Source organism: Pinus tabuliformis, chromosome 4_2 (genome assembly GCF_031772625.1).
Source record: "Pinus tabuliformis cultivar Carrire ecotype Pingquan chromosome 4_2, CPIR1, whole genome shotgun sequence".
Lineage (NCBI taxonomy): Eukaryota > Viridiplantae > Streptophyta > Pinopsida > Pinales > Pinaceae > Pinus > Pinus tabuliformis.
In genome coordinates this window covers 773,058,115-773,130,203 of record NC_142304.1, presented here as the reverse complement: position 1 = coordinate 773,130,203, position 72,089 = coordinate 773,058,115, and the positions used below count along the sequence as shown (strand labels likewise).

At 37.7% G+C, this 72,089-nt stretch overlaps 1 protein-coding gene across 1 annotated transcript; it reads right to left on the bottom strand.

Annotated features, from left to right (window-relative positions):
• Positions 1–34,958: 34,958 nt before the first annotated feature.
• Positions 34,959–40,250, bottom strand: LOC149171918 (cysteine-rich receptor-like protein kinase 15). Its single transcript, XM_089426136.1, has 8 exons — positions 40,003–40,250; positions 39,273–39,447; positions 38,202–39,060; positions 37,256–37,380; positions 36,937–37,147; positions 36,611–36,851; positions 36,308–36,458; positions 34,959–35,590 (listed from the first exon to the last, which is right to left on the bottom strand). The coding sequence occupies exons 1-8, from the start codon at positions 40,248–40,250 to the stop codon at positions 35,294–35,296; spliced, it is 2,307 nt and encodes a 768-aa protein (XP_089282262.1). The 3' UTR covers positions 34,959–35,293.
• Between the last annotated feature and the right edge of the window lie 31,839 nt (positions 40,251–72,089).

Genomic DNA, 72,089 nt, shown 5'->3' with positions numbered 1-72,089 from the left:
TTCCTTGTTCTGTGGATAGCTTTCCCCATGCTTGCCATCTCTTTTTTTTCTAAGAAGTGACTATGAAAGTCCTTAATTTCCCTCATAGAATTTGTTTGGGTTCTTCTTGTGCATTGAGGTGTTTGAATGAGTAGAGGATGCTTGCTAGTAGTTTGTGGTGCCTTTAGCAAGCCCTCATTTATTACATTAAGGTGTTGAAACATTTCCTCTATGTTTCATGGTTTTAGGTTTACACCAAAATGATAAATTGGGGGTCATTTGAAGTAGGAGGGGCTTTCAAATTGGGGTTAGGGTTTCCCAAATATCATTATATTTATTAAATTCTATCATCAAAGAGGTAAGAACAAATTCAATTTTAAACATTTAAAAAAAAAAGGTTTGTTGGCCAAAGGGAGTAAGACACTCTTGTGATTGACTATTTTGACCCACAAACGTGGGAAAGGGTTGGAATGCACTACCTAACATCTAAGGGAGGTCCACACATGTGAGGAAGTTAGTTGGGAGTCAGTTATCTACTGCTTGTATTGAGCACATCATTTCATGATGGCACATGGTTTTGTAATGATGGCTTAGGAGGACTTTCTTCCTATAATAGGATGGCACTCCTCTCATTTGTACATGGTTGGAAATGGAATAAAACTCTCATTTTCTCACTATTGGTATGAAATTTTTCTTGTATCTTAAACATTTAGTCCCAAGTTAGAAATAGAAAGGATTTTGGGCATGCACATTACATTGAAGGAAGGAGCTAGTGCAACATCAACAAATGCAAGTAAGATATGGAGTGTTCCTATGTTGTTTCATTGTGAAAATATTTAAGCTAATTTTTTATTATTGGGGTTGACTATTTTCAAAATTTAATTCTTTACTTCACATTTGAGCTTAGAAATTTTAATTTTTTTTAGTTGCATTACTTATGCTAGATCTAATACTAGTATAGCCTCTCTTTGATTTCTATACAATCCAGCTTCCTAGAGTGATGTTTTCCAAGCATTCACCAGGGAATGTGTAGAAACTTCATAAATACAAGGCAAAAGGGCTTTTGCTTGAGGGTCAAGATAAGACTCCATGCCTAGTGGAGGCATTTAGGGCCTTTTCTTTTCTTTTCCAATCGTTTCTTTGAGATTTTCCTCCAACTTTTGTTTACTTGCAGCCTAGGACTTGTGTATCTTTACCTTTAGAACTAAGTTTCCTTTTCCCTATTTCAATGAGCTAATTTCTTCATCTTTTGTTACAAACATATTTTGTTCTCCAGGTCAACCATAAGAGATGGCATAATCTCTAGATTGATTTGTTGTTTGTATGATATTATCTACAAGTCGTCCATTTAAAAGGGATCGATTCCAAATTGGCTTACCTTCTTCTTTTTTGATATAAGGATTTATTGTGTTTTCTAAATTTGTTGAACTTAGATCTTGTCATGCTAATAGTTTTTCTCAAGGTTTATCATTTGAATTTAGCATAAATGAAGTTTTTACTTGGTTTCCTTGCACATAGCTTTTCATCTAACTCTAAGCATAAATAAACTCAAGAACTTCAATTTTCAAACATCTAGTGAGTTTTCATGCTTGGAAATGAATAGCCAACATTGCCACTTTCTCTCTAATCTGAGGTTTTATGCTAACATTGCACCATTGAAAAGTGGAAAATCAATTTATAAGGGGAAAACAATCTAACCTTTCAAATGTATCCACACACCTCGGATTTCTTGAAGGTTGTAATTTTATCGTCATAAGGAGACGACATGTTTTCTGCTTTGAATTGCAGCGAAAGCCTCCAAATCCAAATCAGGAGGAGAATATCTCAATTAAAGCTCTAAAAAGAGAGAACCCAGATCGGATATAATAAATACATGTGAAAAATCTAGTCGAATCAATAAGGCAACGATGAATTGAATATCATAGAAGGGCATGAAATCAGCTACGAACTCTTATGAGCAGGGAAAGAGCAAAGAGAGTCCCAAAGCTGGCAAGGGAGAATAGCAGCGGGAAAATAAAGTCTAATAGGTCCATTTATATTTTAGAGTAGCCGCCAAATTAGATTTTAATAGGTAGTAAAATCTTATAAATCAATTTCTATGGTCGCTTAGGTTTTCATTAAGTTTATTTTTATTTGAGCAAAAGGAGGTCATCTCACATAGAAGTTATATATAATGATGTTGAAGATAAGTAATAATGTTAGTCTAATTAGGGCATCAATAAAAACTATATGACGTCTCTCTAATATATGTAAGTATGTTCATATAAGGAGGGAAAATGGATATGAGTTTTACACATAAGGGAAATATCTATCAATCTTTAAGGAGGTGAAAAATATGCTTAAATATGTAAATAATGTTATCAATAAACTTAAATATTTATAGGTAGCCCATTATTTTTTAGGAATTTCACTTAGAGCTTAAAAATATCCTATTAGAAGCTAGCCATATCTTAGAAGGCCTTCACATGTGTTGTTAAGAGAGACATGGGATAAATTTTGACTAAAGGAAATAAGAGGTACAATAAGATCAATATATAGCACCTACTCAAATCACAAAGAATATACCCAAATCATCAAGATGACACACTTCTATGAGAAACATTATGCAACACCATAGAACAACTTAGATTAAAATTTATAGCCAAAGAATTAAGAGTTAGAACATAGTGTTTAAGTGAACATAATAAAAATAGTACACATTGGACATAATAGGTGTGCTAACTGTGAGGGAGTGCTAGGATGTGCTAGGGAGTGCCAAAGCATGCCAAGAAATGTAGGGGATGCTAACACATGCTACATAGTGCCAATGGATTGTTAAGCATGCCAGATGTTATGGCATGTGAAGATGTAAACTTTGTTGCTTAGTTATTTTACGACCAGAGTTGGATGTGAGCCTTGTATTCGTAACTTGTTAAGTTGTATGAGTTGATATTCAACATGAGTAGCCTAAGATGAGTTATAGGAAGTTATTAGGTGAACAAGACATAGTCTAATTGTAGCAATTGTAACTCGGTCAAGATGTTGCTATAGTTTGCAAGTTGGTGTTATAGTTGAGGCCGGATTTGGTTGGGTTCCCAGGTTGCAAACAATTTAAGGGTATTTGTGAGGCATGATAGCTAAGGAGTGCCAGGCATGCTAAGGAATGAAAAGGTGTGCTAACACATGATAGACAATGTGAATGCATGCCAAGGAGTGTTGGGGAATGTTAGGGCTAGGCACAACATTATTTTTTTGATGACTTGGATGGTTTCCCAAGTCGCCAAAAAGGTAAAAAAATCTATAAGGGCATGAAAACTAGGGAGTGCTAACATGTGCCAGGAAATGACAAGAAGTGCTAACACATGCTAGACAGTTCCAACGCATGTTAGGTATGTTGTTGGGGCCTTCGTTTTGAGTTTTTACGGGAAGAAAAGATAATAACAGGTGGTGGGGACAACCGGTTGAGTTGTGGAGCTAACAGCCGAGGCAGGGGGGGAAGAACCAGGAGTGGTCCAACAGTTACGAAAAGGTGGCAGGGGAGAACAAGAGCAGCTAAGCAAGTAGAGAGCAAGTCGAAATTGCAAGCTAGTCTCCAGCATGAGGACAAGTTGGAGGGGTTGTCCAACTATATTCCATGGAAGGAAAGGATTAAGTTGGTCTTGTAGGTCAACAAGATCTAGGAGTTCATGGAGAAAGCCATCAAGAAGCCAACTGATCTAAAGGAGTTGGAAGTGTCGAGGAAGAACACTGCACATGAGATGTGGATGGCTCTTTAGAATGTTCCAGATTAAGAATGAGAAATGGGTACTGGTATTGGTGGATAAGTTAAAGTACACCAAGACGATACAGGGTGAAGGAGTGACTTCATATCTGACGAGATTGTCTAAGGTCAAAGATGAGTTTGTTGTCATCGATATTAAGAAGAGGAAGGTCATTATGATTAGTTTCAACTCGATGCGAATGCAAACCCACTTTGAACACACCATGGGGGATCTGAAGGGCAGCGTTTGGTGCTCTTATGTGTATGGGGTTAAACAAAAAGAACCCATTTCATTTGCATGAAGTGTTCCTGGTACAAATCCATGTTAGAGTCAAGGCCCTAAAAAGATGAAGTCTAAGTACATAAAATGCATTGTCTATAAATAACCTCTCTAACAACCTAACACAAACATATAATGATGTCATTTACATTGGAGGTGTAAATTACTTGAATTGTGTTACAACTTTAATCGCTCCCCACAATACAGAGTCCAAAGAAACATGCCAAGATCTGTCAGGTGCTATGGTGTGCCAATGTGTATCAAAGAGTATTATGAAGTGTTAGGGAAACACAAGGGAGTGTTAGTTTCAAATGCATGGAAATGAATGAATAAGAGTGTGTGATAGGGAGTGCCAGTGAGTTATAGGTGTGCTAAGGAGGGAGTGAAAAGGTATGTTAAGTAATGCTAAGGAATGCTAGAGTGCTAGGGCGACATGGCAAGATTGTGCCAAATGCCAGAGTGTGGGAATGTGTGCCAGGGAGTGTTAGGGAGTGAGCCGAAGCTTTTTCATATGGTTGTTTGGATAGACAAATTTTTTTCCCCATGAAGTTAGTGAGGTTCAAAAAAACAACTAGGAGGGGCTTTTAGTAACTGCATAGTTGATGAGGTGGTTAAACTGAACTATCCACCATGAAAGGGCATCACCATGAGAGCAATTATGGTTGAGAGCTATGCAAACACCAATTCCTTCCTACCTACTATTATGGTTCGTTATGTGAACCCCTCCTTCCTTGTAAATAGTTAGCATGATAGTTACTCCAACAGATCCCTCCCATTTCACATTTTTCCATAGTGTCAAAATCTAATTTTTAGTGGTTCAATGAGGAAATCCCACATTGACGACATCAAATAGGAAAACTGGCATTTCCGGGGGTTTCTGTAATAGTGGCAGGATTCCTTCGATTGAGAGGCTCGCCAAAACTTGCATCGAGAGGTTGAACCTTCCCCATCCAACTATGATGGTCCGCAACCAAAATGCAAACCCATCCTTCCTTACTTCCAGATGTAGGGTTTCAACCCGTCATGTGTTATATGGAGGGAGGTTGGAGGCTCGTCAGAGCCATTAAGTGTGTCTTATTGATTTATGAGGGTTTCACCCTACGTTAAGGTGTGTATCTATGTAAGAGGAGGGTTTCAAACTCGTTCAATGTGTCTAATGTGCCATATGATATTATTCTTTTTCATAGTATCCACATCAAAGCCAATTTACATCACTAATAAGTATCTCCTTGGCCTATGCATAAGGAACCCATACCATATATGTTAGGGATGAGTATAGTCCTCCTATGTGTGTGTGGATGTTGGTCTAACCTTTTGCAATGGGTAGAGATAGAGTTTGCCTGATATCTACGTTTTACTTATCTTCCATTAAGGGACAACAAATAGCTACTATGGCATAAAAAAAGGCATAAAAGAAGATAAACACCAACAAGGGGTGCAAACAAGTTCATCCAACATATAGCATTAGCCAATTGGGATGATCTTACCACTACTAGTTGATTAGATTCAACCAAGAATTCCTTCCTACTAGCTAAGGTTCGTAGTGCAAACCTCTTCTCATCCTTACAACTATGATGAAAAGAATTCATCAGTGGGACTAGATAATCTTATCTTAAATCAAAACCATTATCATTTGGCATTTTTCAATAGCCAAAATCTATTTTCGATGCATCCAATGACCATTATTTTTCTTCATCAAGGATAAAAAAAGAAGATTTTTTTTATTTAGTTAGAATGGAATTTCCTAAAATTGATCTCTGGGGATATCCCATAATAAAAAAGAGAAATTCAAAATATATGTCATATAGATGACCTATTTGAGGTGTCCTTGATGATATTAGTAAGCGTCATCCCATAGTAGAGCTGCAAGTAGTGTCCCAAGATGAGCCCTACTATATTATAGCAACTTTTCTCCTCATGAGATAAAAATATGTTCTTGTTGGGGGTTACACATCCAACATGCATAAGTCCTGTGCAATCAAGAGGTAGGTGATCTCCTTAGCACACCCATAGCATTCCCAAGACCTAACTTTGTTTTTTTTAATGTGTGGAACCAACGTTCACAGAAGAAGTCTAAACAAATGGCATGTGCTCAATAAATGTGTATTTTCTGGGTTCTTTTAAATGAGTAAATTTTAGGGCTTTGGTCCAATAATAATATAGAAAATTCTCATTTCTAGAACATTTTGAAATTCGACTTGGTGGACCTCCAACTTGGCATTGTTGACCTTAAGTTGGAGAAATGGAGACTTTGGGTTGGGCACAATATTGTTTTGCTAATGAATTGGTTGGGTTCCCAAGTCGCAAGAAAGGTAAGATTATATGTGAGGGTGTTAGTGTCAATCAATTCAGCTTATCACCAGTGATAAAATATGCTCTTACAAGGTGTTGTTAGGGTGTCAAGTCAAATTTTTGTCACTTCAGTGAGTCTTCAAAAACAAAATTGGTCATTGGCTAGTGTGTCTAGGGTTATTTCCACTCTCTCAAGAATTTCATATGCCGGTCACTTTCATCACTCAGTTGAGTCTACCATCATGAAAACATCATTAATATCACTTCAGTCACATCATCATGGTCTCCATTCATCTTAGTGTCACTATTAGGTCATTAGGGTTAAGGTCACAAAATCAGTGATTTCATGTATAAATTCGGCAAATGAGGAGTAGCAATAGGTAAATTTGTTCAATAACACTTGATTTCAAATGTAACTTATGTTTTTATATGTAATAATGTTCCTAAGGTTCTAAAGTTACAAGAATAGGTCCTAAGGCTACAAAACTCAAAAATAAAGTGAATTGGTGAGGTGGGCCATCATACCTCATTAATCACTTAGACACCAAAAGAAAAATATAAAAGCACATGTAGGACATCATTCACACTCATTTGCATTTGTCTACCATCCTAGCATTGAGCTCCCCCCTCTCCTTTGCAAAAAATCGTGATTGCATAGCCCTCACTGGCAAAAATTGACTCTCGTTGTGCACAGAGAGCCTTCGATGTGCACCTACACAGCATGTTGCACACAGGAAGCTTTCGTTGAGCACAGGGTAGAATTGTCCAAAATTGTTGTTTGACCACCAAAACTCATTTTTCAAAGCTCCTCTTCAGTCATTTCATCCTCCAAGATCTATAGAAAGTAAGTTTAATCATTTTCATTCCCTCCTTTGCCTCATATGTCAAGAAAATGATCAAATACTTCTTCTTCTAGATTCGTTGTCCCTACACCTCTATTTGCAGCTGATACACCATTTTCATCCATCACAAAGCCTTATCCCCTCATTTTCCATCATTTTCCTCTAAACCCTAATCTACCCTATCTCTTTCTAGGATAGGTCTGTGATTTTGCTTTTTCCACCCCCTCCCCTCACTCATTTCCCAAAATTCCTTTTTCCCCTACTCATTGATATCATCCCCTACCCTCCAAAATTTGCTCACAAATATAGGAAACTCCTAATTCCATCATACCACCTCATTCCCTCACAACGACAAATTTCATTGTTTTTGCTTGCTTTTCACCTAGGGTTTGAAGTATGGATCCTGACTCATCACCATCAGAGAAGAGGAAGTACAACAAGGGGGGAAAGATACTGAGGTTTGAGCCCTCTAATTGTAATGAAATCACCTCCTCCCCATTCGTCATGAAATGCTTTGAATATGGCAATTATTTAGGGTTTTGTCAAAGAGTGCAGGAAGTAGGTTACCATGAGCATCTCACAGGTATATTTTCCCTCACCTTGAAGGAAGAAAAGATCACCATTGTAGGGACCGATTTCATGTTTTTAGTGGATGCCATCTCTCAAGCTACATGCATACCAAACCATGGTGAAAACTGGTTCAAATACATGAACTTAGACCTAGAAGAGTAAAAACCCTACTTGAAATCACAATACAAAAGAGCTCACTCACATGTTTTCTCGTTCAAATACTTCTTGGAGAGATATGCACCATTGATGAAGGCTGTCATGAATTTCTTCACATGTGAGGGAATATTTTCCAAGCTATATCAATACCACATAGGACTGCTCATGCACTTCATAGCTGCCAAGTCTCTAAATTTGTCCAGCTACTTGTATAGGAGCCTAACCAAAATGTCTAAAAGGGTGAAATTGAAAGGAAAAGTGCATTAAACCAGCTTCTTTCACCATATCCTAATAAAGGTTATAGTACTCCATTAGTTGACAGAGAAGAACATGACATGGGACACCTTCATTGAGGCCGCTTTGAAAACACATATAACCACTTCACCAAGCCAGCACCAAACCATGTTAGTACATCCCGTGGAGGTGGGGTCATCAAGAAAACATGATGAGGTTTCCAAGGCACCTAGACCTGAGGTGACCAAGACATATCATAGAGGCAAAAGGCTTGTGTTTTCTCCTAAAATTGAGGAAGGGGCCAAGCCTGCTACATCAACAGAACAAGGATCACCATCACATCATGAGCCTTCTTTGCATGATGAGGAGCCCATTGAGCATGACTTTGACCTAGTTGATTTGGAGGCACATGATGAGAATAAAACCCTGCAACAAGTCATCAAAGAGAAGGATTCTTAGATCATGGAGCTCAAGGACAATTTGGAAAGGGCCAAATTCATCATTTCATTCCTTGAGCAAGCAAACAGTCAACTTAAGGCAAAACAACTACTTATGAGGAAAGAGAAATTCAAAGCCAAGAAACAAGAGATGAAAGGAAAGGAAGTGGTGGACCATGAGGACACTGAGAATCATTAAGGACATGTGGCAAGGAAGAGACCAAGGACAATGGGTCTTAGGAAGGCACTTCAGAGAGAAAGAGAATAAAAGCCACCAATGGAAGAATTGACCTTTGAAGATAAGATTGCCATGGAAATAAATGAGGACAAGGATTTTGTTGGCATTATGATTCAAGTGTTGTCCTTGATGGAAACTCACTCAGAGGTTGGTACAGGTGCTCAGAGGTTGGTACAGGTGATGGCAACTTAATCAGAAGACAGATCTTAGTACAACATGCCAAGGAAGTTCATATACGCAGGTTCGTTAAGCCCAAGTCGCGTGTACACGCTCGTTGGATTCAGAAAAAGCGCGTGTATGTGGAAGAGTACCTTTGGTCCATGGTGGTTAGTCCTTGGAAGTTGTGCCTATGGTTTCAGACCATTGTGTCTCGACGGGCGTGTCGATCCCTAGTTTTGAAGTTGATGGTATTGAGTTACTATGGTTTTGGCTCTTGGTATTGAGCAAGGCCTAAGGCTATATAAGGAGAAGAAGATCATTAGGCAATATCATCTTTGGACAAGGCTTGAATATCTAAGAGAGAAAGAGATCTGATATGCAGGGTCTGGGTTGCTTGATATGAGCTAAGGAGAAATCACATCGGTGGATGGAAGACTAGATCTAAGGATAAATCGGGATCTAATGGTTTGAAATGCTCTATTATGATTGATTATGCGTATTTCTAGATCTGCATACTGTCGTAATATTATGTTCTGGATCTAACTGATGTCTGGTACAGCTGCAAGTTGAGAGAATCTATTTTTAGATCTGTACGTAGGTTGGGTTACGTAAAAGCGCGTGTATACGCGGGTTTCGCTCATTGAAGTAGCGTATATCTCTTAAAGCTTGATTTTGGGTTTGCAGTTGGATCTGACTGTTATTGCAGATTGCTCTGTGTTCTGGTATCTGGTGATTGACAGGGTTCAGTGGTTCAGTGATTCAAAGTTTGATAATACTAGTATTGGTTGTTTTATGCTTCATGGATCTGTTGTGAAAGTTGAATGAATTGGGGTCTACAGATTGTAATGTTGTGCTTCAGGAATATCCAGTCTGAAAATGTATGAAAGGAGGTACCTGAAGGAAAGAAGATTGTAGGTCAGCACCTACGTACTAGTATCTTGGCTAGTACAAGAGCAAAGGGGGTTGGAGCTCCCTTCCAAGGAAGTTTGGAGAACGAGAGAAGGTTGTAGCCTTCTGCAGGTTGTAGCCTGCGTACTGGTATAAGGCTGCACCAGTACAAAAGATTGTAAACTGAAGTTTCTTATTAAAGAAAGATAGAGACAACTTGCAGCAGGTGGTTTTCACCCACATTGGGTTTCCACCTTATATCTTGGTGTTCATGTGTGTGGCTTTTGATCTGTTCTGTTATACTGCACCTGTTTACTGTTAATGTGGTGAATAATGTCCTGATGAACTTAACTGAAGAATAAGCTAACTAAATTATGAGTTTTCTTCTTATACGCTGTTTTATTTAATCACAGTAGCGTGTACACGCCGGTTCACCTAACTGAAGTAGCGTATATGTTTCTGAGCATTGAAAAAGTTTGATTGATCTGATAATACTGATTCACCCCCCCTCTCAGTATTATTTCCAACAATTGGTATCGGAGCAGGTCCTTCAGAGAAGCTTGATCGCTTGAAGGTAGATCATTCATCATGAGCAACTACGAGAAAGAAGCATCAATCAGGCCACCGATTTTTGATGGGACAAATTTCAATTATTGGAAGGTAAGAGTTACTGCATATCTTCAATCTCTTGGTACAGAAGTTTGGAACATTGTAGAAACAGGCTATGCTTTTCCTTCAGCTACTCCTACAGATCCAGCTGAGAAAAAGCAGTATGAAACAAATGCAAAAGCAGTCAGTACTCTATTAGGAAGTATATCTCAAACAGAATTCATGAAGGTCATGCACTTCAAATCAGCAAAAGAGATATGGGACAAAATGATCACTAGCTATGAAGGAGATGAACAGGTAAAGCAAGCTAAACTTCAAACTCTCAGGATTCAATATGAGACTCTCAAGATGTATAATGATGAAAGTGTGGCTAATTATTTTCTTCGGGTAGATGAGATTGTTAATTGTATGAAAAATTTGGGTGAAGAAATAAAAGAAACTATAGTAGTTCAAAAGATTCTAAGATCATTATCCCCCAAGTTTGAATCTAAAGTATCTGCAATAGAAGAAAAAGAAAATCTCCGTGTTCTCACTATGTCTCAGCTACATGGAATTCTAACCGCTTATGAAATGAGAAAGGGAGGTCCATCTGACAGAAGGGAAGCTGCTTTTAAGGCATCAGGAAAAGAAGATTACTATGAAGCAAGCCATGTTCCAGAAGAAGAGGAAGAAGAATCAAATTTTGTCAGAAATCTTCAAAGGGGTTCTGGAAGGTTCAGAGGTAAGCTACCTTTCAAATGCTTTGCTTGTGGAAGAGTAGGTCATTATGCTGCAAAATGTCCTTATAAGGATAAAGGAAAAGAACCTGCTAGATGGAACAAGAAACAAAGTGCAAATAAGAAAAGCTACTACACCCATGAAGATAGTGATGGCTTATCAAACAGTGATGAAGATGAACAAGGTAATAAATATAAGCTGTTAATGGCATTTGAAGATGATGATTATGAGGATGCTGTAGATGTGGATAATCTCTATAATGAAATTACTAGACTCAAGAGATGCATAGAAGAAAAGAATGTGATCATTGATACTTTGCAATTTCAAATTGATGAAAAGGAAAAACATCTTGAAAAACTAGAAGGTGAAATTGTTGGTCTCAGAAAAGAAATTGAGAAAACAAAAGCTATTAATCTTAAGTTTGTCAAAGGATCTGAAACTTTGGATGAGATTATCAATGTGCAGCGGTCTCCTCTAAACAAGACAGGTTTGGGCTATAATGGAGAAACCTCTCAAGCATCCACCTCAAAAAGTTATCTTGATGCAGCAAGAAGAAATGAGAAGAAGAACAATGAAGATAATCAGGTAAAGCAGGGACGAATTACAAACAGAAACTATCAGGGACAATCCTTCTTAAGGGTGAACAAAAGCTACAACCAACCACAGGTAAAATCTTCTCAGTTTGGCTCAAGAATAGATGAAAATAGAAATTACAATCAGTTGGCTGGTAGATTCAATAACCGCAGAAGCTTCTTCAATGGACAATGCTTTTCTTGCCATAACTTTGGTCACAAAGCAGCTCAATGTGTTGCATATAAAACAATCATGACTAGGGAAGCTCAAAAACAAAGAAGTATGACAGGGATTACAAAAAGGACCTATAACAACTTTTCGGTTCTTGAAAATGAAGTTGAATGTTCTATTTGCAATAATTTTGGTCATAAAGACTCTGAATGCAGGAGCAGGTTTCAGGAGAAAAAGGAACAAGCCACGAGCACAAAAACATGGAGAATAAAGGAACCTCAAACAGAAAGATGTGGGATAGCATTTTATGCAGAAGGACAGGAAAATCTATGGTACATTGACAGTGGATGTTCGAAACATATGACAGGTGATAAAGAAAAACTTGAATCTTATTCTACTTTAGAAAAGGGAAAGAAAGTTTCTTTTGGAAATGATACTCCTGCAACTATAAAAGGAAAAGGTATTGCTCCTTTGAAAGAAAAGGTCAAGGCTGGAAATGTTTTGTATGTTGATGGATTGAAGCATAATCTACTAAGTGTCAGCCAGATGTGTGATCAAAAAACCGAGGTTATTTTCAGATCGAATGGATGTCTTGTTCGTGATCTTGATACAGGTAAAACAGTTCTCAAAGGCAAAAGAACTCCAAATAATCTGTACATATTTGAAGAAGGACAACAACAATGCTATCTTAGCAAGGATGAAGAGCACTGGTTATGGCATCGAAGGTTGGGACATCTAAGCTTCTCACAAATAAGGAAAGCATGCAAATATCAGGCAGTTCGCGATCTTCCAGATATCAAAATTCCAGACAACACCATATGCAAATCTTGTCAGTTTGGAAAGCAAACCAGAACTAACTTTCCAGAGAAGGAAGGATCAGCTAGCTTGCCTCTTGAGCTAGTCCATACAGATGTATGTGGTCCATTTAGGAAAAGGACACCTCGAGGAGAAGAATATCTGATATTATTCATTGATGATTTCTCAAGGTTTGTTTGGTTAGGGCTTATGAAGCACAAAGATGAAGCATTCGAAAAATTCAAATCCTTCAAAGCATTGGCTGAAAATGAATCAGGACACAAAATTAAGTGCCTCAGATCTGACAGAGGTGGGGAGTTCACATCAAATGAATTTTTTGATTTCTGCGATGAACATGGGATAAGAAGAGAATTCTCTACAGCTAGAACTCCTCAGCAAAATGGGGTTGTGGAAAGAATGAACAGAACTATCCAACAAATGGCTCGTGCTATGCTCGATGAATCAGGTACTCCTGCAACCTTCTGGGGTGAAGCTGCACATGCTGCTGTTATTATTCTTAACAAAACAAATGTCCGAGTAAACAGCACTCAAACACCTCATGAGCTTTGGAGTGGTAAAACTCCTTCCGTGAAGCACTTCAAAATCTTTGGGAGCAAATGTTATATTAAGAATACTGATGAGCAACTTGGCAAACTTGAACCAAGAGCAGATGAGGGCATTCTTCTTGGTTATTCTCCACATAGCAAAGCATACAAGTGCTACAATAAAAGACTTGGCAGAATTGTTGACAGTATTGATATAGTGGTTGATGAGAAGGGATATATTCCTAGGCAAGTTCATCATGAAGACATTGAAGAAGATGAAGGTTACTCTCAAAGGCGAAATGATGAAGAAGAAGAACCTCAAGAAGAAGAAGAATCTCAAGAAGAACCAGAGGAGCAGACAAGAATAGAAGAGAAGACTCCATCCAGATATGTTCAAAAGAATCATCCAGAAACTCAGATTGTGGGGCAGAAAGAAGCAGGAGTACAAACAAGAAGGACACTTGCAGAAGCTTCAAGCTACTTGGCATTACTCTCCTCCACTGAACCACAAAATGTGAAAGAAGCATGCAAAGATGAATGTTGGGTCAAAGCAATGGATGAAGAACTTGAGCAAATCGAAAAGAACAACACTTGGGAATTAGTTCCTAGACCAAAAGATAAGAATGTAATAGGAACAAAATGGGTCTTCAAGAATAAATTAAATGAAAATGGAGAAGTAATTAGAAACAAGGCCAGACTTGTTTGTAAAGGGTATGCACAGCAAGAAGGAATAGATTTTGAAGAGACCTTTGCTCCTGTGGCAAGACTTGAGGCCATCCGAATGTTTCTTGCTCTCTCAAGCTTTCAAAAATTCAAGGTATTTCAAATGGACGTGAAATCAGCCTTCCTGAATGGAGACTTAGAAGAAGAAGTATATATTGAGCAGCCAGATGGTTTCATTCTTGGGAATGATCCAAACCTTGTATGCAGATTGAAAAAGGCACTCTATGGACTCAAACAAGCTCCAAGGGCTTGGTACTATCGGTTGGACAAATATCTTCACCAACAAGGCTTTTCAAAAGGATCAGCAGATAGCAATCTCTATATAAAAGTTGAAAATAACAAATTGCTAATTCTTGTTGTTTATGTAGATGATATTATTTTTGGCAGCAATGAAGAGACTATGAGTCAAAACTTTGCCTTGGTTATGCAGAAAGAATTCGAAATGTCACTTCTTGGAGAATTGACATATTTTCTTGGATTGCAAATCCAACAAAATGAAGGAGGTATCTTCTTGTCTCAAACCAAATACCTCAAGCAGATCTTGAAGAAGTATGGCATGGAAGAGTCAAAACCAGTATGTACACCCATGGTTACAGGATGCAGCCTCAGTGCAAATGATGAATCAGCAGCAGTTCACCAACCCACTTATAGATCCATGATTGGGAGTTTGCTTTATTTGACAGGTACTCGACCAGATATTACACATGCAGTAGGAATGGTTGGAAGATTTCAAGCCAACCCAAAGGAAACTCATCTTCAGGCAGTCAAAAGAATCTTCAAATATCTTCAAGGAACCCAAAACTATGGCTTATGGTATCCTAGAAATACAGATCTCACTCTTCATGCTTACACAGATGCAGATTGGGCTGGAAGTGTGGATGATAGGAAAAGCACAAGTGGTGGTGCTTTCTTCATGGGTTCCAGATTAGTATCTTGGTTCAGCAAGAAACAGAGTTCGATTGCCTTATCTACAGCTGAAGCAGAATATGTAGCTGCAGCATCTTGTTGCACACAACTTCTTTGGATGATGCAGACCTTGCAGGACTTTCAAATCACTTGCACTCCACCCGTCTCTATCTTATGTGATAATACAAGTGCAATCAGCATTTCAAAGAATCCAGTCATGCACTCAAAGACCAAGCACATACCAATCAAGTACCATTTTCTTCGGGAACAAGTGCTTGAGCAGAAGGTCAAGTTGGAGTATGTTCCTTCTAAGGAACAAGTTGCTGATATTCTCACAAAACCACTGCCCAGGGAAACTTTTGAATATCTCAGACAAAAGCTGGGAGTAGTTGATGCTTCATCCTGCTGTTGAAGCTTGTCTGTTCTACAGAAAAGTTGGTATACGCAAGTTACGAAAGGTACATACGCGTATACACGCGGATTTGTGCTGGGAAAGTCGCGTGTATGGTGTACGCTTGTTGCAGGATTATATCCGCGTCCATACGCTGTTTTATGCAGGAGAAATCGCGTATATGAAAGGGCAAACTCTGGAGTTCTGAACAGCAATGGGTATGTCAGAATTCTTCAGGCACAGGTTCAGGGGGAGCAGCTTAAAAGTCTCATAAAGTATTGTTGGCATTCAGATGTTTTGGTTATTGATTTCAGGAAAAGGAGCTCAGAAAGAAATCCTGGTTGCTGATCTAAAAAGATGTTTATCATATGCTGCTGGTGACTTTCATAAGTCTTGGTCTAGATCTGTTGTCTCTATGTCATGTATCTCTCTTGTGATATCTTTTTTATGGTGTCAAGGTCATGTAACGGCCTATGTTGGTTTCCCCACTATGCCTGGGATGAATGCTGTAATATAATTGGTTGTTTCTGATATGTCCCCTCTTGGTAGGGAGTATGGATGTATGTATTGAGTCTTTTGGTGATAGGAAGGTCCCTTATGGTGTATAAGTCTTGGTTCTTGTTGAAGAACATCTTTTGCAGATCTGGCCTACTATCAGGGGGAGCATGAGTCAGCACAGCCAAGCAGAGGTATCAGCATGTTCTCAGGGGGAGCACAGCCCTTTGCCCTTGATGTCAAAGGGGGAGAATGACTTGGTGTGGTGGTTGCCATCAAGTCCAAAGGGGGAGATTGTTGGCATTATGATTCAAGTGTTGTCCTTGATGGCAACTCACTCAGAGGTTGGTACAGGTGCTCAGAGGTTGGTACAGGTGGTGGCAACTTAATCAGAAGACAGATCTTAGTACAGCATGCCAAGGAAGTTCATATACGCAGGTTCGTTAAGCCCAAGTCGCGTGTACACGCTCGTTGGATTCAGAAAAAGCGCGTGTATGTGGAAGAGTACCTTTGGTCCATGGTGGTTAGTCCTTGGAAGTTGTGCCTATGGTTTCAGACCATTGTGTCTCGACGGGCGTGTCGATCCCTAGTTTTGAAGTTGATGGTATTGAGTTACTATGGTTTTGGCTCTTGGTATTGAGCAAGGACTAAGGCTATATAAGGAGAAGAAGATCATTAGGCAATATCATCTTTGGACAAGGCTTGAATATCTAAGAGAGAAAGAGATCTGATATGCAGGGTCTGGGTTGCTTGATATGAGCTAAGGAGAAATCACATCGGTGGATGGAAGACTAGATCTAAGGATAAATCGGGATCTAATGGTTTGAAATGCTCTATTATGATTGATTATGGGTATTTCTAGATCTCCATACTGTCGTAATATTATGTTCTGGATCTAACTGATGTCTGGTACAGCTGCAAGTTGAGAGAATCTATTTTTAGATCTGTACGCAGGTTGGGTTACGTAAAAGCGCGTGTATACGCGGGTTTCGCTCATTGAAGTAGCGTATATCTCTTAAAGCTTGATTTTGGGTTTGCAGTTGGATCTGACTGTTATTGCAGACTACTCTGTGTTCTGGTATCTGGTGATTGACATGGTTCAGTGGTTCAGTGATTCAAAGTTTGATAATACTAGTATTGGTTGTTTTATGCTTCATGGATCTGTTGTGAAAGTTGAATGAATTGGGGTCTACAGATTGTAATGTTGTGCTTTAGGAATATCCAGTCTGAAAATGTATGAAAGGAGGTACCTGAAGGAAAGAAGATTGTAGGTCAGCACCTACGTACTAGTATCTTGGCTAGTACAAGAGCAAAGGGGGTTGGAGCTCCCTTCCAAGGAAGTTTGGAGAACGAGAGAAGGTTGTAGCCTTCTGCAGGTTGTAGCCTGCGTACTGGTATAAGGCTGCACCAGTACAAAAGATTGTAAACTGAAGTTTCTTATTAAAGAAAGATAGAGACAACTTGCAGCAGGTGGTTTTCACCCACATTGGGTTTCCACCTTATATCTTGGTGTTCATGTGTGTGGCTTTTGATCTGTTCTGTTATACTGCACCTGTTTACTGTTAATGTGGTGAATAATGTCCTGATGAACTTAACTGAAGAATAAGCTAACTAAATTATGAGTTTTCTTCTTATACGCTGTTTTATTTAATCACAGTAGCGTGTACACGCCGGTTCACCTAACTGAAGTAGCGTATATGTTTCTGAGCATTGAAAAAGTTTGATTGATCTGATAATACTGATTCACCCCCCCTCTCAGTATTATTTCCAACATATTTTTGGCTTGACAAAGTCAATTGCCACCTTGAGAATAAACTTGAAAAGTCCAATGGGGATAACAATTTGCAAAATAAAATGTCCATCCATTACTACACAAGGAATCAGGTTGCCAAGGTCAAAATCAAGCAGTTGAAGGAAAAACTCAAGGAAACCCTAATCAGCCAAGAGGAGAAGGGTAAGTTAGATTTTTTTTCTAATACATCCATGATTGCATAACATACCTCATTATGCATCTTTGGAAAAATTTTGGGAGGATTTGGAGAAAAAATTGTGTTTTGGTGCACACTTGAAATTTTTTGGCAATTTTCTGTCTAGGAGCGCAGCGAGCTCACGCTGCGCTTCTTCCTCAGGGATCCAAATGATGGAAAATCAGAATTTTTTGAAATATTATTACCCCCTCTCAAAACCCATTTTCCCACTTTCCTAGTCTAGGGCTCAGTTTTTGAAAAATTTGCAAAAATGAGGCCAAAAGTCACCTTTTTGCCCCTCTTTTTCCATTTCGCTGCGCACCTGGAGACACCTTGGGAGAATGGCCATATATCAGCCAAAAAATGGGTCCTTTTGAGTGAAAAAATACTCTAAAGACATCTAAACTCTCCCATATTTCCAGAAAAGGCTTCAGATCTAGATTTGGACTTCAGAAAGGCACTCAAAAATGGCCTCCAACAGCTCGCTATGCACCTGGAAATTTCTGAGATTTTTGTAAAATTTTCACTGTGTAATTTTTTGTAATTCCTAGTTTGACTTTGGTAAAAGTAAAAAGGGTGAAGTAGATGAATGTGAGGGGTAAAATTAAATGTAAATAATGGGTGGTTAGTATTTGTAAGCTATTTTGATGTAAATTTGACCTCATTTATGAGAGAGGTTGGAGTCAAAGTTAATTGTAGAAGTTGTTTTTAACTTCCCTAGACATTAGGGTTTGGTTAGAACACCTCATGGAATAGTTCCTAGAGTCATGGATTCAACCCCTGAGAGTGGGGAGATGTTTTTTTTGTCTTTATGTATCAGTTTCTCAGTGATATAATGGGTTGGATTTTAGAGGAGAGAACTATTGTAGCTTGTACTTGGACATTTTCTGGAAATCAAAGGACATAGTTTGCAGCTATTATCTAGGAATTCATGTGCAGTAAGTTTGTGATGTTGTTTTTTCTCTATTATAGCTTTATATGAAATATATTCATCTTCTCTTTTCATTCATCAATTCTTCAATGGGTTTCCTTACAAATTATAAACATAATTCTTTTCATAAATCTCCGTTTTGATGGAAAAATCATTATATGTTACTTTCTTTCTTAATGAATTCGCGTTTCATGCTCATTAAGACCTTTTTCTTGTTCTAAACACTACACTACACCGAAAAAACCTAAGGTCCATCACAAAAGTAATGCTACCTTGCTCCTTTAGATCTTTTCTGATGTAACCCTTTGATCCTCTAACCTAGCTCCCTGGTTTTTCTCCCTTATCTAGTAACAAAACCCTAAATTTTCCAAAACCCACGTGAGCCTAGCTATCTAACCTAAAATGATTTACATTCCAATCATCTCTTGCCTATGATTTCATAGAGAGAGCCCTATATGGTTTGGTAGGACTAGCTACCAAACTAAAAGCTTTGTCTGTGGTTACCTCCATCGATCTCCTCATCAGCCTGGGAATTTATGGAGGATAACATAAGGTATGACAACTAGGGAGTGCCAAGGTGTTCTAGTGAATGTAAGGTTCCCAAGTCATGGAAAAATGTAATGCTAGTTGTGAGGTCATGACTGCCAAGGTGTGTTAGGGAATACTGGGGCATGCTAACATGTGCCTGATAGTATGAAGACATGTTAAACAAGCTAAGATGTTCCAAGTGATAAGGCATGCCAAGATAGACAAGGGCGTCACATGCATGCCAGGGGCTATCAAGGAAACAAAAGGGAGGAACAAGTTAAACTACAAGGAAATGAGCACATAGTAGGATTAATAAGTCATTAATTTACCTTTTCCATGAGGGGCATGCTAGGCACACCAACACTAGGTGCCAATAGTTTCCATGTACAAAGTGTCAATGCATTCTAAGTGCCAAATATTCCTCCATTTCTTCTCATCTTGTTTCCAATAATTGATCTCAAATAACTTTAATATTAAACCACGCCAAAGCATAACAAGTCATCTCAATGCATACCAAACATGCTAAGACTTGCCAAGTGCCAATGTGCGTCATGGAGTGTGATGCATGCTATAGGGTGGTAGAGCATATCGAAGAGTGCTAAGGTGTGCTAGAATGCATGCAGAGGAGTGTTAGGGAGTACTAGGAAAACACAAGGGAGCAATAGGTCAAAATGCATGGAAGTGAATGAATATTAGGGTGTGTCAGAGAGTGTCAATGAGTGCTATTTGTCATGCCAAGGAGGGAGTGACAAGGTATGCTAAGCACGAATAAGGCATGCCAGGGAAAATCACGACATGTTAAGAAGTGCTAGAGTGTGCTAGGTAGTTCCGGGGTGTGCTAACATGTGCCATATAGTGCCAAGGCATGCCAGGTGCTAACACATGCTAGGATGTGTAGGGTGCCAAAGTATGCCAATATGCGTCAAGGAGTTTCAAGGGAAAAAAAGGAATAACCAAGCTAAAATGTAGGGAGATGAACACATAAGAGGGTTAATAAGTCGGGACTTTATATTTTTCAAAATGGGCATGCTAGGCACACTAATAATATGTTCCAATACATGCCAAGTGCCAATGTGTGCCAAGTGCTAATGTTTGTCAATGCAATATTATGCTAAGGTGTTCCAGGGCATGCTAGGGACTACAGGGCATGCCAAGACATGATAGGGGAGTGCTATGGTATGCTAGGGCATGCCAACATGTGCTTGGGCATCCTACTCATGGCAAGATGTTCTAGGTACAAAGATGTTACAAGACATGTGAGGTTTTGCAAGGAATGCTAGTGTCTTATTCCAAAGCATGTTAAGGTGTGACATGAGTGTTGAGGAGTGCTAGGTCTCTCTCATTAATAGAATTGACAGAGTTTGATTATGTATTAAATAATATAGTTCCTATACACACTAATGGAACTTTATTTAAAGGAAATTTGCTAGACAATAAACCTAATAGAGATGAATCATGTGTTGACTCATAGGAAAACTATATTGTTATGACTTGAGGGAACTGATACACATTAATTACTTCTTAACAAATTGGCTAAATATAACCACTATGAACTTGGACACATAATGAAAAAGACTCCACAACAATGGTCTTAAATCATTATCTTTTGAAAAAAAATATAGTAACAAGTACATAGCATCATCAAAAACTCATTGGAATGATCAACGATGACAAAATTTTTTTGACCGTCACCAAAAGTAACCAAAAAGAGCATTGGTGAGGGTCAATAAAAGATCGTCACTAGAAGTGTCACCAAAGAGAGAATTAGTGATGGGCCTTTAACAACCCTCACCAAAAGTGTCACCAAAGAGAGAATTAGTGATGGGCCTTTAACGACCCTCACCAAAAGTGTCATTGAAAATGGCTTTGGTGACAAACTTTAAAGGACCATCACTATATACACTTACAATAATGTTTTTTTGAAGACCGTCACCATATGTGACATTGGTGACAAACCTTAAAGGTCTGTCACATGCATGAAGCATCATAAAAAAATCATTGGAATGATCAATGATGACAAACATTTTTTGACCGTCACCAAAAGTAACCAAAAAGAGCATTGGTGAGGGTTAATAAAAGATCGTCACTAGAAGTGTCACCAAAGAGAGAATTAGTGATGGGCCTTTAATAATCCTCACCAAAAGTGTCACCAAAGAGAGAATTAGTGACGGGCCTTTAACGACCCTCACCAAAAGTGTCATTGAAAATGGCTTTGGTGATAAACCTTAAAGGACCATCACTATATACACTTACAACAACGTTTTTTTAAAGACCGTCACCATATGTGACATTGGTGACAAACCTTAAAGGTCTGTCACATGCATGAAGCATCATAAAAAAATCATTGGAATGATCAATGATGACAAACATTTTTTTACCGTCACCAAAAGTAACCAAAAAGAGCATTGGTGAGGGTTAATAAAAGATCGTCACTAGAAGTGTCACCAAAGAGAGAATTAGTGATGGGCCTTTAACGACCATCACCAAAAGTGTCACCAAAGAGAGAACTAGTGACGAGCCTTTAACGACCCTCACCAAAAGTGTCATTGAAAATGGCTTTGGTAACAAACCTTAAAGGACGATCACTATATGCACTTACAAAAACACTTTTTTAAAGACCATCACCATATGTGACATTGGTGACGGACCTTAAAGGTCCATCATAGGCATGGCCCTCACCAATGACCTTTTTTCTTGTAGTGTGACCCCACGTGGGTCATAGAAACAAAAATTTTATGGGTGTTGATGGAAGCGAGATTCCGCATGGCCATAAACCAGCACCCAAGGTTGTCCCCAACCTTGTATCAGTAGTTTTCCACGTATGCTGTGTTTAAGGCATATTTACATTGCGTCTACATTCAGGCGCAGAAGGACCCACAACAAAAGTAGCTCAACTTACAGTATATGGTCACTGATGATTGCATCCAGGAGGTCATCAAGCGCTGGCCGATAGAGTGGCGTGCCTTGTTAGATCTGGATGCAGGAACCAGCAAGGGTGTGGAGAACTTAGCTGAGAAGAAAAGGAAGGATGCGGCAAAACAGGTGGTGCAAAAGTTGGTCATGAAATGGAAGAAGGAAGCCGAAGAGAAGGATCACATGGAAAAGGAGCGCATTGCAAAGGAGCAGGTCGAGGAAGAACAACGTGACTCTGAGCGAAGTGACAAATCACCTTCACCCGAAACTGAGGACGAAGAGCAATCTGCATAGGGTGGAGGAGGTGATGAGGGGAAGCAGTAGAGGGAAGCAGTAGGAGGGTTCCCAAAAGAAGCAGAAATCGGACAAAATGCAGATGGATCCCATAACCTTGACAGACGACGATCTCGATGAGATTGGTGACAAAATGCAGGATGCTACAACCAAACTGTTGCAATATTTCGAGCAATAGTACATGAAGATGCTAGGGGGCATCCAGAAGGATTTTTGCGAGTTACAGATCCAAACTAGCAGGATACAGGTGGGCACAGGTCAAGCGAGCGCCGCACAAATGAGCCTGGCACCAGGGACAAGTCAGACTGTATAATTGGTAAGGACAGTGGACCTTAGAATAGTTGCTCTACCAGAGGGGTCCTTGAGCATAGAATCAGCTGATGACAAGATCATCATAAGTACCCTTAAGAACATCGACCTAAATATTGCAGTGCTCCCCAACGAATTTCTTCATGCGCTACAGATAGGAGTGACAACGGAATTGAGAGCTCGGGAGTAGAGCGCTCTCAGTTTAATCAGCGAGTATTGGGTGAAAAATGAAAAAATGTTTTTTGAAAAGACACAAGCCCTCAAAGAAAGGGATACTATCCATGCACAAAGCTCCAAGTTGGAGGCCATGGTTGTAGAGATGTGTAGGACAGTGCCAAAGTTGCACACAACTGAGGACGCTGAACCAAAGGGCAAGATCCAAAAATTAGCTGCAGGCGTCTACAAGGCAAAGGCCAAATTTGTGAGAGTTCAATTTGAACTCAACATGAAGATCATGGAGCTGCAACTCAAATCACAACCTTAGACTCCACCCGAGGTCAAGGAATAGCGCAGAGTCACTATAACTGAAGGAATGACCATGTTGGATGTCGCAGTCATTGATTGCTCGGCCTTTTTCGAGCAGGGGATGGAATGGTCATGACTTCGCAGGGGGACCCAAACCTGCAGATGCTCAATACATAGGTTTGTGAGCTCCAACGATAGTATGATGAGGTCAGGGAAACAATGCGCTCAATTACTCTAGCTCAATGCCTTACCAAGTTGCAGGAGGGAAACAGTTCTGCGTGTAGGTTGAAGCAGCTTAGAGGAAGGAGGTTGTGCTGAAGGCAAGGTTGGGAACTTCGTTAGAAGAGGCTTACCAAGTTAACACCAACATTCAGGAGAAGCTGACGGGCTTGCAGACGACTCAACAAACGATGAAGCTGGTCGCGGAAGGACCAACTCGTCGAGAAAGTCAAGCAAGAAGCTACGCATAGTGCTATTCGAGGTCTCAGTTTTGAAGGTAGAGCTAGGGATCTTCACAGCAAGATCATTGTGCTAGCCGAGTGACTCAAGGGTGAGTCATGACCTTCATGTTGTGGGCCTGTTGAGATGGGGTCCCTTGGGTCAGTTTTGGTGTCAAAACCAATTTTTTTTTTAATTTTTGATGAAAATATGTAAAGTCTTTGTAAATTGTGGATGTGGAGCATGTAGGTAGTTATGAGTCAAAAAGTCTTTTTACCCTCGTTTATGTAATGTTGAGTTAGTTTTTAGATCCACCAATGGTCCGCAGACCATGGGATTGTATGTAAAATCCTATAAGTAAGTGTGTCTTAGAGAGTCTAAGATACAAATGTCCATTGGTATGAAAGGATGGAGTCTTATAGAGATAGCGTGGAGAAGTAAGTCTTAGAGGGGGAAAAGGCTCTGTAGCTGAGTGTGCAGAGGCCTAGAGTGGTGTCTGCAGCAAAGTGCACGTACCCCTACAGCTAAGTGCGCAAGGAAGTTTTGAGTCTGTAACCTTATATTGAAGATCAATAAAGAAGACTATTGGAGAAATTCATGTGTTTTATCTGTTTACTTATGTTGTTTGTGTTTGCGATATATGTTGTGATGAAATAATGTATTTATGAAATAATGGTGTATTAATGCATGAATCTACTGGATAAATATTATTAACTGAACGCAATCCACATTAAGTATTTACGGTGAAGATCCTAATACATTTTGTTACATTTATTAAGAACTTAAGTAGATCTAAGTAGACTCCGATATGAGGATAATTTATGGGGTGCATAAGTAGAGAATTCATCTATTTAGGGTCTACAAAAGCCGATCCTAGACCTTTGCGGAGGTCTAAGGGCCATTCGAAGGAAGTTGCAATACCAAGCCCTAAGGGCTTATAGATATGCGTGGAGGTAGATCTAGGGCACAAAAGGACATCACACTGATCTCTGGATGAGGAAACGTGGTTCCAACATCCCCCCATACTGCTTCAGGTGAGACTTCAATCCTCACTACATGGGTTGATGCCGAAAGCGCCAGTAGTGTAGGGTTTTCTTCTGTGCAATTAACTCTGAACCCAAGTCAGGACCCACTTAGCCAACAATAGTCTATCCTTATGCTTCTCGTCATTATCCTGGCTTATGAGATACTCCACTATCGGCCCTTTCTTCAATAGAATTTGGAGGATGGCTGTGAATTATTATAGACTTTCTGAAGTGGGAACATTAGTGAATGTTAGTGCCATTGTTGTTGGCATTTCAATTTTCTACAATTCCTTGTTCATTTTGATCTTGTCTGCAGTATCCTTCTTATGGATCTATGTGACTGTCATTGATTCATTATCAACCAATTCAACATACATTTTAATGATGTGAATTCAAAATTTGACCAATCCACCATACAATCAGGTTCTGTGAATGCAGAAAGTACAAATTATTTACCAGTCACGATACTAGTTTGAAAAAGTCCACATCTAAAAAAGGTGAGGACTTCATTGCTTCAAGATGTGGCCCTTAATGTCCCACAAATTGAATTATATTCTTCCAATCTGAAAGATAAATAACTACTCTGAGTAAACCACAAATATATTATTGAAAGTATAGGTAAAAATCCAATTAACAATATCAAAAGAAATTCTCATGCAGTAGTCCAACTATTTGAGCACGAGAATTTGTTGAAATAATAAGTTTATTTGTGAGTTCTACACAATCCCAATGCCTTGAATGCTATTCTATTTTTATATTAAAAACACATTTTAAATAATAAAAGATACAAACTAACCAAAATTTATTTAACCCAATTCCAATCAAAAACTCTAAAAGGTAGAATAATTAAACATTGTCAATAATCCAAAATTGTTGTCGAAGATTCTAAATAACCAAAAAATGATTATAATCTATAGAATGTTCCTATGTAGACCCGTTATACTATTCAACAATGGTAGGTAATATATGTATTTCCATGACCAACTTGATGGAACAAATTTTTATTGTACTATATTCATTATATGTATCATTCATCCATAACATGCAACTGATTGGATGGTGATTTTCCACATTTAGTATGAGATAAAGTAGGGTTGAAGGTAGTCCACATTGAACAGTGGGTATCAGCCAAGGAATGGTGGAATGTTGAGCTCAAAAGAATTCCCCCTACAACTGTAGTGATGATGTAAGGCCCATATCAGAGTAGATGAAGCTTGCGGCGGGGCCTAGCGTGGCACTCCTTCTGCAAATGTAACCAAACTTTGTCGCCCACCTGGAACTTGTCTGGTACCTGATGTTGATCATGACGTTGCTTGTACTTAGCATTGGCTCTATCCAATATGTCATGGACCTATTGGCGAATGTGATGAATGCACTCAATGAAATTGTTAAGACTGTCAACTTCGGACTAGACATGAGCTGAATATGTATGAGTAGTTGCAATTGGTATGGCCACATCAATGGGACATAGTGGTTGGAATCCCAACCCCACCTGAAAGGGGTTGTGGCGATTTGAGCTATGGAGAGTTCTGTTGTAGTTGTGCTTGACATAGGGGAGGTTATCATCCCATGTGCGTAGATGCTTCAAGCTATACATACACAAAATGTGTACGATCTTCATGTTGACAACCTTTGTTTGGCTATCAATTTAGGGGTGGAAAGTCATGGACTTAGTGAGCTTGGTATCTAGCATCGACCAAAAACTTGACCAAAATGTACTTAGCAAACGGTTGTCTCGATCTCAGATAATGGACTGTGGGATCCCAAAGTGTACCCACACTCATTCAAATAAGAGCTTAACAGTGGCTTCTACTATGATACTCTTCTTGCATGCCACCGTAATGGTCATCTTAGAGAATCTACCGATGACCATGAAAACCCAGTCGTTGCCATGCATAGTAGAAGGAAGTCTTGACATGTAATCCGTGGGAATGGATTCCCAAGGTTGACTAAGACTAGGCAGAGGAGTGTATAGGCCTTGCTTCTTGATGGTTGGTTTGGGAATGGCACACGCAATGTGGGATCTGATTTACTTCACAACATCATATTCATAGGTTCAGCCATTAAAAATAGTTTTGCAATAATGCCACTGTTTTCTCTACCCTGAAATGTCCAGTGACCTCATTGTAGTGTGCCTCCCAAATCGTCTTGGCGCGCTCTCTTGAAGGAACAAAAAAGTGTCCCAGGTGGCATAGAAGTGCATATTGGAGGTGAAAATTTGGAACGTGCTTTCCTTCCAGGAGAATCTAGTATGTGTTGTTGAATTCTCGATCACTCTTGTAAAGATGTATCCACCCCACAATCTCGTTCCCACAAGAGTCAAGCATAGTGCTCAATGCCATGACCGACAGTTGGCTGAGGTAGTCTGCAACATTGTTGGTGCTTCCCTTCTTTAGCTTAATGTTCAAATGGAACTGTTGCAGGTATGTGTACCATTTCTAATGGCAAATGTTTCATAACCTCCCTTGTGTCTGTATGAACTGCAGGGGTCGGTGGTCTGTGTGGATGATTGTTTCCTTTCCGAGAGTGTAATGCTTCCATTTTCGGAATGCCTACATAATGAATACATCTCTTTATCATAGGTGGGATACTGTCAGACTGTGTTTGAAAGTGTCTCAATATGATATGCCATGGGATGCCCATGCTAAGTAAGAACTACACCAAGAGCATAGTCAAAGGCATCTGTCTCAATCTGAAATGGTTACTCAAGGTCTGGTAGTGTGAGCAATGGTGCAGAGTAGAGGAAATGATTCAAAAGGACAAACACCTTATGTTTGGATTCAGACCAAAAGAACTTTTATTTCGCTCCTCCCTTGGTGAATTGACTCAAAGGCCATGTGATGCAAGAGAAACCTAGCACAAACCTCTGGCAGAAGTTAGCAAGACCCAGAAAGTTGTGGAGCTCTCTTAGAGTGGTTGGGTCTAGCCAATCCCGAATGAATTGAATCTTGGCTAGGTCCAAATGCACACCTCGGTCATCAATGATGTACCCCAGATACTGAACCTGGGTCATACCAAAATTGCATTTCTCCAAATTGGCACATAACTTGTGTTGTCTGAGTGTTTGGAGGACCTAGTGAATATGGTGAGGTGCTCTTCCAAAATTTGGGTGAAGATCAGAATGTTATCGAGATACACCACAATGAATGAATTAGTGAATGGTCGCAAGACGTCATCCATCAACCTCATGAAGGTTGTGGGGGAATTCATCAACCTGAAAGGCATGACCAACCATTCGAAAAGGCCCTCCTTAGATTTGCAGGAAGTCTTCCAAACATTGGGGGGTTCGATTGATACTTGGTGATAACCGAACTTCAATTCAATCTTACTGAAATATTTGGTCCCCTTGAGCTGGTCCAATAGGTCATCAATCCATCGAACTAGATACCTATTCTGGACAGTAATCTTATTCAATGCTCAATAGTTAACACATAGTCCCTAGATCCTATCGTTTTTCTATACCAACATGATCGAGCTCCCCTAGGGTGATTAACTTGGCTTGATGTTCCTTTTCTTCAACAACTCCTAAATCTGCCTCTTGATTTCATCATTCTCTAGAACAGAGCATCGATAGATCGGTTCATTAGGTAGTGGCACGCCTGGGGTGAGATTGATGGAGTGCTTGACTTGACAGTGTAGAGGTACCCCTGTGGGTGAGGTGAATATGTCGATGTACTCCTCCACATACTTTTCCATCCTCTGTTGTCAAGCAGAGGAGCCCTGTCTATAGGTCGTGGTCATAATCTTCTTCTTGCCCTTAGGGTGAATCATAAGGAAAAAAATTTCCCAGTCTGGGAAATGATCTTACTGCATTGCTTCACTTGGATCAAAGAAATGGTGGTAGGCGGTGCTACCTCTTATATCCTGTACAACTTATTTCCCAAAGTAATAATAACAATGTGAGGCTTAGAATCATACATAGCATGTTGCTTCCATAAGTAATGTTGGCCTAATAATACATCACAAACTTCAAGAGGAGCAACATCACATAATACCTCATTTCTGAAGGGCTTGATGTTGAAGAGAAAGCGACACCATTCGCTAATGTGGAGATATCACCCTTGGTGAAGTCACCCAAAGGTGCACGAATATAGGTGTGGTGTGGTTGGTAAGCCCAACCACTTCATGACCTTTGTTGAAATGACGCTCTTTTGGCTCCTGTTGTCGACAATGAAATATAGCGGAGAAGCCTTCACCCACATCTATGAGTGGAAGAGTCGCTCCCCCTCCTCTAGATCTTTGGGCTCATCCTTCTGGATCTTGGTGGTGGAAATGTTGGCGTTAGGCTCCACATCGATAATCTACTTCCCTTTGTCATTCCCCCTGTCAGTTTCTGGTTTAGATTCGGAACATGCATGTAATTTGGATACCTTAATCTTAGCCACAAGTGACTACTTGGCTTGACACTCACTTATGTTGTGAGTGGGGCTCTTATGGAGCTCACACCATTTCCCTGTGTCCTTCTTTGGCTTCGTGGTATTATACTTTGCTTGCGGCTTCGGCAAGTTGCCTTGGTTGGCCCCGCCTTTTCTTTTTCCTTTGTTCTATAGTTTAGGGCTGCGTTTCCCTTGCTTCGAATTCACAGATCCAAAGTCTCACTTCTTATGTTTAAATTTCTACTTGATCTTGACAGCGTATCGATAGGTAGCACTAAGCAAGGAGATGTTTAGGAACTCCATCTCATCCTGAATATACTTGTGTAGGCAACTTCTTCTCTTGAGTACCAAATGTCACATAGAATCCTTGATACCCAGCTTCATGCGAAGGGTATGGAAAACATTTGCGAAGGGTATTGAACATCTTGGTACCTTCCTTGCCACAACATGGTCCAATTTATGTATTTATCTGCATAATTATCGACAGGGTAATATTGTTCCTTAATAGCCTCTCAGAAGGAATTCCAACTGGGTGTGGTTGAAAACAATGATGATTCCCTCTCTTCCTTCTGTTCACAGTTGGTTGCCCACTAATCCTTGACATGTGGGGCGGATTTGAGGAGAGCAAAAGTAATATTTTCCTAATTAGAAAAGTCATGAATTGAAAAATATCCTTCCAATAGATTTAACCATCTATTTGAACTTCAAATATGGGAATGCCAAAATTAACTTGTACCTTAAAAGGAGTGGCACCTCCAAAGTGGCTGCTGGATGAAGATCCGTCACCTGTGGGTAGCCGCTAAAGGATCTAGGCAAAGTTATCCATCGCCGCATTCCTTTGTTGCTTGAGGTCTTCCTCGAGCAATATTTTATATGGATCTCATACCCCCTCGTATTTATCTTCTTCCACCATGCGAGGCCTTTGAGGTTTTCGAGGTTGGTCTTGCAAAGATTCAACGATTTCGAGCCCTAACTCCTTATACTTTGGCCTTGTTGAGGACATGCAAAGAAAAACAAAGAAAGAGCAGACTGCTCTGATACCACTGATCCAGACTTATGCAGGAATTCAACAAAATACAGATATACACATAAACATAGAGATGCAGTAGAAAAAAAACTCCATTTCATTAATATCAAGGAACTAAGATATGCTTACATAGAGAAATGGAAATAAACTAGATCAGGCGATGGTAGCTTATCCCTAAGAAGAGATGTGGTGGCTACATGCCTCTGAATTATGTTATATTGAGGCTCAAAGGCCTATTTATTTTTGAGAAATAATGAAAAACCCTAAACATCCAAAAACCTAACCCTAGGAGATGAAGTGCCAAAAATGTGGGCCCCGTTTGGGTAAATTGGCACATCAACTTCCCAGGGTCGTAACTTTGGCATACGATCTCCAGTTGGCTATCATAATACCTCGTTTCAAAGATCTAAAATAGCAGGCCAAAAAAAATTAATAAATTTGTTTGGGACATTTTCGAACTCTCTGTTTTCCCTAAAAAATGTCTTTTAGTCTCTCAAAACGGCTCTCAAAGTTTAGGACCCAAAAAATTGCCAAAACTTGTAAGTTGTGCTACAATTAAGGAAACTGAAAATAAACAATAGTGGGGGTCCAAGTTGAATAGGTGGATGGCCACCAATATCAAACTGGATCACTAATGTTATGCTAATAGAGTTTCCTAATGAATCTTAGTGCCTTTATCCCTATAATAATTTTTAAAGAAAATGAATAGAGTACAATTATGATAATGAATATAAGATTTCTCTCCTCCCTCTATATACACACACTTCGTGAGGGAGGCTAACACAAAACAAGGACATAAGTTTGTATAAGTAACCATGAAGGAAACCCCATATGAAGCACTTTATAATTTAGTAATACAGAGTTTTTTTTAACCCCCGAGATCAGAAGCCCTTGTTAATGGTGTACAACTCACATTGTCTCAAGAATTAAGGGTCGCAATCTTTGGGATTTATACCAAGGTTTATAATATTATAAAGGTTTATACTCTATAATACAAAGGTTTATCCATCCCCTACAATTCCCTCTTCAATGGCGCATAATAACATCGTCCTAAGGTTTAATGGCTAAGTTCCCAATGTTCCTCCTCTTAGGTAGGTACATGTCCTAATCGAGAAATAAACTTCCTCATTATCTACACCCAATGGGTTATTCATAATGTTTATTAGGGTGCAACCTCCAAAGAGAGGACACCATAGAAGTAATATAACCCATTCAAGTATTCACTAGTACTTAAGCATCAATATATCGCTAGTCATGTTAAGGGAGTAGGAGAACTAATGCTCTCCTAATAAGGTGAACAAACTTTTGGACTAACCACAAAAGCTAATATTCCTTGGTATAAATGAATATGCCATCCATGACATTCCCATTTGAAGGATAAACCTACAAATTTGTTGAAGGGATTTTTAGACTTCCGTAAAAGCCACAAGAAACACACCATTCCCATATGTTAAGTGAGATACATAATTTCTTCCTATTAGAGTTAATGATCATTCCTCACCTCTAATGTGTTATATGCAGTAGAGTCAATTTTTTTCATTAAAAAATTTCCTATTTCAAAATAATAATAGCTTCTAGATGATGAATATTAAGGAAATATTCCTTGTATATGACTACAAGATTTATACATTTACTTTATAATGTCATGAAATTAAAAGAAACAAGTTCTTAAAGTCATGGACCCAATAAATAAAATTGTTTATTTTTCTTTATTTGTTCATCTTTGGAATTCATTTTTTGTATCATTCACTAATTTATGTTTTCAATTTCATTAGTTTAACAACATTTCTTTTACTTGCACTATCCATCAAGAATATTGGATTCTCAATTTTTATATAATAATTGCATTGTCAGTTTTGATATAATAATGGATAAAAGGTTTAGTTAAACATTTTTCTAAAAATTACTCAACTAAAAATCAGTCTTGTTTTTCACAATTATATATTCCTCCGAAATTCCATATTTTCTTTCTAAAACTAAAGATATTCTTGATCTACAAAATTACATATTTTTATGACAATTTTATCTTTTCTTTGTGAAATTAAATATATCATCCATGACCATAGTGAAATCATTAACGAATGTAAGTTGAAACATTACAAAAATTTTGTATATCCTAATTTGTCTAATCAAAACTATTTTTTTAAACAAAACAAAATTAATACACTCAACATTGAAACAAACACACAGTTTCAAACTGAAATTGATAGTTAAACTAATTCAACAACTCTTTAGGATGAACAAATTTATAAAATTTTCCCTACAAATGAGATTTAAAATAAGCATTATTTTCTTTAAATACACTTTAGCTTTAATAATATTGAATATAACTAGACAAAGCTAGATCTTGATTATGTGATATTCTGATCACTATTTATAGATTCTGTCAATTATAAATTTTGAGTATATTTTGAAATTTAACAAACAAAAGTGAGATGAATATCTCAAAATCTAAGAAAAAATGGTTTCTTGTTTTACTTCTCATTCTAAAATATTTTCAAAATTTGTCATCAATATAAAAATAATCCTCACCCAAAAAAAAATACGATAACAATTTTTTTTAATAGAAAACATAAAACTTCAAATCCTAATTCTTATATATTACAAAACACTTTGATGTCACTATATTCTACAAACAAAATTATGCACCAAGCATCTTGGAACCTTACATTCAGATATGTTCAACTCTTTGTTTCATTGCTCTAATAGACATTAAAAACATTAACTGAAACCTTTCTTTTCTTTGGCATACGATCTCCAGTTGGCTATCATAATACCTCGTTTCAAAGATCTAAAAGAGCGGGCCAGCAAAAATTAATAAATATGTTTGGGACTTTTTTGATCTCTCTGTTTTCCATAAAAAATGTCTTTTAGTCTCTCAAAACGGCTCTCGAAGTTTAGGACCGGAAAAACTGCCAAAAATTGTAAGTTGTGCTACAATTAAGGAAACTGAAAATAAACAAGAGTGGGGGTCCAAGTGGAATAGGTGGATGGCCACCAATATCCACCTGGATCACTAATGTTATGCTAATAGAGTTTCCTAATGAATCTTATTTCCTTTATCCCTATAATATTTTTTAAAGAAAATGAATAGAGTACAATTATGATAATGAATATAAGATTTCTGTCCTCCCTTTATATACACACACTTGGTGAGGGAGGCTAACACAAAACAAAGACATAAGTTTGTATAAGTAACCATGAAGGAAACCCCATATGAAGCACTTTATAATTTAGTAATACAAAGTTTTTTTTAACCCCCGAGATCAGAAGCCCTTGTCAATGGTGCACAACTGACATTGTCTCAAGAATTAAGGGTTGCAATCTTTGGGGTTTACCAAGGTTTATAATAACACAAAGTTTTATACTTTATAATACAAAGGTTTATCCAACCCCTAGGATCAAACACCCTCTTCAATGGCGCATAATAACATCGTTCTAAGGTTTAATGGATAAGTTCCAAATGTTCCTCCTCTTAGGTAGGTACATGTCCTAATCGAGAAATAAACTTCCTCACTATCTACACCCAATGGGTTATTCATAATGTTTATTAGGGTGCAACCTCCAAAGAGAGGGCACCATAGAAGTAATATAACCCATTCAAGTATTCACCCATACTTAAGCATCAATACATCACTAGTCATCATTAAGGGAGTACAAGAACTAATGCTCTCCTAATAAGGTGAACAAACTTTTGGACTAACCACAAAAGCTAATATTCCTTGGTATAAATGACTAACATCCATGACATTCCCATTTGAAGGGTAAACCTACAAATTTCTCGAAGGGATTTTTAGACTTCCGTAAAAACCACAAGAAACACACCATTCCCATATGTTAAGCGAGATACTTAATTTCTTCCTATTAGAGTTAATGATCATTCCTCACCTCTAATGTGTTATATGCAGTAGAGATGATTTTTTTCATTAAAAAATTTCCTATTTCAAAATAATAATAGCTTCTAGATGGTGAATATTAAGGGAATATTCCTTGTATATGACTACAAGGTTTAGACATTTACTTTATAATGTCATGAAATTAAAAGAAACAAGTTCTTAAAGTCATGGACCCAATAAATAAAATCATTTTTTTTCTTTATTTGTTCATCTTTGGATTTCATTTTTTGTATCATTCACTAATTTATGTTTTCAATTTCATTAGTTTAACCACATTTCTTTTACTTACACTATCCACCAAGAATATTGCATTCTCAATTTTGATATAATAATGGATAAAAGGTTTAGTTAAACATTTTTCTAAAAATTACTCAACTAAAAATTCGTCTTGTTTTTCACAATTATATATTCCTCCGAAATTCCATATTTTCTTTCTAAAATTAAAGATATTTTTGATCTACAAAATTATATATTTTTATGACAGTTTTATCTTTTCTTTGTGAAATTAAATATATCATCCCTAGCCATAATGAAATCATTAATGAATGTAAGTTGAAACATTACAAAGATTTTATATATCCTAATTTGTCTAATCAAAACTATTTTTTTAAACAAAACAAAATTAATACACTCAACATTGAAACCAATACACAGTTTCAAACTAAAATTGATAGTTAAACTAATTCAACAACTCTTTAGGATGAACAAATTTATAAAATTTTCCCTACAAATGAGATTTAAAATAAACATTATTTTCTTTAAATACATCTTATATTGAATATAACTAGACAAAACTAGATCTGAATTATGTAATATTTTGATCACTATTTATATATTCTGCTAATTATAAATTTTGAGTATATTTTGAAATTTAACCAACAAAAGTGAAATAAATATCTCAAAATCTAAGATAAAAAAGTTTCTTGTTTTACTTCTCATTCTAAAATATTTTCAAAATTTGTTATCAATATAAAAATGATCCTCACCTGAAAAATAAGATAACAATTTTTTAATAAAAATCATAAAACTTCACATCCTAATTCTTATATATTAAAAAACACTCCAATGTCACTATATCCCACCAATAGAATTATGCACCACGCATCTTGGCACCTTACATTCAGATATTTTCAACTCTTTGTTTCATTGCTATAATAGATATTAAAAGCATTAACTGGAACCTTTCTTTTCTTTCTTATTTGCTTTCACGGTACATAATCTTGTTCAAGATTAAACCACAAAACTTGTGATATTAGCAAACCTCATCATAACTATTGGACCACATCACAGAACTTATCTTTCTCTTATTTATACTGCATATTTAGCATTACCTAGGTTCCATCACTAATGGAAACAGTGTTGTTAGATGCGGGAGTGTGAGAGGATCACACAGGAGAGGTTGCTGTTGCAGACGCCCGTGACAACCCAGAACTGTTGGAATTGGTGGTTGGGGAAACATTAGAACTCACGAAAGCCGGCTTTGTCGGATCCGGTAAGTAAGTCACGGATTGAGGTGAAAGCATCCGACTGACCATATCCATCTGTGGACGAAGGTGGTGTTCAGCCTGTGTACACAAAAGACCAATCTGAATGCATCTCAGCACGTGTTTCTCGTCGCACGTTTCAATTATTGCTGGATCAATTATCCGCACAATATTTCCTCCGTCGTATGACCTCCATACCTGCATAATCACAACAGGTTCATCATTCTGATAAGATACATATATGGGGTACAGAAACGCAATATTGTAGTGAAATTTTTTTAATATTCTAGAAATCTGATTAAGTTTGAGTTGCTTAATTGTGAATAGATGGATTATATTGTAATTTTAGAATATTCCAAATATATTTTCCAATTATTTAACTGTGTTACTAAATTTTTTTATAAAATACGAAGTTGATTTTATGCAAGTTTATGAGATTTTTATAATATTTTGGAATCAATCAAATTAGGTAAAGTAAATAAATGAAACTAGAAATCAATTAAATTTATGTCTAGTGAAATACGAAGTTGATTTCATACAAGTTTATGAGATTTCTATAATATTCTGGAATCAATGAAATTAGGTAAAGTAAATAAATGAAAATAGAAATCAAATTAGGTAAAGTAAATAAATGAAACTAGACATCAATTGTGTTATGTCTAGTGATTAGAGAAATGATTGGCACCGTTCAACCAAATCCTACTCTCCCCAATGACATAATGGACTTTAGTGTAAGGGAGAGAATATTAGGTAAAGTAAATAAATGAAACTAGACCTCAATTGTGTTATGTCTAGTGATTAGAGAAACGATTGGCATCGTTCACCCAAATTCAATTCTCCCCCATGACATAATGGACTTTAGTGTAATGGAGAGAATATTGCTCTACTAAAAATACAAAGAAAACTATATCTCACCCATCGTAAAAGAATCTCCATTTCAGGCGACAAATTGCAGTCTGTATTCTTTCTTCCAGCAATAAGTTCAAGGAGAAGAACGCCAAAGCTATAGACATCTGTTTTCACAGATAATTGCCTCTGCATAGCATACTCTGGAGGCATATATCCACTGCAGATGCAAAGTACAATATCAAGAATTATATAAGAAGGCTGAATGTTAAGAATTATATAAAGTACAATTGCAATACTATCAATCATCATGAAATCAAATCAAGATAGAGCAAACAGTGTGTAGGAGTGATGATTATAGTGAAATCTTACTAGGTTCCAGCAACTTTTGTGCTGACGTGACTTTCGTCCTCAGGAAAAAGTCTTGCTAACCCGAAATCTGCTATCTTAGGATTCAGTTTCTCGTCCAACAACACATTGCTTGCTTTAATATCCCGATGAATTATTCGCAGTTGAGAATCCCGGTGAAGATAAAGGAGTCCACGAGCTAATCCCACTATGATGTTATAACGCTTCTGCCAGTCAAGCCGGCTGCGTTTTTTTATATCTCTCTCTGTACATGAAAATAATTATAAGCTTTCTTGACACATTAATTTTTTCTATTTTCCTTCATAGATAATAAATTGGAAGCCACTCACCGAATAGGATTTTATCAAGGCTCCTATTGGGGAGATACTCATAAATAAGCAACCTTTCTGATCCCTCTGCGCAACAACCTAGTAGATTCACAAGATTTCTGTGCTGAACTTTGGCTACAAGTTCAACTTCATTTAGAAATTCTTTCCTTCCTTGCGTAGATTTGACAGACAGTTTTTTCACGGCTATTTCTTTTCCATCAGGAGTTGTTCCCTGAATTATTAAAACAAGAAAATCAATGTGATCTTTTTTTTTTCACAAGTATTTACGGTTAATTGCCCTCGTAAACTAGTAGAAACTTTCCGAACCCTTTATTGTTACCTTGTATACAGGGCCAAAGCCTCCCTCTCCGAGCTTGTTGTTATCATGAAAGTTATTAGTAGCAGTTAGTAATGTTTCCATTGTAAATACCATTCGACTGATTGTTGTGTTTTCCTCGTTCTGACCTGTATTATGAAAATAGAAAGTTACACTTCGAAAATACAAAATAAAAAATTGAATTCAACATTTTTTTTCCAAGAGCAGCAGATATGTAACCATTTTATCATGTCAAAATTTTAATATATAATTAAACTAAATGACTAAATGATTAGGGTGTTTTCCGGACTGTAACATATTATAATTAAACTGACCGATTAGTATGTTTTCCTGACTGTAGTATACTATAATTAAACTGACCGATTACTATGTTTCCCTCGTTATATAATTAAAGTGACTGATTAATATGTTTTTAATTAGATTGTTACAGGATTCGTTTACACAAAGAAAATATAAGAGTATATTGTTATATGATGAGTTCATTAGCTCATATAAAAGAAAAATATAAAAGTATTGTTACATGATGAGTTCTTTAGATTTGAGATGGTTTTGGCTTATTTTTTGGATTTTTCCAAAATTAAGTGAAAATAAGAAAAATCTATATAATTATTTTAGTTTTATACAATTTTATTTTAAATATAAAAAAATCATATTTTAAGTGGTAAAAAATTATGTATTTCAATTACTTTAAAGGTTTTCTAGAACCTTGAATCTATTTCTACATATAAAATAAATGTTAACCATATCATCAACAATAATATCACAAAATTCCACACCCAAAATCCCCTCCTGAATGTACCCGCTTGTATATATGTAACGAATCTAAAATCTATTGAACATGGTCACTTGCACATACCATCTAAGTCTGGTAGTAATCATATGCAAAGCGCAGAGGTATATGGTACCTTTCAATAACAAGAAATTTGAGATAATGATGAAGTAGCAATACCTTGATAGCCTCTTCCCAGTTGTAAGGCGGACTTCAGTCTCTTCCTAGTTACGAACGCGCACACAATTAACACGAGAACCAAGCCACCCACAACACCTAAAATTATGGGAACTATGCCTCTGAGTTTGTGTGAAGACTTGATCTGTACATTACTAGCTGCTCCCTGCGTAGTGGTCGGTGGAAACGCGGTGGAATTGAAAAAAGAATATATTTCATAACGGAGTATGCAGCTTTGACTCCAATACTGAACTCCTGCAGCCGTGTCAGATGTGAACATTTTATTGATTGAGTATGAGAGGCACCTTCTGCAATCCTGAGTAGAGAGATCTCTGGTGCACTGGACCAGACCGTAAACCGTTTGGGACGCCGAATCTACAGCTGTAGACAGAGCAGACCGTTTTGTTTCACTTGCTGCTTCAATTGACAATTTCTTTATCAGATTCTGTGCAGTATCTTCAAAGTCAGGCGGGATAAACACAACCGTGCTTCCGAGGGGCTCAACGTAATTAGACCCCAAATCTGTATCCAGTTGTCCAATGAAATTATAGTTTCCATAGCGTAAGAAGCACTGAAAAGGCCAGATACTACCGCTAACGGCAGTCCCACAATCTTGTGGAATGTTAGTGGTTGCAAATTGCCAACAACTGAAGCACTGGTCGGCTGTGATGTCTTCTCTGCATTGGAGGAGGCCATATATTCTGTTAGGACTTTGGCCATACACAGATATATTAAACCCAGTTTTGTTGGCCCCTTCAGCAAGACGATCAAAGACTATGTTCAGATTTTTCTCAAACGTACTGCCTTTCGTATAGTTACCGCCGCCGCATTTAGTTGTCGTTTGTTGGTGTACATGCACTAGCTGTAGACTAGCCGTAGACTTAGACTAGATGTAGTTAACTCATTGCTTGCATGCATGTGGCACATAAGCACACTTAGTTTTAGTTAGCTTTAGTTATTGCATGCACAACTAAGGTTAACTTTGGTGCTTTTGTGTATTTATTCTAAACCTCATAATATAGAATTTACTTTTCATTCTTTCTCAATTATTTCTTGCTTGCTTTCAATTCTTACTTGCTTTCTTGTTTGCAAATCTGTCCATAAAGTGTAATATTGATCAACGTTGGAAGAACAATAATTAAGTAGAATATCGTAATACTTTGGCCCATCCAGTGAGAGCATGCAGAATCCCTTCCATGGAAGTTCATCTTCGTTACAACTCTGATCGTCAGAATCCCTTCCATTAAATCTGCGCACAGCCTACCGAAAATACTAAAATATTTATTCTGTTCTTCTTATGTGGTTGATAAATAAGAACGATATTCTATAGAGCCCCCATCCTCGTATCGGTTTGGCCAACACAGATCCACTAAATTTTCAGCTAAAAGTCAATTTGAAAAGTGATCGATAATGAATTAAACCTACTAGTATCGGCTTGGCCAACACAGATCCACTCAATTTTCAACTAAAAGTCACTTTGAAAAGTGATCGATAATGAATTAAACCTACTAATCTCACAATAAAAGTTAAAATGGCTTACTATTTTTTTAAATGATTTACTAATTTATTTTTTATCCCCACAGAATTGGTAACGCCTACCCTCTCGTACTCCCTTGATATGGCTCATCCTCTCGTGATATGAGATGGAATTCAGACTGTTTTCACTATAATTTCCAATTTTTTATCCCCGCAGAATTGGTAACGCCTACTGCCTACTCTCTGGTACGGCCATCTGTAAGTTGATTGCAGATTTTTCGAATATTTAGGAATCCTACAGACATGGACGGTCAATTTTTTGACATGCCCATGCCCATGTTCATTCGGGGAATCTGCAATCAATTTAACCTCACCTCTCTGGTACTCCTTGATATGGCTCATACTCCCGTGATATGAGACGGATTTGGATTTAACCTCACCTCTCTGGTACTCCTTGATATGGCTCATACTCCCGTGATATGAGACGGATTTGGATTTCAGACCGTTGTCACTATAATTTCCAGCTGCAACTTCACCATTTTTAAGCACTGTAACTTTTTGCACCACCTCAAGCATAGAGTTGCTACTATAATTTCCAGGTGTAACCTCACCACCATCAAGCACTGAAACTTCCTTATTACCTCAAACACCGCCCTTGGGTAAGTCAGGTTTGAATCTGTACCCTGCACAAAGCCACTAAGGCCTTAGCAGTCCTTTGCCTGGCAACACCCTAAAGCTAAAATAATTTAATAATTTTATTTGAACACAAATGTAGATTTAATTTAATAAATTTACTCAAAATTTTATAATAAAAAATATAATTATAAAATCAATATTAACTTTTTTATTTAATCTTTAGATTTAATAATTCTCCATAGAGATAAAAAAAAATCAACATTAACTCTGTACATCAACATTTGAAAAAGAAAATACCAAAAAAAAATTGACGCCTTCCATTCTAGCTACAGAGCAAAGGTATGACTTGCGTTACCAATGTGTCCCATCAATACGAAGTAAAACCAAATTCAAAAAGATAGCGCCGAGTTTCCGCACCTTTCATAGCAGACTGTCCCACACTCAGCGCCACTGACAAAGTAGAATGACTAAAGAAGTGGAGGATTGATTGAATTTCTGCCAACAGGAAATTGGAAGTAGAACCAGGGAGGTTTTGCAATTTGTTCACCTCCGAGTCCCGGTCAATACGGTGATTTGTATGACTTTCTGCAATTTGTTGAATGGTGTCCCTCTCAATGGCATTATGATGTATTGACAAGTATCACACAATATATGGAAAACATTGAAATGATTATACATATCATAGTTCTAGGAAGAATCCTCCGTTGAAATTGAAGATATCTTCAAAATTGCTAATGCGAAAAAATTGGAATCTAATTTCCACTTCATAGCTAGTGGCGGCCACATCCCAAATAGAAATCTGGGTTTCCACAACTTTCTTCACCAGTATGTCCCACTCCATACAACTGGTGGAGAAAAAATAAATAAAAAAAATCAGCCGTATGTTCCACTCAATACCTTTGTTCAACGAGCCCCGAGGTTAAGTCGATTGACGAGTATGCCCCGGTCAAGATTGCAATCTGTTCAAATCCCGGGTCGTCCATTCAACGCTTTTTTCTGCAAATCACAGACTGCGGTGATTCCCATATTGACTGTGTGATGGTACAAAGTTATTTACATAAATATGCATGGATGCTGGATGTGCTTAGCTAGACTATTACAAGGTGTAACTTCCACTATCTAATATGTGGTGAATATCATGGATCCTTGATTGTTTAAGCTTGTCGATTAACTTTCTTAGTATAAGACATTGTTTGGTTAAATGTTTGGCATGCCAATAGATCTTAAAGTGTCTGCTTGGGAGTTCTATTTTGTGGTATAATGTGATGTTGTTATATTTGAGTTTATAAAATAGTATTAGCTATGGTTTAGCTTGTTCTAGTGTTTTATAATAGGCATGTTGATAGGTATATTCATTGTTTTATGGTTATGTATAATGTTTCGAATGTTCAATATTTGAATAAGGGTCTCATTCTTGTAGATTTTGGTGTTTAAAGTAATGTAAGGAAAACTCTAGCTAAGTTCCTTGAAGTTTTTAGACTTTATAGTTTAAGAGTTGTAGAAGTCATATTTTGTATTTGGAGTTGCATGAGTTACTGGTAGGATTTTGTATTTGGGACTGGATAAGTTATTGCAAGGATTTTGTATCTACAGTCACATGGGTTATTTTGGCAGGATATTGTTTTTGGGATGAATATGTTTTTAGGCTTTTTTCGTCTAGTTGATCCAAGTGATTTGGGTGTTTGTGCATAATGCAAATGTTTGCAACACCAAATTTAGAATGGGCCATAATTTCATAGAAGGAACAAATTAATATCAGAGACCTATAGTGGGGCTTGTTTACAGATTATTGGTGTGAGGTCAAATTACCTCACAGAATAGGTTTGCATTAGGCTCATTCGAGAGTCCAAGGAGGTTGCCACATTGGAAATTTTTTGCACAGCATATTTTCCCCAAGACTGGATATCAGATGATTTTGTTAATATGCATGATAAAAGCATCTAGTGTGGGACCCGCTTGGGGTGACTATTGCGCAAGGGATAGATTTCTCCATGGAGTGTAAAGTTATTCAAGGGTAGGCCCCACTTGGGAGGATGTATTTGGTAATCCAAGGGGACTGATGGTTGTGCTATTATGACTTTATATGATCACCCTATATTTCCCTTAGCTAGAATATAATGAAGAACTATGAAATTACATGGTAGGGTAGGCCTAGTGGGTCCCGCTGGTGTGAGATGAGGTGGTAAGTGCCACGATGACCTGATGTGGACATGTGGGCTCCACGCTGGACAATGGGAGATGTGGTAGATCCAGATGGGTCACACTTGGGTGCCACATGGAAGTGACTTACCGACATGGCAAGGTTTAATGAGCTAAACTTTAAACTGGCATAAATTTCAATCTAAGAGTAAGATTGAGATAAAATTTATATTGTCAAAAATATCATAACAAGTTAAACACAATGGTGGTATTTACTTTGGGTTTTTGATAACATTGGGAAAAGAGGATTCTAATAACTCCATCTTCATAATAGACCTTGAATTTCATGTTATTATAAATTAATACCTTCCATAGCCCAAGGGAGTATAAGGTGGTGGGATGGAATGTTACAATACATCTCATTGATAACTCATAAGTGAATAGTGACAAAGTATCATTAGTAGATAAGGATAACAACTCATAATAATGTGATCTCAGAAATTGTGGTTGTCAAGGGACTCATAGCATAACATTTATATCCTCAATCACAACTCTAAATGATTATACTAATAAAGAAACATGAACAACTACATAAATTGGTATCATCTTCAAACTTCAATCTAAATTTTTTGAAATAATCTTGTCTAAAAAGCTACCAATATGGATATTGAATGGTTCATTTGAAATGAATTTTGAAAGAGAGTAAAATTTTTGGAAGTGAATTTTTGCCATGTCAGAACTTTCCCTTTGCTAATTTGCGAATAAATAGGATCACCATTCTACAATTATTGAATAAATAGAATCATTGAACAAATCTATAAATTTAGACACAATTTGGTGTTAGACAACATCCTAATGATGATTGAAGAGAAATTAAATTATTCTATTTTCCATGCCATAACTTCCCAAATAAGATAATTTGAGGAGATTGATTGAAGTTGATTAAATTGTGAATATCTTGTCGAGGGGACGAATTTTTGTGTTATTCTATATCATTTGCAAAAAATTGATTTAATTTTGATTCGTAGTATTTCAGAACTTGAAGTGAGACTATCATCATTGATATTCTTGCATGTTAGGTTCAAAGCGATAATTATGTTGGAGGGATTCATTCTTAAACTTTATATTCTCATTCAATATCTCAATGATAAATGTATTTAACACCATATATTTAGTGGTTTTAGTTGACCAATAGCTCTTCTCACAACATACCCTCCTCCTTGAAGGTGATAGATAGGTCCATTTTTTTCTTTGTCAATGTTCTCCAAAGTACCTTTCTCATTTCATTTGTGTACTATCTTAAGCTATAAAGGAGTATCACTTGGAACCAATTTTCAAGTATAATATATAACAATTAACTGAATTTAATCTACATTTATAGCTTCTTTATAGAAAATCCTTTACATATGTCCAATCTAGATAGTAAGATTTATATGAAATTTTGACTTGTCAATTCCATTGCCAAGAACTTATGTAATTATAATGAGTTATTTATTTTTTATGCTTCTTCTCCTTTTTGATTTTATCTCAATAAGGGTTTCTATTCACAAAAAGAAGATATGCATGGATTTCAAAACACTAATTCTCCAAATTACCAACTTGATGACAATGTTGGCATATAGTAATTCATTGGGCGAAGTGGAATCCCCTTAAAGGAATCCTACTTTATAGAAGTGGATTGGTTTTGAATTAATATGTATTTATGAAGGGAATGAAATGAAACACATATTTATAAATGAAACACAGATATACAATGAAACTTGACTTCAATTAATAAACGAATAAATGTTGAAATTGTATACATGCATCATGAAAGCAAACTAGCACGAACGATGGTAGCATATCTCTGAAAAAATATGTGATGGCTATGTACCTTCTTCAACTATGTTACAATGATGCTCAAATACCTTTTTATCATCAAGAAACATTGAGAACCCCTAAACAACCAAAAACCCAAACCTAGGAGATGAAGTGCCAAAGTCTTATGGGCCCCGATGGGGTATGTTGGAACATCAAATTCATGGGGTTGTATCTTTGGCATATGGTATGTATTTATTTTGCATGTTTTCTCATCGGAAAGCTCTATCTAAGGAGTAAAATTTCTGATTATCATCATCTCGTTTCCCAAAAAAAAAATCGTTTAGGGCTTCAAAAGCACTCAGGAAGTTCAGGAACTAAAAATTTCTAAAATAGGAAATTGTGTTGTGAGCCAGTGGAACAGGTGGATGCCCACATATATCCACCTCGATCAGTCCTCCCACTTAAGACCCAACTCTCTCCATTTTGTTTATTTTCTCCATGATATAGGGAAACTTCTGCTAAACTTGGCCCCTAGTAAGCCACTTACCTTGGTGCAGGAAATGGTTTACTTTGAGAACTTGGTATAGCTAGACCCTTTATTGGTGAGTGCTCTTAATATATGTGTCCATGACTTGCTGATTTTTGGCATGTTCAATGCAATCTGGTGATCCAAGTGGATATTCGTGGCCACCCGCCTACTCCACTTGGAACCCCACCACCGTTTCTTTGAGTTTTTCAGTTTCCTTAATTATAGCACAATATACTATTTTTGGCATTTTTTCGGGTCCTAAACTTCCAAAGCTATTTTGATGCCCTAAATGACATTTATGGTCGAAAGTTTTAGTCCTCAGATAGATCTTTCTAACAAGGTATGGTGCATGTCAAATGGAGATCATATGCCAAAGTTATGACACCAAGACGTTGATGTACCAATTTACCCAAACAGGGCCCATAGTTTTAGCGCTTCATTTCCTAGGGTTAGGTTTTTTAATGTTTAGGGTTTTCCATTGTTTCTTAGTAATAAATAGGCCTTCAAGCCTCATTGTAACATAGTTTAGAGGCATGTAGATTCCACATCTCTTCTCAGAGATCAACTACCATTGCCCGAGCTATTTTATTTCCATTCATGTATGTGAGCATATTCAATTATTTGATATTTCTCCTAAATCTCTGTGTATATGTGTATTTCTATATTTTGTTTCATTCATGCCTAAGTCTCGATCAATAGTATCAGAGAGGTCTACTATTTCTCTATTTTTCTTTGCATGTCCCCAATGAGGTTAGGGTATAATGAGTTAGGGATCGAATTGGTTGAACCTTTGCAAGACTAGCCTCGCAAACCCCAACGACCTCCCATGGTGGAAGAAAATAAAGATGAGGGGGCAGGAGATCCTTTCAAAATGTTTCTTGAGGAAGTCGTCGAGTGACAGAGAACGCGATGATGGACGACTTTTCCCAGATGCTTCGGCGGCTACCCACGGGTGACACATATTCATCTAGCAACCACTCTGGAGGCACCACTCCTTTTAAGGTACAGGTTAACTTTGATATTCCCATATTTGAAGGCCAGATAAATGCAGATGCCATAGATAGATGGTTAAATTTGTTGGAAGGATATTTTTCAGTTCATGACTTTTCCAATCGGGAAAATATTACATTTTCACTTCTCAAAGTCGCCCCACATGTCAAGGACTAGTGGGAAACCTAATGTGGAAATAAGGACGAGAGGGAATCCTCATTGTTTTCAGTTGCACCCACTTGTAATTATTTCTAAGGCACCATCAAGGAACAATATTACCTTGTTGGTAGCCATGAAGATAAATACATAGAGTGGACCACGCTGCGGCAAGGAAGGGACCAAGATTTGTTGGAGTTCACAAATTCTTTCAATACCCTAAGCACGAAACTCGGTATCAAGGATTCTAAGTGGCATTTTGTAATCAAGTACCGTGACTATCTACACAAGTACATCTAGGACAAGATGGATTTCCTAGACATCTCCTCGCTTGGCACTGCTTATCGATACACTGTCAAGATCGAGCAGAAATTTAAAAAGAACAAGCGAGACTTTGGATCTGTGAATCTAAAGCAAGGGAAAGATGCCCCCATGCCATAGAACAAATGACAAAGCCAAGGCAGGGCGAGCTAGGACAACCCACCAAAGTTGTAAGTGAAGAACAACACCATGAAGACAAAGAAGGACACAATGAAATTGTGTGAGGTCCATAAGAGCCCCACTCACAACATAAGTGAGTATCGAGTTAAGCAGTCACTGGTGGCCGAGCTGAAGGCTTCCGAATCATATGCATGTTTTGACTCTGAGTCAGAAACCAACAAGGGGAATGACCAAGGGAAGCATAGTATAAATATGAAGCCTATTGCCATCGTTACCACAACCAAGATCTAGAAGGATGAGCCCGAAGATCTAGAGGAGGGGGAGTGACCCTTCAACTCACAAATGTGGGTGAAGGGTTCCCCCTACAGTTCATTGTCGACAGCGGGAGAAAAAAGAACCTCATTTAAGAACCTCATTGTATAATATTTTGAATGTTCAGTATTTGAATAAGGGTCTCATTCCTGTAGATTTTGGTGTTTTAAGTAATTCAAGGAGAACTCTAGCTAAGTCTCTTCAAGCCCTTAGACTTTATAAGTTTAAGAGTTGTAGAAGTCATATTTTGTATTTGGAGTTGCATGAGTTATTGGTAGGATTTTGTATCTGGGACTGGATAAGTTATTGCAAGGATTTTGTATCTGTAGTTGGATGGGTTATTTTGGCAGGATATTGTTTTTGGGTTGAATATGTTTTTAGGCCTTTTTTGTCTAGTTGATCTAGGTGATTTGAGTGTTTGTGCAAAATGCAAATGTATGCAACACTAGATTAAGAATGGGCCATAATTTCATAGAAGGAACAAATTAATATCAGAGACCTATAGTGGGGCTCTTTTGGAGATTATTGGTGTGAGCCCAGATTACCTCACAAAATAGGTTTGCATTAGGCTCATTCGAGAGTCCAAGGAGGATGCCACATTGGAAATTTTATGTGCACCATATTTTCCCCAAGACTGGATATCACATGATTTTTTTAATATGCATAATAAAAGCATGTGTGGGACTCGCTTGGGGTGAATATTGCGCAAGGGATATATTTCCCCATGGAGTGTAAAGTTATTTGAGGGTAGGCCCCACTTGGGAGGATATATTTGGTAATTCAATGGGACTGAGGGTTGTGATATTATGATTTTCTATGTGCACCCTATATTTACCTTAGCTCAGATATAATGAAGAACTATGAAATTACATGGTGCGGTAGGCCTATTGGGTCCCGCTAGTGTGAGATGAGGTGGTAGGTGTCACGATGACCTGATGTGGCCATGTGGGTGCCATGTTGGACCATGGGAGATGTGGTAGAGCCAAGTGGGTCACACTTGGGTGCCATATGTAAGTGCCTTTCTGACATGGCAAGGTTTAATGAGCTAAACTTTAAAATGGCATAAATTTCAATCGAAGAGTCAGATTTAGATAAAATTTATATTGTAAAAAATCTCTTAACATGTTGAACACAATGGTTGTATTTACTTTGTGTTTCTGACAACATTTGGAAAAGAGGATTCTAATGACCTTTTGATGCCTCTAAAATCGTTTCACCAACATTGGGGGATAACTACCCGGTCTGGCACTTAATGCAGTTCCTTTTCCGTTTGGTATGGTGGCTCTGACTGGATAGTATGGGACCAGTTTCCCAATAGAATGTGTTTTGATGAATTGGTGTTTAATATATATAACAAAATGATAGATGGTTTGGACAATAAACTTATGAAAGTATACAAATATATCTATATATAACCCGGGTAATCCAATATCAATGCAATTTATAATGATTTCTGGTAATCAATTGCTAATGAAAATCAATCACTTGGCTACAGAAAGTTAAGCATGAATGATGATCACTAAAAAAAATGATATAAAACATATCACATATCATAATAACATCAATTGTCAGCATACGTGTTCAGAATATCAATTCCAACTTATTCAAAAGTGATATAATGCATAATTGTATGAACATTCACATATAACAACAATATCGAATCAAAAAACTGTTTAATTGCATAACATGAAACAAAAGACATTGACAAAAGTACCATATGTATTTGAATCGATTTACGGAAGTAACAGTCTGGTTCACTCTTCCTATTCTGAAAACTTCTAAAAGATACAAAAATCCAAGTCCTTTTGAAATCCCTTTACAACAAGTTTGAACCTTGATCCCTGTTTTCTACAAAAGTAAATTAAGAAGTGCAGAAATTCTATCTTCTTCATTCTAATTTAATACAATTTCAAGACCCTTTCTAAAATGACATGAAAGGGCCTTTATAGCAAAAATAAAATAAAATTGTTCATAAAAAGTGCTTAGAGTGGTTGGGACAACCTTTCCCAAAATATGGGACTTCATGTTAAAAATAGAATTGTGATAACTTTTGATAATATGCATTGCATCTATTATTCCTCCTGCAACTTTAACTGAAAAATCTCGAGCATAATTTGGATCTCTAGAAAATGATACATTTTCTTCAAGTCTTCAGGCTTGAAGGATCCAAACATTCTTCCGTCATGTAGAAATTTTGAATAATATGACACTTATTCACAGAGATTATCCCGATTATACACTATTGCGGAATACATGCACAATACATAATCTCCTCTACGTTGATCATCAATTTAGCAGCATTAAAAACAATGAAACATCAATCGCATGCACACATTAACACAGTATGTAACCTGGGGAAAGCATATAGCTGAAAACCCCACACTATCTGTATATTATAATGATAGAGAACATGTAACAATACATAGTACAATACTCCTCACAAGTATTCAGTACTATCTCCACCTGTTACACACAAACTAGCTCAGATCTGATGCCTAAAATCTCCTCCACTGTTTTCCTGCCTCCACTGCGCAATCTGCAAAGAAATCATTCACTCTGTAAAAACGAATTCCCTTGGTATACTACGCAAGCCATCATTGGCAATCTCTATCCATGCATGTGAAAATCTCATGCACAACTATAGTCAAAACTGATAGCAATCTCAACCTCTAACACCTGTCTCCACTGAACTGTACATGCACTGAGTTAACTGATGTATTCTTTAGTTTCTTTACGAGTTAATAATTAGTGAATTAATTAATATTTAATTCACACAACTCATCACTAGTGTATTCTTTAGTTAGACTAAAGTACGACTAGTTCAACCAAGTCAAACTGAACACAACTCCACCGAAACTCAACCACATGGGTTCTAACTGAAGTCCTGCATGAAAGAGCTCAACTGACCCATAAGAAAAACGTATTTCCTTCTGACAGCTGCATGTGCCACATCTGTAGCTCAAACTGAAGTGCTCCAAGAGGATAAGATAATGTTTATAGTCCGAATATTATTATGAGACAATAATATTCGACTGTTCTATTTTTAGCCTGGCAGTCTAAAAATAGAAACCGCCCATATGTCTAAAAATAGAAGTCCATCTATTTTTACCAACATGACCAATCATCCACAAACAGCATCCTACAACTCATAAACCATGATCCATATGTCTAAAAATAGACTTTGCGCAAAAAATAGCATGCGGGCCCACTTAGTGAAGGTGACTCCTTTCCACTAAGCTCCATCATCTTGTTGCATTCTCAACACACCCTCTCAACAAGATATGGATTATCAGCAACCCCTATCCTGCCTCGGTGGTATTTGAATTTGCTCCTAGTGAGTGCCTTTGTCAAGATATTAGCATCGCGATCCTCCGTTGGAATGTACGAAAGTAACATGACTCTCCGCTGCACACAATTTCTGATATGATGGTACCTGATGTCAATGTGCTTAGATCTATCATGAAATACTAGATTAGCCGAGAGTTTAATGCAACTCTAGTTATCACAGTAAATCACAGTAGGCTCCAAGTATGAATCGAACAACCCGACCAGAATCTTCCTCGTCCATATAGCCTCGCATGCAGCTAAACTTGCTGCCATATACTCGGCCTCTGCTGAACTGAGTGCCATGGATCTCTGCTTCCTGCTGTACCAAGAAACCACTGTCGACCCGATATTGAAGACCCCTCCTGATGTGTTGTTTCTGTCTGCTGGGCTACTTGCCCAATCTGCATCCGTGAAGCCACATAGCTTCACCTCATCCTCCTCTCTGTACCACAATCCATATCCCGATGTGCCCCTAAGATAACGCAATACATGCTTTCCTGCCTTCCAGAAGAGCTTGGGTGGCTTAACCATAGCTTGTGAAAGCTGGTTAACAGCATAACATATATCAGGTCATGTATTGACCAGATACATAAGCGACCCCACCAACTGTTGAAAAACAGTGGCATCCACTTCTTCTGCTGAAGTGGCATCCTCCTTCCTCCAACCTCCAGGAAGAGGAGTATCAACAGGCTTGCAGCCATGCATGTTGAACTTCTCCAGTATCTCCCGAGCATACTTACCCTGAGAAACAAATAGTCCATCACTGCGATGCCAAATTTCCAATCCCAGGAAATAATGAAGGAGGCCCAAGTCCTTCATTTCAAACTCCTTAGCAAGATCATCCTTGCATGAAAGTATCAACAGCTCATCACCTGTCAGAATCAAATTATCTACATAAAGTAAAATGATAAGCAGCTTACCCTCCACCACAATCTGGTATAGGTTAGGATCTGCCTCACTCTTGGAGAATCCAAGTCCGGTGAAATAATTGTCTATCTGTGTGTACCAAGCACGTGGTGCTTGTTTCAACCCATACAACGCTCTCTTGAGCCTGCACACATGCGACTCGCTGCTGAAGATCTCGAAACCTTCGGGCTATTCTATGTACACCTCCTCCTCAATGACTCCGTTGAGGAACGCAGTCTTCACATCCATCTGATGAATGTGCCAACCCATCTGTGCTGAGAGAGCAAGAATCGACCGTATGGAAGAATACCTTGCGACAGGTGCAAAGGTCTCCTCATAATCGATCCCCTCTATCTGTGAAAAGCCTCGAGCAACAAATCTTGCCTTGTACTTCTCCACATTCCCGTCAGTTGCCTGCTTAACTTTATAGATCCATCTCGAACCCACCACTGATTTCCCTTCCGGTCTTGGGACAATCTCCCATGCACTGTTTCTGACAATCGAATCATACTCTTCCACCATGGCATCTACCCATGCGGGATCCTCCACAGCTTCCTCGAAAGAGGATGCCTCAGTCACAACACATTTGCTCACAAGAGCCATGTATCCAGTGAACCGATCGGGTGACTGTCTCTGTCTACGTTGAGCTGTAGGTGGTCCTACAACCTTCTCTGCATCTTGAGCTAGTCACTTAGCTTCTGTCAAGCGCTTTCGCCCTCTGATGGTTGGCGTTGCATGAGTGGTATCTTCCACTCCATGAACTTCGTCCTGTGGCTGATCCACGTCCTGAAGCACATCTTTAGGAACTAATAGCTCCTCATCTGCATGCAAGTGTGGCTCCCTCTCAAGCAAACACTTCATGGATTTCTCCTCCTGAAATTTTATATCCCGTCGCACAACAGTCTTGCCACTATCTTTCAAATACACACGATAGTTGTGGGGCGTATTAGTGTACCCCACAAATATCCCAACCTCTACGGTCGGCTCCAGCTTCTTCCTGACATCCTTCGTCACATGCATGTAAACGTTAGCACCAAAAATCCTCAAATGAGAAAGATTAGGCTTCTTACCAGAATAAGCCTCCTTGGGTGTACGCATGCCAAGTATCCTGTGAGGACAATGGTTCTTCACATATACTGTAGTATTGCATGCTTCCGCCCATAAGTGAAGGGGTAGGCCCTGATCATGTAACATCGCCCGTGCAGCACCCATGATCGTTCTGTTCTTCCGCTCAGCAACCCCGTTCTGCTGTGGGTTATGGGGAGCTATGAGCTCTCTTCGAATCCCTTCTGCGCTGCAGAAATCCTTGAACTTGCCAGAGATGTATTCACCACCATTGTCGCTCCTAAGAGCCTTCACCTTCTTCCTCGACTCCTACTTGACCAGTTCTTTGAACTCACAGAACTTTGAGTATGTCTTGCTCTTCTTCTGCATGAAGGAGATCCAGCACTTTCGAGACAAATCATCAACAAAAATCACATAATACCTGTGCTTTGCTGTTGAAGCTTTGAGAAAGGTCTACACACGTCTGTGTGAATTCTCTCAAGGATCGTCGTGGCACAACTATACTTCTCGTGAAAGGTGGCTTTCACAAACTTTCCGAAAGTACACCCCTTGCACTGATCTGACTGCGCAAGAGTGCCTTTAGGAAGCCCAGTAGTGATCTGCTGTAGTATCTTCAAGGCTCCATGGTGATGGTGACCCAATCTCCTATGTCACAGCTCGCCATCATCCCGGCTCACCAATCCTTTTGCCTTGCATGCCATTGCTACGCAGCCATCTACATGCAACTGATAAAGGTTCCTAACTCGAACCCCTATCTTCCAGGTTTCTCCAGTTGTCTTACTGCGCAGGAAAGCCTTTCCCTCGCTGAAAACAATATCATATCCCTTGTCTTCTAACATCGCCACAGAGATAAGATTCTTCTTCAATCCTAGAGCATGCATCACTTCCTTCAATACGAAGGGTTTGCCAGACTCCCTCTCAAAGGAAATGGTACCGATACTGGTCGCACTGTATCTACCATCATCGCCCATCTCGATGTGCACTCCAAGATCTTTCTCCTCCAGATCAGAAAAAAAATCTCGATCTCCTGTCATGTGAAAGGACACACCACTATCCAAGAACCACACCGATCCCATCACACTTGAAACCAAGCATGTGATCAATGAAAAATCAATCTCAAACTACGAGGCCAAGGCCTCTTCTGCTACAGATCCAGCAGCTTGCTTGTTCTTCTTCTTCTGCAAACAATTAGTGGCATAGTGTCCGTGCTGGTGACAGTGAAAGCACTTCACCTTGGACATGTCCTGCTTCTTGCCTTTCACACCGGAATGAGAAGCTTTCTTGTTCTTCCCCTTCTTTGCTTTGGCAGCGAAAGTGCAATTTTCTTCATCAGGTCCCTTTGATGAAGATTCGTCCTTGGTATTCTACCTGATCTCCTCCTGCACAAGATCTGACCAAAGTCTCTCCCATCCTGGCAATTTCTCTCGACCATTAACAGTGTCCTGATAGGAATGCCAACTCTTCGGAAGACCAAGGAGAGCCAAGCTCACCAAGTCCTCATCATCGACAGTCAACCCCACACTTCCCAGCTCATCCCTGCACTGAGTGAACTTCGTGAGATACTTGGGCATACTGTCTCGCTTCTCGCACTTAATGTTTCTGAGTTTATCTTTGAGTGCCAGCTTCCTCTGATCGCTCTTGCTTTGGAATAGATCTGTCAATAGTTTCCACATCAAGTATGGAGAAGCCTTTCCATGCAGGCTGGACACAATGTGATCCTTCACACCCTCCAACAAAATCCTTCGACGCTTTGCTGTCTTCTTTTGCCAAACCTCAGCTTCGGCAGCATCAGTAGGCTTTGGGACCTCAACCTCTATGAACTCCTTCAGCCTATTATCATCTAACACCACCTCTATCTTGTCCTTCCATGCAATATAGTTCGAGCTGCCCTCAAGAGCATACTCCAATCGCAATCCGTTGAAAGATATTGCAATGTTGACACCAAGAAAACACTTCTGCAAATTCGAATTCCACCAGCTCAACAACTCAACCGCCTCTGATCTAGAATTCGTGAGAACAAAGTATTTCTCGTACAGAGATTGACTCTATGGGCTTTTACAGGATATCTCAGCTTCCAAAGGAAGGATGAATCCAGAGGCTACCTGGCCCGATTACAAACTCTGCCTGAAGAAATAAAATGTAAACACTTTCTGAATAATAGATCTGATGATCAACAACTCTAATACCATGTATAAATTTTGAATAATATGACATTTATTCACAGAGATTATCCTGATTATACACTATTGCGGAATACATGCACAATACATAATCTCCTCTACGTTGATCATCAATTTAGCAACATTAAAAACAATGAAACATCAATTGCATGCACACATTAACATAGTATGTAACCCGAGGAAAGCATACAGCTGAAAACCCCACACTATCTGTATATTATAATGATAGAGAACATGTAACAATACATAGTACAATACTCCTCACAAGTACTCAGTACTATCTCCACCTGTTACACACAAACTAGCTCAGATCTGATGCCTCAAATCTCCTCCACTGTTTGCCTGCCTCCACTGCGCAATCTGCAAGAGAAATCATCCACTCTGTAAAAATGAATTCCCTTGGTATACTACGCAAGCCATCATTTGCAATCTCTATCCATGCATGCGCAAATCTCATGCACAACTATAGTCACAACTGATAGCAATCTCAACCTCTAACACCTGTCTCCACTGAACTGTACATGCACTAAGTTAACTGATGTATTCTTTAGTTGCTTTATGAGTTAATAATTAGTGAATTAATTAATATTTAATTCACACAACTCATCACTAGTGTATTCTTTAATTAGACTAAAATACAACTAGTTCAACCAAGTCAAACTGAACACAACTCCATCAACTCCACAATCAACTCCACCGAAACTCAACCACATGAGTTCTAACTGAAGTCCTACATGCAATAGCTCAACTGACCCATATGAAAAGCGTATTTCCTTCTGACAACTGCATGTGCCACATCTGTAGCTCAAACTGAAGTGCTCCAAGAGGATAAGATAATGTTTATAGTCCAAATATTATTATGAGACAATAATATTCGATTGTTCTATTTTTAGCCTGGCAGTCTAAAAATAGAAACCGCCCATATGTCTAAAAATAGAAGTCCATCTATTTTTACCAACATTACCAATCATCCACAAAACAACATCCTGCAACTCATAGACCATGATCCATATGTCTAAAAGTAGACATAGTCTAAAAATAAACTTTGTGCCAAAAATAGCCTGCGGGCCCACTTAGTGAAGGCGACTCCTTTCCACTAAGCTCCATCATCTTGTTGCATTCTCAACACGTCAGTTGTGAAGAGTGTCTTCTCCATTATATTGATGCTTTCAATTACCCATTTTACCATATCATTATATGGCAAAACCTTTGGGCAAGCCGCTATTCGATGAAGAAAAGAGTCGGCTAAATCACCAAGTGTGTTTTCTGACTCTGCAGGTCCATCAACTGTTGCATGTCCTTCCGTTACCTTTGGATTTTACATTTCTAACATATCATATATGCCTTCCCATGAACTTTTCCCACAATCTTGACATGTAGTATCTAATATCAACACAGTTTTTTTTGGTCCTTCCGCCACTGCAGGGGGAAATTTTGTCTTTCAAGCTTTCTTTGAAATTTTGGCTGGCCACATACTTCCAAATTCAAACTACAAAAATGAAACAAAGGATAGCGATAGGCTAAAACTTTTCAGAGCAGCTAAAGCTTGTAAAGATAGTGTTGAGATTAGTACAGACAAAAATCGGAGCAGGAGCATTTGATGCGAAAGATTTGGTATTGTAAATTAATATTAACACGAAGGATGAAATCTTGAAGGACCGTAGTCATAACTGTTTTTAATGTTTTTCCATAACCAATGACGTGAAACTTTAATGCTCAATGAATAGATCACATTGCAGGTTTCCAAGGTTCTATTAGAATGTGTGCCATAAACTTTCTAGTTTTGCGATGAGCGATTTCAATATATTATTTTAATATTTAAAGAGAAATTGCATATCGCAAGTCGGGAGTTATAAGTGCCATGTTCTAAGAGTCTTTCGAATTTCCGCGATTGCGATAAGTGATGACCTGGCATATAGAGTTGGGAAATTCCTCATTTAACTTGCCCGAATCATGTTTTCCCTTTATTATTATTGAACCACTTTATTATTATTAACATCGCATCGCACGTCCCCGAGGTGAGTTTCACTTGTTTTTGCTGGGATTGCGATATGCGATCGATGTATATCGCATCGCAAGTTTTCGGGGCTAGATTCCTTTGGTTTTCGACGATATGCGAAATGCGAGAATCATATCGCATCGCAAAGTTTCAACGAACCGTTAAAACATATTTATTGGAATCGGCGATATGTGATATGCGATAGTTTTATCGCATCGCATGTTTGTCAATGGATTGTTTTAAGAAGCTCTACGATTGAGATTTTTGTGGTAACTTCGCATCACAACATGAATATTTGGATTGAATGTACCTTAGCCTTAAGCGAATGTGATTTGTGATGTTTTATTTTTTAGAAAGTTTTTTTGAAGCACTTTTTATTTAAAAAGCAAGAAACAAAGAAATTTATTTCTATGTAAAGGTTTTATTGCTTTTCACAAACTAAAGGGACCCTATTTCCTATTTAGCATCTTAGAATAAGATTAAAAAAAATTGAAATGGGGGGTTGTTGTATAGCACAACAATTGGCGATTCACTGAAAGAACCAGTTATCTCTGAATAAAATGATCAAATTTCTAAAAATTTCTCAAGTACAAACAATTGAGGAAAAGGAAACTATCTTGAAATTAGTTAGATAAATAAAATTACTGTGAATAAGAAAAATTGATCAATTTTGCAATTTATTTTACAAACCCTTATTATTAATGAAAATATTTTTGGTTTCTTGAAGCCTTGATTCGTTGTTAAAGATAAAGTAAGGAGCTCCTCCAACTTAGTTTTTGAATTTGCTCTTTTGTCACAGGTAGTGCCACTGCTGCCAGAAAATGTCTATAGTCTTGACAGGGTTACCTTTTAACCATCAATTATTCATTATCCCATCCTTCTAAGAGTATAATATTTTAAAGATAAATTCAGATATATATATATATATATATATATATATTTATTTTTTATATATATATATATATATATATATATATATATATATATGGATAAAAGCCATTGCCCTGGTTTGGGAGCCAGAAGATGACAATGCCATTCACTGGTTGTAATTGAACTGAACAAGCTGGCTCGTAATGAGACCTCTTATCTTTTAAGTCAGATATATTTTAAAATTACACTCTAAAAAATCATAAACCCAGTGGATGGGGTGAATCTTTGACTCCTTAAGAGTTATTGGATGACAATTATAGACAGGTAGATGCTTAGTTGTAGAAAGTCTTTACTTTTAAAAATAACCTTTCTCAACTGATAAAACTTAAAATGATTCACTATGTTTTCCAGGTTTGAAAGATTTCACAATTTCAAAGAAAATCTCAGAGTTTTCTGATGTTTATCTAATTTCCAAAACTATAATCATTTCCTTGAAAGTTTCTACTTTTTAAAATAAAATATTCACAATATATTTTCAAAGAGATTTCAATAGTAAAAATCCAATGTTATACTATTTACAACATTATTTCTGAAAGAAATCAAAATTTCCATAGAAAAATATGTACAGATAAGAAGGGGTTACCTCCTTAGGGAAATAATTTCTTTAGGATAAGCCCATTCACAGGAAGAGCATCTCTCTTTCCTGTTAAGTCTTGCGGTAGAAATGTTGATGAGCCTATCTTTTCAACAATCTGGAATGGTCCAAGCCACATCTTTTGAAATTTGATATGCTTACCTTTTTCTTCATGTGAGTTGTCCCATTTCAAAGCGAGATCACCATTCTGTAATGTTATTGCGCCGGTTGAACTTGCATCAAAAGAGGATTTAATGATTTGTTGATGTTTAGCATGAGTAATCTTGGCTTTTTCTCTTTCCTCATCTAATTTAAGAATTTGATCAAACCTTAAATGAATAGAGGAAGAAGGAGTTTCTTCAATGAATTGTACTAAGGCTAGTGATGGGAGGGCTAGATTTGGTGGAATAATAGTCTCTTTCCCATACACTAAGTTAAAAGGAGAACTTCCTACTGAGGCCTTCTGAGTTATACGATCTGCCCATAATGCGAATATTAAAGATTTATGCCAATTCTTTTGGCTTTGATCAACAATTATTTTAATAATCATGATGAGATTTTTGTTAGTTGACTCTGCTAAGCCATTTACTTGGGGATAGTATTTTGCAGAGTATTTTAAATTAAAACCTCTCTTAAGAGCAAATTCGACTATATTATTTCCAGAGAAATAAGATGCATTCTCAAAGATAAGCGCATTAGGTAAACCAAACCTAGTGATGATGAAAAGATCAATAAATTCAATAATCACGTCAGAATTTGCTACCTTTAGTGGAATTGCTTCTACCCAATTAGTGAAGTAGTCTGTGGCTATAAGGATGTATCTGTGCTGCTTGGAAGAATGAGGAACAATCTCTCGTATAATATCAATCCCCCACTGCTCAAATGGTTGCTCAATGTTAACTGGTTGTAAAGGAAAGGATGGTTTCCCTTATCTCCCACTAGCAGTTTGGCATATCTTACATTTCCTCACATAGTCATGGGTATCTTTGAACAAAGTTGGCCAATAATACCCAACATGCAATATTTTGTGTGCTGTAGTGTCTCCTCCAAAGTGTCCACCAGCTGGGCCATCATGGAGTTCCTATAAAACCGTTTGTGCTTTATATTTTTCAAGGCATCTTAACAAAACATAATCATAGTTTCTCTTGAATAACACATTATCAATGATTTCATAGTGTTTAGATTTTAACCTTAGGGCACGTTTGTTTTTGTAGTTGAATTTAGGGGGGGCATATCCATTTTCAAGTAAAAAATCAGATCAGCATATTGAGATTCAGAATCAATCATACTTATCTCATTTACTTGTGCAGTACTACCTGAATCTTCATGATCTGGTATATTGGAAGCTCCTGCTAGTAACCTGCAAAAACCTTGTCCTCTAACAATTTTCGTTGGTTTAATATCAATGTCATATTCTTGTAAAGTTGTTACCCAGTTAGCTCTTTTCTCTCCTACTTCTCTTTGAATTAGCAATTGCCTCACTGCAGAGAATGGGACTATCACTTTTGTATGTGTTTTCAGGAGGAAAGGTCTAAAATGTTTAATAGACTTAAATACAGTGAAGGCTTGTTTCTCAACTTCTGAATAATTAAGCTCAGCACCCTGCAAATTGGAACTAAAGAAAGATATGGGTGCTTCCACCCGCTGATCATTGATTTGTGTTAAAACAACAACATAAGATGATTGAGTGGCCAAAGTACACAAAATAAAATGATTAGAAAAAATTGGAGTATTCAATGCAAGAGCATTAATGATTGCTTGTTTGATTGAGTCAAAAGCTTCTCTTTTGTTATGTCCCCATTTGAAGACTGAATTTTTCTTTATCATGGATTGCAAGGGTAGAACAATATGAGAAAAATCAGGAATGAATCTTTTTACAAAATTTATCTATCCCAAGAATGATTGCATAGATTTCTTATTATGTGGTAAAGGGATATCAGAAATCTCCTTTATCCTATCAGGATCAATGTATATGCCATTTTTGGATACAATAAACCCTAAGATTTTACCTTCATTAAGAGCAAAGAATGATTTTTTAGGATTTGAGGAGATCCCATACTTCTTGCAATGTTCAAAGATTTGCTTTAAATCATACAAATGGTTGCTATTTTTCTTAGAATAGACAGTTATGTCATCTAAGTAAACAACAACTGTTTATTGATCAAACCTTTGAAAGCTATGTCCATGGCTCGTTGGAAAGTAGCTCTAGCATTTATCAAACCAAAAGGCATTTTATGATAAGCGTATGTTCCCCATTTGATTCTAAATGTAGTATTTAATCTATCATCTGGATGTACCAGGATCTGATTATATCCTGAAAAACCATCAAGAAAAGACATTAATTCTGAGCCAGCTACTGATTGAAGTATCTACTCCATTGTTGGTAATGGGAAATTATCTTTTTGACATGCTTTGTTGAGATTTCTAAAATCTATACAAATCCTAATATCACCATTCTTTTTCTTGACAGGTACCAAATTTGAGACCCATTTTGAATGTCTGACAAGAAAAATTATTTTGGCTTTAAGGAGTTTATTCAACTCTGATTTGATTTGACTCTCAAGATTGGGGTGAATTTTCCTTAATTTCTGTTGTACAGGTTTCTCATCAGAAATCATTGGAATTGTATGTTGAATAATAGAGGTATCATAAGTCTTCAGATCCTCATAATTCCAAGCAAAAACATTTTTGTATTTTTTCAATAATCGGATGAAAGCAAATCTTTCATCAGGTGAAAGTCCAAGTCCTAGATTGACATTTTGTGGTTTGGCATCGGTACCAAGATTTACTAATTCAAACCTTAAAGTTGAACTTTGAAGCTTTGAATTAGTGACTTTTTTGAATCTATCCTTAATATCATACAGATCTTCCAATTTAACCACATATTTAGGAATAGGGTTTTTATTGAGTTTCTGCTTTAATTGTAGATCATGATCACTTTCATCGATGATTTGGTCTTCATAAGATTCCTCAGATGTTAAGAAATTCAAGACATCTTCATCATCATTGAACACACACCAATTAGTGATATTATCTAGAATGGATGGTCTAAAAATTAATACAATAGAAAATCTATCTGGACTATAATCCTCAGAGGGAAGGAGCTTAGAAGCTACATTAGCCAAGAGATCTGCTGCTGCATTCTATGATATGGGAATAGGAGAGATATCAAATACCAGAAAACGAGATATAAGATTTTGAACAAATGATTGATAATGTTTCAGATGTCCTGAAAGAGAGTGAATAGTTTTTCTCACTTATTTAATCACAATTTCAGAATCACCAAATACTTTCAGATATTGGACATTTAGGCCTATTGCTTTATATAGACCTTGAATCAAGGCTTCATATTCTGCAATATTATTGGTACACTCAAATTCTAACCTACATGATAACATTGTCTTTTCTCCTTCAGGACTGACTAAAATACATCCTGCTCCTACACCATCATTAGATTTAGATCCATCAAAATACAAGGACCAAAATAAAGGCTTATCTACAAGTTTATCTACAACATTAACACACTTAGAAGTATCGGTCTGTGAAAAATTCTCAACTTGTGATGTGACATTACTAACTGAAAAAGGTGATTGTTGAGCATTGAAGTTCCCGAAAAATGATTCAGCCAAATAGTTTCCAAGAATATTATTATTGAAGGCTATTGGTTCATTTTCTTCTTCAAATTCTGTTATTGTGTGAGTCAGATGTTTTTCATGGTCGATTCTAATTTTATTTGGCTTCCCATTATAAGGAAGCCACATGTGAGACCAGTCAATTGAAATATAACCATGAAGCTTTTCAGACCAATCTCTGCTAAGAATTAAACCATAAAACTTAGGGATGTCAGCAATCAATATATCAATTATTTGAACAACTCTTGGATCAACATATAGTCTAATAGTAACTGAATTTGTTTCTCCTAAAACTTGAACCTTAGTTCGATCCAATTGGACAATATGAACTGTAGACTTCTGAGGTTCAATATTTAATTTGGAGCAAACTGATGTTGGCATTATATTTGATGAAGCCCCTGAATCAATCAAGCAGTTATGCAAATTTCTATTGTATATCTCATAAGTCAAAAGAAAAGGAGGGGTATGAGAATTTGATCTATCCCCAATGAAAACGGCATTGGTATAATTCACCTTATCAGATGGTGGCCTACCCGATCCTCTGGCAACCTTGGATAATACACTAGTTGGAAGAGGAGAAGAAGGTACTGCATTTAATTCCTTAAACAACAACTTTTGTTGATGCTTGAGCTTGCTAAGTTCATGAAGAGAAATGTTTGCTCGAGTCTTCTTCATATCTTCAACTATGTTATAATCCATGGAATTTGAAACTACTAGAGTTTTTGATGATGATGGAGGATTGGATGAAGATGGTTTTGTTTGGGGAGATGAAATTGGAGTTTTCTTCGCGGGAATTTTCTCTTTAGTAATAGGATTTGAGTTTTTCCTCTTTTGATTTGACTGATTAGGCTCTATGATACTTTTACTTCTGGTGTTTACTGGTAGGGCTTCCTGTTCACTTTCATTATCAGAGTTGGGTAGAATAAAGTCCCACATTCCATGACATTCAACTGTTTCTTCTTCCTCTGTTTCTTCAGCTGATAAAACTATATCTTCTTCTTCATCATCTTCTAAATCAGATTCTGCATTTGATATAATGTTTGGAGGCTGAGGATTTACTGGCTGATTTCTTTTAAAATTCCTAAGTGTTATTTTTTTATGAAGATTCAGCTACCTGCTTTTTAATCTCTACCATTTCATTGGACATTGTTTTAAGAAAATTTTGTAGGCCTTCCATGTCATATGGATCTTTGGTTATTTTCTTCTTTGATTCATCTCTAAAGGTTACTTTCTTGGATTTTCTTTCCTCTAATGTGTTTTTCTTTTCTAAGGCCAAGATACATTTTTCAACAGCTATTGCTTCTTTCATATTTTCTGCTAACGTCGGTTTGGTAGCTCTATCAATGAAGATGGTTGTGTTTGAAGGTAGAGAAGAAATGTACCATTCATTTCAGACCTCCTCGCTAGGCTTGGACGCTGTAGGTATTTTATTCAATAACTTATTGAAACGTGAGTTGAAGTCCTTAATGGGTTCTTTTGGTTCAACTTTCAAATTGGAGAGGTCATTTATCAAAGTTGTTGTAGGCATATCATCTCGAAATTTAGTTAAAAATTGCTCTTGAAAAGCATCCCAACTATTAATAGAGCCTGATGGTAATGAAAAGTACCATGATCCTCCTGCTCCTTGTAGAGTATATGGGAATAATCTTACAACTGTGTCTTCTTATGCTACTCCATTCAAATTAATGGACAACATGAAATTATTTATATGTTCTTCAACTAACACGCCATTATAAGGGTTAAATTTAGATAACCATATTTCTAGATGTGCTGGCAATTGGGTCAAAGGTCCAGTTATACATACGCAAAATGTGTACGATCATCATGTTGACGACCTTTGTTTGGCTATCAATTTTGGGGTGGAAAGTTTTGGACTTAGTGGGCTTGGTATCTAGGATTGACCAGAGACTTGATCAAAATGTACTTCGCAACCTGTTGTCTTGATCTTAGATAATGGACCGTGGGATCCCAAAGTGTACCCACACTCATTCAAAGAAGAGCTTAACAGTAGCTTCTGCTATGGTACTTGTTATGCCCCTATAATACTAGTGATTCCCCCATTACTATTGTCATTGTATCCCTTATTGTTATTATTGTGCCCTTATTGTCCCCATATTGTTATTAGTATGCCCCATAGAAACCCACTATTGTTATTTTTGTGCCCTTATGTTATCACTATTATGTTGGCTTGATTATATTGTGACCCCTTAGACTCCTATATATAGAAGGGAGGTTTAGTCATTTGTATCATCCAAGAATTGTGCATTTGTGTAATGTAAAGGAGGTTTCCCCCTTGAAGAGGCTGAATTCTAAGGCGATGATCTATCTTTTCTATCTTTTTGTGAGATGGTTTCCTAACATTTGGTATCAAAGATTTAGATTCTATGGTTTTGCTGCTCCAAACAGGTCATAATGGAATTTTCGCTAAAAATATTTTTCTATGATGTTTCAGAAGCTACAAAAAACACCTATTTGAGCAAAAATTGGTCTGAACTTCGGGTCCAAATTTCAGAGCTTGTGTCGCTATATTTGCGAAGATATGATCTGAGGAAGTTAAGGTTTTTGTAGACTCCCGAATTACATTCCAAACAGGTGACTTGGGGAAAATTGTCATAACTTTTGTTTTGAGCATCAAATTGAAATTTTGTAAGAAGTTTCAGAAAGAGGATGGCCTATAGTTTTTTGTGTATCAATTTCAGGTACTAAGGTCGAAATAGTGACACGTGGCACATCGTACAAGTTCGCTCTACTGAACTAGTCTATAATCAGGTCACCGTGGGAGATTTGGCATAACTCTTCCTTGGAGAATCCAATCTTGATCAGACTTGCGGGGTTAGAAAGAGGATGCAAAGGACTATTGTAGGACGCGATTTCAGATATTTGAGATCCACAGTTACAAAGATACAACAGATTCAATATTGAGCTCTTGCAAAGTGAAAAAAAAAGGTGTGTAGTTTATTTTAAATTTTGCATAAGATTAGTTTGAAAAATTAGTTTAAAAGAATTGAAAGGGAATAGTGAAGAATTATTAGCATAAATTAATTCCCCGAAGAAAGAAAATGGAAACACCTAGTAAGAAACCTGAAAGCTCTAGCATGACTTGTGAAGAAGAGGAGGAAATGCAACATGATATATCAAAATTACAAGACCAAGTACAACAAATTTCACTCTCACTAAAGTTAAATGAAGCCAAGATGAATGGCATGGAAGCTAATATGAATGGCATGCAAGTTAAGATGGATGGCGTGGAAGCTAAGATGAATGGCATGAATGCTAAGATGAATGGCATGGATGATAAGATGGAAGAATTAAAGATAAATTTGAATAAGCTGCTACAAGAAATGGCCACTAATGTTGAAAGGGTAGTAAAGGAAACTCATGATCAGAACAAAAGAAATGTTAATCATGATTTCACATACTCTAATGTTGGATTGAAGACCCACCATATTCCAAAAATCGATATGAGGAAGTTTGATGGCAAGGATCACGGAACATGGATACTACAGATGGAGAAATTTTTTGATCTCCATAATGTGCAAAACACACAAAAGGTACGTATTGCAACTTTATATTTGGAACCAAATCAGTTTGTATGGTATCGATGGATTTGCTCTCGTAAACAAATTGTCACTTGGGAAATTTTTACGGAAGAAATGATAGCACATTATGAGGATACAAAAAGTAACACCTTTTTTAGCCAATTGATAAATCTCAAACAAAAGGGTTCAATGATGGAGCACATTGAGGACTTCCAAAAATTGAACATAAGGGTAAAAGATATTCCAAAGGAGCATAGGATTAATGTGCTCATAGGGACTTTAAAGGATAATATCCAACATGAGGTTCGCCTTTGGGAACCTAATTCATTGGAGAAGAAATTATTCTACATAGATTGTGAAGAGGAGGAAGAAAAGGAACAAGAAATGTCAAAAGAAGAGGATATACTCTAGGAACAAACCCTAGATAAAGAATAAGTGAGTCTGACCATATATTGTAATGCGTTGGTTGGAATTACCACTCCTCAAACTATCAAGATAGAAAGACATATCAAGAAGAAAAAGGTAATAGTGTTGATTGATTCAGGAAGTACCCATAATTTTATTCATTGTAAGATAGCAAAGGAATTGAATTGCTTCCTATGTCCAACACTAGAGTGTCAAGTGATGGTTGCAAGTGGAGGAACCATAAATTGCTCTGGAAAGTTCCATAATATCAAGCTATCCATGGGAGAATATGTATTGAATAGCCCAATGCTTTCCATTCTAATGGGTGGTGTTGATGTTGTACTAGGAGTCCAATGTCTACAATCCTTGGGTACAATAGCTTTTAATTTTCAAGAACATTTCATGAAATTTTGTTTGGAAGGAAAGGAAGTTGAATTAAGGGGTATTGCAGGGAAACTGGGAAAGATAATCAGCTCTAACAGCATGACAAAGCTTCTAAAGAAGGAACAACAAGGTGTAATTGCACAATTATGTTCACTAGAGGTTCCCACATCGAAATCATCTATTTCTCCAGATCTCCAAAAAGTCTTGGACAATCACTCCAAGGTATTTGAGACTCCCAAAGGTCTCCCACCTATTCGTGATCATGATCATGCTATTCATTTGATTCTAGGAAGTGTTCCTCCAAACATCAGGCTGTGCAGATATCCCTATGCCCAAAAGAGTGAAATTGAATGTATGGTTGCAAAAATGCTAGAGGTTGGTATAATTCAACCTAGTCAAAGTTCTTTCTCTGCTCCAATAGTATTGGTGCACAAGAAGGATGGATCATGGAGCATGTGTCTGAATTATAGGGAGCTCAACAGGCTCACTATTAAAGATAAATTTCGCATTCCTGTCATTGATGAATTATTGGATAAATTGCATGGATCAATTTACTTCACCAAGTTGGATCTTCGTTCAGGATATCATCGAATCAGAATGAAGACTAAATACATTCTGAAAACAACATTTAGAACTCATGAGGGTCATTATGAATTTTTTGTCATGCCTTTTGGCCTTACCAATGCACCTTCTACATTTCAAGGTTTGATGAATTCCATTTTCAAAACCTTCCTTAGAAAATTTGTGTTAGTAGTTTTGATGATATACTAATCTACAACAAGTCTTGGAAGGATCATGTTGAACATGTTGACAAGGTGCTCAAACTATTGGAAGAGAAACAATTATATGCAAAAAGCTCCAAATGTTTCTTTGGAGTACAAGAGGTGGAATATCTGGGTCATATTGTATCTCATGAAGGTGTTAAGGTAGACCCCGAAAAAATTAAAGCCATTAAGGAATGGAAAATCCCCACATCCATAAAGCATATGTGAGGATTTCTCTAGTTGACAGGGTATTATTGCAAGTTTGTTAAGAATTATGGGAGAATAGCAACAACTCTAACAACATTATTGAAGAAAGATGCATTTTCATGAACTCCAAAAGCAACAAAGGCCTTTGAACATCTTAAAGAGGCAATGTGCCAAGCACCGGTCTTAGCTACGTCGGACTTCACAAAAACCTTTATTGTGGAATGTGATGCTTCAAGAAATGGAATTGGTGCTGTTTTAATGCAAGATGAAAGACCCATTTCTTTCTAAGGTCGTCCAATCAAGGGAAAGTATTTGTACAAAGCTATTTATGAGAAGGAAATGTTGGAAATACTACACGCACTTAATAAATGGCGACCCTACCTAATGGGAAGACACTTCAAGGTAAAAACGGACCATGATAGTCTTAAATAATTTTTAAAACAAAGATTATCCTCTGAAGAGCAACAAAAATGGGTCACAAAGATGTTGGGTTATGACTTTGAAATCATCTACAGAAAAGGGAAGAAAAATGTTGTGGCAGATGCACTCTCAAGAAAGTATGAGGATGTGGAAGCATTGTTGTGCACCATTTCTATTATCAAACCAGATTGGATAAACAAAGCAAGGGAGGAATGGAAAAATGACAAAGAAGTGTGGGCACTCATTCGAAAGTTACAATAAGATCCCAGTACATCTAATACATTTAGCTGGAAAAATGATTTGTTATGGTACAAAGATCGCTTATACCTATGTAAGAATTCCCAACTCAAACAAAAGATTCTTATAGAATTGCACACTTCTCCCTTAGGAGGGCACTCGGGATTTTCAAAAACTTACCTAAGGGTTAAGAAGGAATTTTTTTGGGATGGCCTTAAATCAGATATTTAAAAGTTTGTGGTGGAATGTTTGGTTTGCCAACAAAATAAAGTTGAAACAGTTAAGACCCCAAGTCTATTACAACCTTTATCCATTCCAAGCCAACATTGGGAGGAGGTTTCAATGGATTTTATCACAGGTTTACCCAAGTTCGAAGGAAAGAGTGTCATCATGGTGGTAGTTGACAAACTTACCAAATATGAACACTTTTGTGCATTATCACATCCATTTAAAGCCAGTACATTTTCTACTGCATTTTTGGAAACAATTCAAAATCTACATGGAAACCCAAAGATTATTATAAGTGAAAGAGATCCAATTTTCACTGGAAATTTTGGGACATAATTAATTTCTTGTCTCGGTACTTAGTTAGCTCATAGCTCATCTTATCATCCTCAATTTGATGGGCAAACTGAGATAGTAAACAAATGTTTGGAAGGATATCTTCGTTGCTTTGTATCTGATAAACAGACACAATGGTTCAAATGGTTGCCTCTAGTTGAATGGTGGTATAACACTTCCTTCCATATTGCAGCAAAAATGACCCCATTTATGGCACTTTATGGATATCATCCCCCTTCCATCACATATTATTTAAGAGAAAATTCTAAGGTTCAAGCAGTGGAACATCACATCGAGCATAAACAACAATTTCTCCAACTCTTAAAGGATAACCTCACGTTGGCGCAGAATAGAATGAAAAAATAGGCAGATCAACATCACAGTGAAAGAAGTTTTGATGTAGGTGACTAGGTATTCCTACAGCTACAACCATATAAACAAATGTCCCTCAAGCAAGATCACCAAAGTATTATGGTCCATACAAGGTGTTGCAAAAGATTGGTACTATGGCATACAAATTGGAGCTTCCTGCAGCGTCCCAAGTGCACCCAGTTTTCCATGTTTCATGTTTAAAGAAGGTTATAGGTGACAAGCTCCCAGTTCAAACAATATTTCCAGAACTTGAAGAGGATGGAAAAATCACACTGGAACCAGAAGTAGTCACAGAAACAAGAACTCGACAGCTACGAAATCGATTAATTTCGGAGTATCTCATAAAGTGGAAGAACTTATCCGTTGAAGATTCCACATGGGAGGATGAGAATTTTATACAGAAGCATCCAGAACTACTCAAGCATTGAAGATAATGCTTTTTGGAAGGAGAGGGGCATGTTAGGCCCCTATAATACTAGTGATTCCCCCATTACTATTGAAATTGTATCCCTTATTGTTATTATTGTGCCCCTATTGCCCCCATATTGTTATTAGTATGCCCCATAGAAACCCACTATTGTTATTTTTGTGCCCTTATGTTATTACTATATGTCGGCTTGATTATATTGTGACCCCTTATACTTCTATATATAGAAGGGAGGTTTAGTCATTTGTATCATTCAATAATTGTTCATTTGTGTAATGTAAAGGAGGTTGCCCCCTTGAAGAGGCTAAATTCTAAGGCGTTGATCTATCTTTTCTATCTTTTTGTGAGCTAGTTTCCTAACAATACTCTTATTGCAGGCTGCCATAATGTTCATCTTAGAGAATATGTCGACAACCATGAAAACACAACCATTGCCATGCTTAGTATAAGGAAGGCCGGACATGTAATCCATTGGAATGGATTCCCAAGGTTGACTAAGAATAGGCAAAGGAGTGTATAGGCCTTGCTTCTTGATGATTGGTTTGGGAATGGCATAGGGAGCGCAGGATCTGATTTACTTCCCAACATCATGTCGAAGGTTCAACCAGTAAAAATAGTTTTGCAGCAATGCCACTATTTTCTCTACCCCGAAATGTCTAGCGATCTCATTGTAGTGTGCCTCCAAAATCATCTTGGCACGCTCGCTTGAAGGAACACAAAAGTGTCCCAGGTGGCATAGAAGTGCATATTGGAGGTGAAAATTTGGAAATTTCTTTCCTTCAAGGAAAATCTAGTATTGTTGTTGAATTCTCGATGGCTCTTGTAAAGATACAGCCACCCCACAGTCTTGTTCCGACAAGAGTCAAGCACAATGGTTAGCACCATGATCAACGGTCGACTGAGGAAGTCTGCAGCATTGTTGGTGCTTCCCTTCTTGAACTTAATGTTCAAATGGAACTGTTGCAGGTATGTGGACCATTTCTGATGGCAAATGTTCTGCAACCTCCCCTGTGTCTGTATGAATTGCAGGGGTCAGTGGTCTATGTGGATGACCATTTCCTTTCCCAAAACGTAATGCTTCCATTGTCAGCAGGCCTACATAATGGAATAAATCTCTTTATCATAGGTGGGATACTTTCAAACTTTGTCTGAAAGTGTCTCACTGTGATATGCCACATGATGCCCCTGCTATGTAACAACTGCACCATCAACATAGTAAGAGGCATCTGTCTCGATCTCAAATGGTTACTGAAGGTTTGGTAATGTGAGCACTGGTGCAGAGTAGAGGCGATGCTTCAAATGGATAAACACCTTCTGTTTGGATTCAGACCAAAATAACTTTTATTTCACTCCTCCCTTGGTGACTTGACTCAAAGGCCACATGATACGAGAGAAACCCAACACAAACCTGCGGTAGAAGTTGGCAAGACCCAGAAAGATGCGGAGCTGTCTTAGAGTGGTTGGGGTTGGCTGATCTCGTATGAATTATATCTTGGCTAGGTCCAAATGCACACCTCGGTCATCAATGATGTACCCCAGATATTAAACCTGGGTCATACCAAAATTTCATTTCTCCAAATTGGCACACAACTTGTGTTGTCTCAGGGTTTGGAGGACCTAGCAAGTATGGTGTAGGTGCTCTTCCAACTTTGGCTAAAGATCATAATGTTATCTAGATACACCACCATGAATGAATTAGTGAAGGGTCACAAGACGTTGTCCATCAACCTCATGAAAGTTGCAGGGGCATTCGTCAACCCGAAAGGCATGACCAACCATTCGAAAAGGCCCTCCTTAGATTTGAAGGAAGTCTTCCAAACATCAGAGGATTCGATCGATACCTGGTGATAACTGGACTTCAATTCAATCTTGTTGAAATATTTGGTCCCATTGAGATGGTCGAGAAGGTCATCAATCCATGGGATTAGATATCTATTACAGACAATAATCTTATTCAACTCTCAATAGTTAATACAGAGTTCCCAGGTCCCGTCATTTTTCTGTACCAACACGATCAAGCTCCCCTGTGCTAATGAACTTGGCTTGATGTACCCTTTCTACAATAACTCCTAAATCTACCTCTTGATTTCATTGTTCTCTAGAATAGAGCATCGATAGATCAATTCATTAGGTAGTGGTGCGCCTGGGGTCATATTGATGGAGTGCTTGACCTAACAATGTAGAGGTACCCCTGTGGGTGAGGTGAATATGTCCCTGTACTCCTCCACATCCTTGTCCATCTTTTTTTTTCAAGTGGAGGAGCCCTATCTAGAGGTCATTGCCATAATCTTCTTCTTGCCCTAGGGTGAATCATAAGGAAAAAAAATTTCCCGGTCTTGGAAATGATCTTACTACATTACTTCACATGGATCAAAGAAATGGTGGTAGGCAGTGCTACCTCTGGTATCCTGTATAAGTTATTTCCCAAAGTAATAATAACAACACGAGGCTTAGAAACATACATAACATGTTGGTTCCGCAAGTATGGTTGGCCTAATAATACATCACAAACTTCAAGAGGAGCAACATCACGTAGTACCTCATTTGTGAAGGGCTTGATGTTGTAGGTAAGGTGACACCGTTGGCTGACACAGAGATCTCACCCTTGGTGAAGCCACCTAATGGTGTATGGATACAGGTGTGGTGTGGTTGGTAGGCCCAACCACTTCATGACCTCTGCTGAAATGACATTTTTTTGGCTCCTATTGTCGACATTGAGCTAGAGTGGATAACCCTTCACCCACATCTATGAGTGGCTCCTCTATATCTTGGGGCTCATCCTTCTGGATCTTGGTGGTGGAAATGTTGGCACTAGGCTCTGCATTGATAATCTACTTCCCTTTGTCATTCCCCTTGTTGATTTCTGATTCAGAGTCAAAACATGCATCTGATTCGGAAGCCTTCGGCTCGGCTACCAGTGAGTGCTTGGCTCAACACTCACTTATGTTGTGAGTGGAGCTCTTATGGAGCTCACACCATTTCCTTTTGTCCTTCTTTATCTTCATGGTGTTGTAATTTTCTTGCGGCTTTGGTGGGTTGCCCTGTGTCATCCCACCTTGACTTTTTCCTTTGTTCTGCAGTTTGGAGGCACTTTTCCCTTGCTTCGAATAGACAGATCCAAAGTCTCACTTCTTTTGTTTAAATTTCTACTCGATATGCATAGTGTATCGATAGGTAGCGCAAGCGAGGAGATGTTTAGGAACTCCATCTCATCCTGGATGTAATTGTGTAGGCAACTGCGGTTCTTGAGTACCAAATTTTGCTCATAATCCTTCATACCAGCTTCATGTGAAGGGTATGGAAAACATTTGTGAACTCCAACACATGTTGGTACCTTCCTTTCTGCAATGTGGTCCACTTCATGTATTTATCTTCATAGCTATCGATAGGGTAATATAGTTCCTTGATAGTGTCTCAGAAATAATTCCAAGTGGGTTTGGTTGAAAAAAATGATGATTCCCTCTCTTCCTTTTTTTCATAGTT

Bases quoted from the DNA above. Each gene is read 5' to 3' on its own strand.
- LOC149171918 (XM_089426136.1), bottom strand. From the start codon at position 40,250: ATGCTTGAGGTGGTGCAAAAAGTTACAGTGCTTAAAAATGGTGAAGTT. The intron at 37,148-37,255 runs GTAACAATAAAG...TTAATAATTCAG, and splicing joins GCTTTGGCCCTGTATACAAG to GGAACAACTCCTGATGGAAA. The intron at 35,591-36,307 runs GTGAGATATAGT...GTGATTATGCAG, and splicing joins TGGAGATTCTTTTACGATGG to GTATGGAGGTCATACGACGG.